Below are 71,021 nucleotides of genomic sequence, written 5' to 3'. Positions count from 1 at the left end.
AGCCTCTCAACTTCTCGCTGATAAGCAGACTCATCACCATCCTGGATGAGCCCAATGACAGTGGTGTCATCTGCAAATTTCAGGATTTTTACAAATTTTTAAAAATACATAAATATAATTTTACTTACCGAAAAAAATGAAGTGGAGACTCCTTGGACGCTCTATTAGTGCAATTAATACCACAGCAAGTCATTTTGTCCAACAATTGCACACATAATATCCAAAAAAGAACGCACAAACACTACAACTAATGGTCTAAGTTGAGAGACTGAAAATGACGGAACAGTTTTCAGGCGAGGCCGAGGCTCAGGCTGAGGCCTTTCCATGGAGCTAGCTCTGCGGTCACGTGGGTCTGATGCTCATTAATTATACAGAATTTTAGGCTTTTAATACACTTAAACAGAAGAGTGGGGAAAAAATCCACTGCCCTCAGAGTTGTCATGAGTGTAAACTAGATCATTTAAACCAAAAACATGTTTTGGAACCAGGCTGTAAACATGTTTATTTCTGCTGTGAAATTGGTATTTTTAACATGTAAGTCAATGAGGATTAGCTCGCTTCTGACACCAGCCCCCAGCGGATGAGGGTGGAACTGCAATTTATTTCACTTCCGCATTGGCCTCAATTTCTGTCCCGCATTGTGGGGGCTTGCATCTATGATAGCTTCCAGTCAGGTTTTCGTAGAGCTCATTCTACTGAAACACCCAGGGTCACTTCTTAGGGTCTCTAATGACCTTCTGACTCACAGTGATGCACCATACTGGTGATGGTCAACAGTGTCAAAGGCTGCAGTCAGGTCCAGCAGGACCAGTACAGAACAGTCCCCTGCATCACTGTGAGTCAGAAGGTCATTAGAGACCCTAAGAAGTGACCCTGGGTGTTTCAGTAGAATGAGCTCTACGAAAACCTGACTGGAAGCTATCATAGATGCAAGCCCCCTATGGTGTCAGGTTTCCGCCAAAACCCGTGCAAGCGTAGCCAAAACCCGTGCACGCGTATTGTCCACATCGCGCGTGCGAGCGGGACTCGCGCGTGGAGGTTAGAACCTCATGAGTGAAAATATACATGGCGAGGAGGTCATTTGTACACTGAGAGGGAGCAAACTGTGTCTGTGAGCGCACAAGGATGTGCACAAGTGACAAAACTGCGTGCGCTCGTTGGCCAACGAGCACACGGCAGAGGAAAACATGCGCGCGGCAGCCTCACTGCGCGCTCGGTGCGGCAGCCTCACTGCGCGTCTGGCAGCCTTTCTGCGCGCTCGGTTTCTGATTCTGCTCGCTCGGCTGTTGGGAGTTTTGGCACTCTGGAGGCGTGGAAGAATTAAAGTGCCAGAAACTGAGCAGTTGAACTTTCAATTTGAGAGCAGAATTTCATATCAAGAGACCATCTTTTTAATTTCAGAATACGATTTTATATTATTGCTCTCAAAACTTGTAATGCTTGCGCTCAAAATGTCTGCTCTCTTTCAAATTCACTCTGTTCTCCTTCAAATCTTTGTTTTTGCGCTCAGATTTAACCTTCTTACACTGGTATTGTCTTCTCATGTGACAACTTTTTCTCTACACGGATCAAAACTCCTCCCACAAGTCTGTCCCCTGCTCTCACGGATCTTGTCTGCTCTTGCTCAAAACTTAGAAGTACAATCTCCTAGCAACCGCTCAGCCAATAGAAAGACTTGTGGGACTGGGCGGGAACAAACCTCTTTGGGGTGCGCTCGTTTTGCGCTCTGTAGATTTTCCTGTGTGGCTGCCGCATCTGCGCACTAACAGCCTGGCTAATACCCGCTCTGATCTGGAGCGAGTTTCACCTGCACCAGCAAAATGGACCAGAACCAACAAGACGCTCAAGTAAGTTATTTTTCAAGGCTACTAGCTGCAGTTTATTCCATAAAATTGTTTTGTTATGCTACTTTTTACGACTCCTCACATTTAATATTGCAACAGGGGCACATAGCTAGGTGGATTAGGGTCCTACATGGAATAAAATGTCCGGTGTTTTATCCAGGAACTGGGGATTGAGTTATGAGGGGCTAGATATGTGTCAGGGAAAGATCCAAAAATGTTTTCTAGTGCCGTATTCCCCAGAGTTGGATAAGTGAATGAAAAAGGATTGTTTTAACCAGCGCAGTAATTCTTATCTGCCAGCAGTCTGTCTGCTTTAGATGAGAATAAACCATGTAACTTAATGGGAGGTAGTAGCATTTTGTGTGCAAAACTGTAAAATTACTAAATTATGATACCAGTTATTCCTGTTGAGCTCAATAATCATGTTGACTGCAAATGAAAAGTAAGAAGTAACACATTAGCAGGAGCCAATTTAGACAGTAGACAAATTTTCACTTAGGGTGGAATATCCCTTTAAATCAAACTTCAAACATGCACGTTAGCAATATACAGAATATTTTAATTACATTTCATGTTAATCATTATTGTTTTCTTAACAATGATTGTTGGTCACTGATTTAAAAAAAATGTCTTTAATAGGTTTCCTGTCCATTGTGTGATAAGAATTTACTCAGGAGTCTATACAACTGCATGCCAGCTTTTCTGGTGAAGGAGGAAGAGGACAGGTGCATGTTTTTACCCATGCACGTTGTACACAATATGTTATGAGAGTTTAATCTTTTTTTTTGTTTGTTTCCACATCTGAACAGCATCATACTGGATGTGGATGACTCTTCCAAGCACTTAAGCTGGTTAGAATTTTTACAAACATTTGTGTTAATGTGTAGGTTTTAAAATAAATAATAATAAACACAATGTTGTTGTCAATAGCTTATCAGACATCCTGAAGTTCCTACAAGAAAGAGTTGACAACACTAAAACCTTTAACATTAATGTGACAAGGGACGACCTTTACCAGAGAGGTCTGAAACAGCGGGCCAGACAGAAGCAGGCTTCCCCCAAAAACCAGCTAAGTGTTTCCTTTATTGGAGAACACGACATTGATGAAGGAGCACTACGCCGAGAGTTCCTAACTGGTATGTATCCTTGCTAATGTCAACATACCAACTTTGAATATAGTTGAAAATGGCAAACTATCATATCTTTTTTCCCAATAGAAATGATGTGAGGCCTTGAGTTGAACTTATTTGAAGGAGTTTCATGCAAAGGCAAAACCCCAAATATAGTATCTCTTACTACCAGGAAAACAGATACAGGTATGTGCAGTATGATGCTGCTCTGCAGTGTAACTTGGCTTGTTTTGTGTTCAGGATCTGTGGGGAGATCATTGCCACCAGCTTGGTTCAAGCAGGACCAGCACCGAATTTCTTTTCTACTTGGTCTTACCATTTCTTGCGTCATGGACAAATAACAAATGAAGATGTGCCAGAGGTGACTGATACGGAAACCCAGAACCTGATTCAGGAGGTAAATTAAACAGAATAATTTATTTTCTGTTAATTGTACTAACAAGTGTTTCTGATTGAAGGTCGAACGTGCCGAAGAAGACGCACTGACAGACCTTTCTGATGCCATTGTAGCATGTGGCTACACTGGTCAATTCACAGCAATTGCAAAAGGGCCATCATTGAGTAGGCTATGTTAATGTAGCATTAAACAAGTCATGCAATTTTTGAAAATTGAGTTATTACAAGTTCATTATTCTTTTTACTAGGGCCATCAGTTTGCATTCGGTGATGAGACTCATACCGATGCTAAGTCAGCTTAGAGAAGGACTGGCCATCTAGGGTTTGGATGAGCTGTTGCCACAACACCACCAGGCACTTCAGCCCCTCTTTCTTCCTGGGAACCTTAAACAGGTAAGTACAAATTCTTTAGGCCTCTGCAAAAAAAAAAAATATGTCCATTACAAAAACATATAGGAAATGCAGAGAAGCTGAAGCTGTTTTTGTTCCATCAACAGTTCTAATCGATTCTTATAAAAAATACTAAGAATCAAATCGATTCACAAGTACAAGAATATGTTTGTTTAACATTGTTTGCCCCAATTTATTTTTTACAGCTATCATTTTTTTTACAGACAGCAATTTTAAGTTTTCTTTAAGGAAGCTATCAGATGTATTTTTTATTCTAATATCATGGCAATGAAGTTTTACATATTTTTTAGTGGTATACATCTTCATTTTCTTATATTAATTTAGCTCTGCAGGATAAGCAGAAGCAGCCCTAACAGTTTTATCTTTTTAATTCACAGTATTTTAAAAAACGTCTTTTGTAGGTGGATGCAGACTTCGTTGTGGAGGCACTGGCTCCTCAGTACAGTGACAATGGATGAGTAAGACACAAAGGAAGTGGACATGATCAACTTTTTGCAGGACCTCTTGCAAAACCTGGAAGAAGGAGGTAGCCACAGAACCATGCAGGATTATTCCACTTTTACTGTTCATAATGCTTAGCTCTTTTTTAAATTGTTATGTTCAGTGCCTTGGGCTCCTGTAAAGGCAGTGGAAGGTGTTACATAAATAAAAATTGATTGATTGAGAAAATTTTGAAGTGTCAGAGAGACCATTGTGTTTCACCCAATCCCCCATCAAATAAAAAAAATTTAAAAATAAATTATAAATATATTTGTTTTGAAACTGATTTAGCCATTACACCTTAATTAGACAATAAAGTAACTGGCTAATTACAAAGAGGTAATCAGTACCTCAGTCATGTTAGTGACACACTGATTTTTTTTTCACCCTTCAGGAACAGATGACCAAGATGGGAGCCCATCAGATGGCTGTGGAGCAAAGCAGTTGTCAGTGCAAGGATTTTTTCAGTGGGTTTCAGGCCAGGCACATGCGCCACTAACAGACACAGAAAGAGAATTTTACAAGATAACTGTAAATGTTGATCACGACGGTACCACCCGGTATGGACCACACTTAATCACCTTACCTACATGGCACGTTACTACATACACTGACTTTGAAAGTCAGCTTACTCAGGAAGTCTGTGATAGATTTGATTTTAGCAGACATTAAGTGAAAACAAGATGGCCACTGTTCTGGGTTCAGGTTACTGTATAATGGTTCATATTTAACTTTGATTCCAAAAAGACAAATGGTTTTGTTAAATAATGTAATGTTTTGGAGCTAGAAAGCGACATTGTTACATGAATCCATAAAGTTAGGCTTATTGCCATTTCAAATACATGTTATGTATTTCTTTTGTAACATTAATAAAAGCACTGGAACTGATCTCTTGATTTTTTATTTCAAGTACACATTAATCTGACAAAGCAGCATTAACATATTCTCTGCACAACAGATAAAGTTCCTTAGCGTTTGAACGCTCCCAATTTTGTGCCAGTAGCAACTGCAGTTCAGCATGCTGCTCTTCAGTGAGGGGACTGTCGAACTCCGGGACCACAACAGCACCGTCCACATCTGGGCTTTACTCTGCTACAACATCTCAGTCGATGTCTGGCTCTTGGAAATCCTGACATTACAACAAGAGAACAATGATGATGTTTCTATATTGAGCTGCAATTTGTCAACAAATAAGCAAAATTTCCTAAATTTTAATAGAAACCAAATTATCACATTGTTGTGCAGGATTACTATATGCCAAAATTAGATAAAAAAAAACAACTTACAAATAGCAGGGACAAGAATAACAAAAATTCAAAATGGTTTTGATTTAGAACTTTTACTATTTTGCAGGGGTGTAATTGTCATTTACTTGCATCACCGTAATTAAGTACAGTTTGCAATTTAAAATGTTTAACCTTTAGTAGGTTTTAGGGCTGGTTGATGAATAAAAGCATATTAATTTAAAAAAATCTAATCAATCGATAGATAATTATTTCAAAATTTTAAAACCGTAGAAGAGAATATACATTGAAGTGCATCCCTGGCCATTTTATGCTATTTATTTAAGCGACAGTCTGTAGTTTTCTGCCACTAGGGGGCAGTACGTACCTAAATCATAACAAACAAGCTACATTTTTGTGTTCCGTGATGAGCCTACCAATGAATAGCCGTAAAGGCCACAAAAAAAGCACTGGGAGTGTTGCAGCACATTTTTTTTACGGACTAACTACCTTGTCAGATCGTTCAACCTCCTGCAAAATGACAACAAGCACATCGGACTCCCTTTCATCAGTCAGCAGTAGAGAAATGCCATATTTCACATTCAGTATCTTTTAAAGCGGCGTTCAGTATGTTCATAGAGCTCCTCATTTAGCTTTGTTGGGGTTATTAGGAGCGAACAATTAGTAAGCTTCAACTTACTTTTGGATTCTTCAATAAATTCTGTAAATATGTAAATATTTACTGATTTATTAATTAATTAAGATATTCTTAGATATACGGAGCACCATTCCCCTTTAACCGGGGAAAAATTGAATCCAAAACTCTTATCAGTCTTTCTTGAAGTTCGTAGAATCCTTGGAGCAGAGACTTCTCTTCGACACAACAAAGCTACTGGAGATGAAAATCTGAATTTTATAACGTTTAATTAACAATTTGTCAAATGAATAAACAGTGGCATAAATGAATAATAACCATGTGATATAATTAAAGATGGATGTGTTTGCGTGTGATGGAGGATGTATGAATGGGGTCCTTTGTTCTCACAAAGGAGTAGTGTGTGTGTGCGTGTGTATGGATTCAAAATGGAGTCTTGAATACAAGATGGCTGACCCCTTTGTCTGGCTAAAGTGTGGGTGGCAACTTGCACTTTAACTTCCAAAGCACTTAGAATCATAAGTAACTTAACCTTAAATCACTCAAAACATTTCAAAGGATCATGAAACAACACAAAAGATTAATCACAAGTTAATATCTTTTAGTTTATCAGCCTGGCCATGGCCAAAACATTTAAAGATATTCAAACAATGATAAATAAGCAGTTTATTCTTTCAAAATGACCTGACGGACGTGTTTGGGAACGAAAGAGGAAGACACGAAGCTACTTTTTAAGCAATAGCGCGGTTTTATTGCTTATTCTGGACTATAGAGGAAACGGGAGAAGAAAAGGAGAGAGAGAAATGAGTTTTCTGATCACCAGAACAGCAAGGCGTCCCTCACTGTTTTGATTTGACGGTTCTCTGTGTTTCTCCGCAGTTTGGCGTCGTCCGTCGGTTTGATGCTTTCTCCGTTGTTTTGGCCCCACGAGTGTTTCTCCAACGGGCTGGACACAAAGAGAACGAAGTTTCTTTTGGGCTGAGTTTGACAACTTACAGCGTCTCTGAGAGCTGGATGGAGCTCCGCTCGTTCCCAGTCAGGTCCCGATGGAGTTGGAGTGGTTTCCAGCGGTTGCGTGGCTCAACTTGGGCACTTAGAGCTTCCGCGTGCTCAAGTTGTCGGAGCGTTCGACATAGGGCTGCAACAACGAATCGATAAATTCGATGAAAATCGATTACTAAAAGCGTTGGCAACGAATTGCGTCATCGATTCGTTGTGTCGCACAACTCTTCCAAAAGCGCCCCCCCCCCCTTCCCGCCCGCCGTTGCGCGCAGACAGTCAGATCAGCGCGAGGTAGAGCCGGCAGATCAGCGCGAGGGAGAGCCGCAGATCAGCGCAAGGGAGAGCCGCAGATCAGCGCGAGGGAGAGCCGGCAGATCAGCGCGAGGGAGAGCCGGCAGACTTGCGCTGCTGCGAACCGGTTCCGCATTGTCGCGCAGCGATCCAGGCAGCTGCGTCCAGCGCACGGTCCATTCTCAAAGTGGCGCAACCAAAAAACTATAATTAGCACACGATCGTTCATGTCCGCACATGTTCTCTATTTTCTGTCTTATTTGTGCCTGAAGCTCGCTACTGCGGAGCTCATCACCTGTGCTGTGGTGATGTCACCTCACGCAGCATCGAAAACGCGCTCTGCGCTTTTCGGTCAGGAGATCCCTTTGATCTGCTCAAAAGTAACTGATGAGGTGAAAAGGTAAGAATCCAGGCAACAGATTTTCTGGAGAATTAGGAGATGCAGGAAGATGAGAGACAGACAGGACAGGAAAATAGTTAAATAAAAACAAGAAAACAAAACAAAGTGTTGAAAAGTAAAATGTAGGTAGATTTATCTCCACGACACGTTTTTACCAGTAAAAAACAATAAGTTATACACGTCATATTTATACATCTGATACAATTCAGATCACCTTCAAAACTCAGTCACACACCCAGGGCCGTTTCAAGACATTTTGGGGCCAAGGCAAAATACCCCCCCCCATAACTGGGCTCCCCAGAAGCCTCTGTGTAATTCATGCCCTCTCCAGTAGTGTTAGTTATACAGTGTTTATAAAAGCCCCTCAGACATTACTGACATGTTCTAATATTATCAGATGAAAAACTAAATTATCAGACATGCTGTCTCATCTGCTTCTTTTAAAAACTTGCAAAAAGTAACAAAACCATTTGAAAGCCACTATTTGTGGATTCTCTGAAAGTTTCCATGGAGTGTGTGACAACTTATTTTTTCATTGATCCTATCGTCTAATCTCACAGCTGAAACAAGCATCCTTAATAATCTGTGCACAGGAAGCTTACCGATGCTGTAGTAAAACAAAAGGTATAATAATTTATTATTAATAAAACCTTGTTGCAGCACTAAAGCAGAAAAATTAGATTTTGCATTAAATATGCAAAATATTTACATATGAATAGTTTTAGAGCCCTTTAATTGGCAGAATCTGATATTAATTTAGTTCTTACAAAAAATGGGTCCCAACATGGTTTGTGTGGCGTTGCCATAGTGTGACGTCATAGGCACAGATCCCCTGTCCTCTTGTTTGGAAATGGAAATATGGTCACCCTACATTAAACAAACTGTCCACCCGGACTTTTGCGCTGCACAGAGACGCTTCGCTGCCTACGACTGAATGTCAGTTGAGAGTCAGTCTCATGCAGACTGACCAATGAAGAGAGGGCCTCAAGTTAAGACCCTCTCCTCATTGGTCAGTCCACACGAGGTGGGTCAAAGGTTACTCTGGGCGGGTTACGTGTTGTCAGGCATTCAAGTATTGAGTATATTTACTGCATATTACAGTAAAATATTCTGTATGTGACCACATTATGGTGATCCTTGGGTTGTGATGATGGAGCCCTTGAATATTGTTGCCCAGGGTACAACAAAGTGTTAATCTGGCCCTGGTTCCGCCGTCACATTCCCGCAGAAACTGGTTGATCACACCGGGGCCAGACTACTAGCATGTGGTTTTACAACCACAATGTCCTCAGAAGCAAAAACGCTTTTAAAAGGGAGGGAGGAGTCCTAACTGTTGCTGCAGGCGTGTTGTGTGAGAGTGCAGTTATATACTGGTTAATATATTTTTGGGTTCAGTTGCTTTCATGTGGCCTAATGTGAGTCTATTTGGGATCATTGGAATGATCAGCAGCATTTCTTGATGTGACTTTATGGCAGTTGCCCAGGGCATCATCGCAAGGAGGATGGCATTCATTTACTTTTGTTTTATTTGGTATTTTTTCAGTCAGTTTTGGAAATAGTGATCAATTTTGATTAATTCACAGCCTATGTTTAATTACATTTAAAATAAATATTAACAGATGAGATCAAACAAAACAGATGAGAACTGCCCTTAAGCTGTTTAACTTGGACCAAGCATTTTAGGTCACAGATAGATGTAGCTTAGGGTCTCTGTCTATACACCTTATAAGACAATTTAGGTGATGGCATGTTGTTTTTCTGCTATTGAACTGTTTTCTAATAATGTTGTGTTAAATAAAGTGAAGGAAGGAGAGAAATAACGTTTCCCTAGCAGTTTTAAAAAATTTCCCCATGTAATCCGATTAATCGATTAATCGTGTCGAGACCCCATCCGATTAATCGATTATCCAAATAATCGTTTGTTGCAGCCCTAGTTCGACAAGCGTGTCCTTACCGCCAGGTATCCTGGGCAAAAGAACGAGGTTTCTTTGTCTTTGCTGAAGATTTATGGTCTTAGTTCGCGAGAAAAGCTCCACGGCCTCCCGCACATGCGCAGAACGTGTTTCTGGTATTAGGCGGTGACATCATCCCAATGCTTCCGTGTGCAAAGCATCATGGGAAATGAAGTTTCTTGGCGCTGATGTGATTATTTGCTTTTCAGAGCAATTTAAGCACAGTCATTTTGGAGAAAATCACTGCATAGTAATTTCCTCATGAGGTCAGACCCTCAACAGCTTCATGTTTGTGTTTCAATCTTATTGAAATAATTTTTTTAACTTCCTGTAGAAAGCAAGGAGATCGTGACATAACAGTTTTTTTTATTTTTATCTAACTTTATTAACAAACAAAGCTTACAGGCACATGTAACTGCTGGTTGTTGGAACTGTGAGCTGCACAAAAACAGGCATAGTTGCTCCAATGACTGGATTCAAATTGGGTTTTGGAGTTAGAAACCTACTCAATATGGCTGTGAAGCAGTTACTCTCCAGCAGCCAATGATGTCTATGGTACGGCTTATGTAGAAAGAAACATGCTGTCTAAAGCCTGGTTCATGCTTCTCCGTCAGCTCCGCAAGGGACAGACACGCACGGATTGACGGAAGTGTTTTGCTCTCATACTTCTACGTGTCCTGGAGAGTGTTGCAAAGCAATTCCTCGGCAGGACAACAGAGGGCGTAGCGCTGTTCTGTGGTATCCTGTCATGTATTGGACCAAGATAGTGTGTTTATATTGTATTTTTTGTGTATATAAGAGACTTTTAACATGGACATATTTGTCTCTCATTCTCCTCCACCTCTTCATGCGCTCGCCACCTCTAAACCCACGTTTCCTGTCATTTCCGTCCACAAATAAAACGCTTGCTGCATATCTTTTCACTCCTCCAGTCACGGGGGAACTAAAAGTTCATGTTTTTAGAGTTTTTTCGCGAGGTATTCTTCAAGCTGCTCCGTGTCTGCCGCTTGTTATCCTCGGCTCTCTTTATGTTTTTGAGGGTGCAATGGCGGCGCTGTAAACAACAGCGGCGTCCTGACCAATCACAAGCTTGCGTTGTCCGTCTCGACTGACGGCTGTTTAGAAAAGAGAGCTTGACTCCGTCCGTCCTTGCGGAGCTCTCCGGCAGGCCCGCAAGGATGTTGCGTGTCTCCGCACTGACGCAGACGGAGAAGCATGAATCAGGCTTAAGGCTACGTTCACACTGCAAGTCTTAAAAATCCATTCAGATTTTTTGAGTAAATTTAATATTTTGTGTGGTTGTTCACATTATAACTGAAATACAACAGCAAACACTCTCCTGCGTTAACGTTAAAAGTACAGAAGAGAACAAGAACTCACACACTAGGAGCTCTGTGGAGTCTGAACTGAGAGGTGGAGCTGTGATCCCAAGAGCTTCACTGACAGACTTCATCCACAATTCCAGGATCACACCTGTCAAGTCTCCTGTTTTGAGCTGGAAACTATTTTTAAAACTAAACTATTTTACTCCTTATTCTCACAGTCGTCCCATGTTAGTATTTTCCCTCACTTAAGCCGCTTTCACATCTGGGTCGGCATGGACGCGTTCAGAACCAAATGTTTTGTTCACATATGGCTCACATGTGTGTATTTTGTTCTAAGGAGACTTTTTTTTCAGACTACTTCCCTCGGAGGTCCGGCTGGTGCCGAGCAGACACTATGGACTGATTGGCAGCTGAAACTCACACCTACCGCCTCCTATTGGGGAGTTGGATCAAACACCGGGGGGTTTCCGCATGTGCGATTACTTTTCATCCTGGTTGCTGTTTAGCCCACATGAAGCACTAAGCTGCTGTCTCCCGCTCCGCAGCAGAGGAGGACAGCAGTGTGTGTGTGTAGCAGCGGTTATAAGGACACGTCTGCAGTGGAGGACACTACAGCGCTGAAGTAGGAAGGATTAGAGGAGAGCAGATTATTAGAGAAGTGCAGTGTGTGTTGGTGCAGCGGTTTAATGAGGAATTATTGTTTAGCATAGGCGGACACCGCAGACTTCTTCCGCGCTTCTTTACCGCCGCCCACATGCTCGGGGATTTCCGCATTCCTGAGAAGTCCTGGGAATCACATGTGAACAAGAAACCACCCGTTCTATTCCGAACTAACGTGGCTGAGCCCCGACCATAGCAAAGCATCAAAAACCGGAACCAGAAAAACTTTTAGCGCTGAACTCACCTTCAAAATTAAATGTTAACCCTAACGTTTACAGTTGAATCCATTACAACATGTTTGAGGTAATTTGGCCACTCCGGCTCTCTGTAGTGGTTTCCCAATTACACGAGGGAGGGGTAAACAGAACTCCGTTGGTAACCACGGTGAACAGGCTTGATGAAACATGAACGAATATCCCCAAATAATTAAAAACCATGAAGCCAAATGCAAAGTTTAGGGCAGAACATTTACCCAGAGGTTTTCTGATTGAGCAGATTTGTGAGAATACATGAAATGACCGCTTAGAGACGGAGCAAGCTAGTTGCTAGCTTATGAGGCTTGACTAGTTATATCAATACAAAGTCATCTTGTTTCTCGTTTAAAATTATATTTATAATTTTAAAATATCTATATATTGCCCAGCCCTAGTTGTAGCCTATACTACACTGCTTACATTATTTCAGAATTTAATTTCACTATGTAAAAAAATAAATACAGTCAATTGCAGAAAGCCTTTTTCTAAGATGAATAATAAAGCATCATTGGAATAATTTAATTTCAAACCACTGAATAGACCAATGCAGATGTCAAATATTTACATTTCTACACTTAACTTACCTTGACATTTCTTGATGAACTGTAGACCGAGGGATAGTCTGTTAAGGTGTTGTCGATGGTGTTGTGCGCTGTGGCACAGTTGGTGTTTGTTGCGGGCCCTCTGCTTGTAGATGAGCATTCAGTAAATCCATAAGGTTTCTCGTAACTTCTCGGATGGAACCAGTCTAAAGAAATAAAACAAAAAACACAGAAAAAGTTGTATTTGGTTATACAGCAAATGGGAAACACCTACAAATTGAAAAAAATTGTAATTGGCTTGCACATTTATTGAAATTTATCAAGTCCAAGGCCTACAAAGCACTTTACACAACAGCCACACCCTTTTCACATGCTTACGGTGGTGATAAGCCAGATAGTAGCTACAGCTGCCCTGGGGCACACTGACAGAGGCGGGCCTGCTGAACACTGGCACCACCGGTCCCTCCGACCACCAACAGCAGGCAAAGTTGGTTAAGTGTCTTGCCCAAGGACACAACAGCAGCACTCTCTGGTTGGAGCTGGGATGGAACCTGCTGTTTATCTGGCCCTGACACACGCCTGTTCCCTCACCATGCACCAACCTGCTTCCCTGGATTACCATGAGAATTTCAGGACTACACTTTTAATAAAGCTTTTACACATTTTCTTATTTTCTGGTGTCATTACAGGTCCTCCACCTCAGCCATTACATTCATTTTCCTCTACATCTTCTGTGGTTTAACATGCAACAGTGAATTGTGCTGCATCATGGTACCACAGACTGTGTAATACAACATTTCGCGCATTTCACAGAAAACAAATGTTAGTTCGCTTACACCAGAAATACAACCTTACTCATTGCTGAGACTTAGAAACAGAAACTGTTTTTGTTTTGTTACTGCTTATGTAACCCCAGACTCAGTATTAGTAAGTTAGGATCATTATGTTTAAAGACCAGCGGCTAGGTTTGACAGGATTACAAAAAGAAATAATGCGAGTGCAAAATGAAATGGCAGGAGGCAGGAATTGAGCAAAAATAGAAATTGTTATTTTGTTGGGGAAATGACTACTGGATTACACTCACTTAACATAGCATTAATATTTTCAGAAACCTACCAACAGATTGAAAGCTAGCTGACGCGCCAGTCAGGGCAGGTGTTGTGTCAAAATGTGTTTCCCTATCAAAAACGGTTTTCTCCTACGGCTTTGGTCAAAATTTTCCATCGTTCAATTATAACGAGTTCTACTTTTTAATAACATTCTCTTACTTTGATTACCCATTTTGTTCATTACAGCGCGAGAAAAACATTGGGATATATTTATGTCGATGGATGAAACACATTTTGATAGTTAGCAGTTAGATGAGGAAACAATGTTCATGGAGTAAACGCTAACGAATAACTACTGTAATGTCCAAAGAGCTAACTATTAAAAACAAAGGTGGGAATACTAAACAAAAAACATCTACACTAGGTCCAGAGCTAGCATTGGAGACGAGTGATATGTTAGGGTAAAACTCAAATCTGCTGAGGCCATTTTATGAAAGTTGTAGCTATAGTGAATAACCTAATCCACCTAGCTGTGCCCCTGTTGCAATATTAAATGCGAGGAGTCGTAAAAAGTAGCATAACAAAACAATTTTATGGAATAAACTGCAGCTAGTAGCCTTGAAAAATAACTTACTTGAGCGTCTTGTTAGTTCTGGTCCATTTTGCTGGTGCAGGTGAAACTCTTGCTCCAGATCAGGGCGGGTATTAACCAGGCTGTTAGTGCACAGATGTGGCAGCCACACAGGAAAATCCACAGAGCGCAAAACGAGCGCACCCCAAAGAGGTTTGTTCCCGCCCAGTCCCACAAGTCTTTCTATTGGCTGAGCGGTTGCTAGGAGATTGTACTTCTAAGTTTTGAGCGAGAGCAGACAAGATCCGTGAGAGCAGGGGACAGACTTGTGGGAGGAGTTTTGATCCGTGCAGAGAAAAAGTTGTCACATGAGAAGACAATACCAGTGTAAGAAGGTTAAATCTGAGCGCAAAAACAAAGATTTGAAGGAGAACAGAGTGAATTTGAAAGAGAGCAGACATTTTGAGCGCAAGCATTACAAGTTTTGAGAGCAATAATATAAAATCGTATTCTGAAATTAAAAAGATGGTCTCTTGATATGAAATTCTGCTCTCAAATTGAAAGTTCAACTGCTCAGTTTCTGGCACTTTAATTCTTCCACGCCTCCAGAGTGCCAAAACTCCCAACAGCCGAGCGAGCAGAATCAGAAACCGAGCGCGCAGAAAGGCTGCCAGACGCGCAGTGAGGCTGCCGCACCGAGCGCGCAGTGAGGCTGCCGCACCGAGCGCGCAGTGAGGCTGCCGTGCGCATGTTTTCCTCTGCCGTGTGCTCGTTGGCCAACGAGCGCACGCAGGTTTGTCACTTGTGCACATCCTTGTGCGCTCACAGACACAGTTTGCTCCCTCTCAGTGTACAAATGACCTCCTCGCCATGTATATTTTCACTCATGAGGTTCTAACCTCCACGCGCGAGTCCCGCTCGCACGCGCGATGTGGACAATACGCGTGCACGGGTTTTGGCTACGCTTGCACGGGTTTTGGCGGAAACCTGACACCATATTTCTACAGCTGAATGAAGATAAGACTGAGATCCTCATCTGTGGCCTGGACAAGCTGGTTCCCAAAGTCAGAGACTCTCTTGGTCAGCTTGCTTCTCACACCAAACCTTCTGTCAGGAATCTTGGCGTGACCTTTGACCCAGCTCTCACCCTGGATTCTCATGTCAGTTCTCTTGTTCGCTCTTCCTTCCTCCATCTCAGGAACATTGCAAAGCTGAGTCCCATTCTGTCTCGCTTTGAACTTGAGACAGTTATCCACACCTTCATCTCCTCACGCTTAGACATACTGTAACTCTCTTTTCACGTGTCTGAGCAAAACCTCCCTGAACCGTCTACAGGTGGTACAGAATGCTTGTGCTCGGCTTCTGATCAAGTCCTCCAAACACACCCACATCACCCCGCTTCTCCTCCAGCTTCACTGGCTGCCATTCAACTTCAGGGTTCATTTCAAGATCCTGGTTCTGGTCTATAGGGCCTTACATGGGCAAGCAACATTGGTGATCTTCTTAGTCCCTACACCCCTAGCAGGTCCCTGAGGTCCAGTGATAAAAGCCTACTGGTTGTGCAGCACCAGGCTAAAGACCAAAGGTGACATATCATTTGCTGCTGTGGCCGCCAGACTCTGGAACTCTCTCCCCCTGAGCCTGAGATCAGTGGACTCAGTGGTCTCCTTTAAAAAGCAGCTGAAAACTCACTTGCTCAAGCTGGCTTTTGTATGACCTTCTTCAGCACTCTCTTTATTCTGCTCTCCCCACCTATTCCACCTTCCTCAGCATCCACTGATTTCCATCTTTCCTAGTCACTCTCTCTTTCTTAACATTTTGTTATTTTTTAATCACAATTGTCTATTTTTTGCTCGTTTAAAATATATTTGTAACCATTTTCTAAATTCTTTTATATATTTTAACATTTTTTGTTTTTGTGAAGCGCCTCGTGATTTTTATCTTGAGAGGTGCTATAGAAATGATATTTTCTTCTTCTTCTAGATGTTTAGCAAAACCATTATTTCTATCTGAGAGAAAATGTTAAGTCTGGGCTGTAAAAGAATTGGTTGTTGTTTATAAACTAGAGAGTTGTTTATTTATAAAAGTCATCAGACGCCATCTGTTATGTCTACTACTACATTGGTACGTCATATGTGGCGTGCCGATTTCTGGTTTGGAGTCATGCTAATTACAAACTTTTACAAGGCATGGTCGAAACACCCATCATTATTTTTCTTTTAAATTGCAGTACAACATCTGTGCGATCCAGGGCGTAAGGCAAAGTGGATTAGAAAATAGCGTTTTTTGCCCTGTTGACTCATTCATTTTTACATTCTTCTGTGGACCCATAAGCCGACCGGAAAGGGAGGAGACTTAAGCCGGGCGTACACTGTGCAACTTTTTCGCTCGTAACACTTGGCTCCCTATAGAATGGTTATGGTTACACCCTATAGAAGTGTTACACAGCAGACGAGAGAGGAGAGATGAGGAAGTGCTGCAGACTATCAGCACAGCTGCTCCATTTTAAAATCAAGTCATTAATAAATTGTATTACTGCCACTCAAGATCATGTGAACAGAAACGTTTTTCAGCTTTCAGTTCACTTCAAGGAAAGCACCCAAAAAAGTCCAGTTTTACTAAGGTTCCTCTTTCAGGTTAAAGGCCCTGCATTATCGGAGGATCTATGTTGACATCGTCTTTAATCTTTGTGCGCATGAGTGAGTGGCTGGGTGGCAAAAACAAACAGAGGCCCACTATCAATGCATGAACTAACTCAACAACCAGTAAAAGTGCTCAAACACACTGGCAGTCAGGGGTTTTCTGATCAGAAAACAGCTGGCAGTGAAGAAGTTAAAAAAAATGTTTTCCCAATGAAGCACACCTTTAATCAACCCACAAGTGAATGCATCACTAAGAGTTAAAATATGCTAAATATTTTAAAGGAAATCCAGTTTTTATAACAAAACTAGAAACTTAAGAGCTGCTTTGATCATTTCAAAATGACGGTCATTGTGCCATGGTTACTTAATTAGAAAAGCTTCTTCTGGTAGGCATGTTTTAGAGAAATTAATATAAAAATTAATTATAAAAAATTACCTCACTAAAAAGCTGCCAGAAGCTTTATTTCTAATTCTGCTTTTATCATTTAATGCCATGAACGAACACATAAAATAGCTTAAAAAATTTAGAGGTGGAATTTATTTAAGCTGAACTATTTTCTGTGTTTTTAGTGCATTTCCCCACAAAAATTACAATTTTTTTATTCAAATCATCTAAAGATTTAATTTAACCTTAAATGTAATTCAAACAAAGAACTTTCTTCATGCAAAGTTGAATTTAGAGGACAATCTGTGTCACAAACTGGAGATGTTTGGTTTTTCCAGTGAAGGTCACGACGTTGACTGTAGCCTTCTACTGAGATATGCGAGTAAACCAACAGCATATCAACTACAATGTAAATCATGTCTTTTGAAATGACACTGCTTTCAAAAACAAATTGTAAAGTTTAATATTTTTCATTTTAAAGTAAAACAAGTGAATGACAGAATGTTAAAAATGAAGCTAATCTCAATTCACAGGAAGACAGAAAAGTCAAGCCAAATATTCTGAAAGAACATTCACGCTGTAATTAAGAATTTCAGATGAACAAACTAATTACTGCAGGTATAACGTGTATGCTACAAAAATAAAATCCTTTTAACAATAGTTAAAAAAAAAAGAATACAGAAAAAATGTCATGACAAGAATTTTACTTAAAGCAACGATGTACACTTGCAGTGAAGAAGCATCATATGGGCTTTTTAAATGCATTACAGAAGCTTGGGCTGCCACATTGCTTCAACTAAACCAAGTAAGACGATATTTTCACACAACTGATTCTTTAAGTTTGCCTGTTTAATGATATTGAAATATATTTTACAGTTCATAGATTCACCAAATAAAAGAATCTGTGTACATGTCAGAGGAAAAATTGGGTAAAGAAAAGAAAAATGTGGCCGGCTAATGTGTTTCATCAGGGATCAAGTTTACATAAAGGGCTGCGATAGTTCTTTTATGAGAAACTATTATTTTTTTGTATTCTTGAGTTTTTTTCCCCCCGTCTACAACCAACCTACACTAAAGTTTACATTTTTAGGACTCGGAGTTATCCTTTTCTTCGTCTTCTTTCTCTTTTAGCTGCAGGAACTTGGCCATGTGTTCAAGCCGTACGGAGCCCCGGTGGATCCACTCCTTTTCTCCACCCTCCTGTGTGACAAATTAAAATGCAGAAATAATTCATGTGTTAATGTGTTTGTGATTTTTCTAAATTGTAGGCCACTGTGCTGTGACACTTATACTACATCTGCGGCAATTGAATATTTTAGTATTTGAATATTCCGCCGAATCCTCCATCGATTAATCGAATATTCTATCTGACGACGTTTCAAGTGAAACGAGATTGTAGTCTGCTGCTAAGAATATGAACATGAAACAACTAAATTATAAAAGGGTCAACAATATGTATTAAATTGGCCTCTATCCCAGCTGATATTTATAGTTAATAAATATTTTATGGAACAAATTTTGACTTATATTTCATTAACATTTTAGGTTTGTATTAATGTCACTAATATTAGTCAAAATAATATCTAAATATATACATAATTCAGTAGAAAGCTACTAGAAATTCTAATAAAATACAACTAGTAGCAATGTAATGGTGGCATTTCTATTTTATTACTAGTTCTGATTGGCAACATAATGTATTCAAATACAGAAGCGTTTGTGAATCACATTGAAATGAATTGAGGAATTTAATTAATCAAACCTTAAAATGAGTTGATGATTTGTTTCAGCCCTAATTATAAGACATGAAACTCCTGAGTTTAATAGAAAACAACTGGACTTGGTTCAGTTATCCTGAAGACATTTCACCTCTCATCCAGGAAGCCTAATTTATACTTCTACGTCTGCGTGGGTACGGAGACACGCAACACCAATAGGAGTGTATAACTCCTCGGTTTAACTGGTACGGGCATTATCCTGTTACACAAGTACATGTAATATTCAGTTCAATACTTGTGCAAGACCGGTTTTAACGTGTGTTCCTTATGCTGCATAGTTCTGAGACCCAAGTTTCATTTTTATTTATGGCTTTTAGTGGTCAAAAGTTACAGTAATATAGCTTACTTCCTTAGCATTATTATTTTTCTTCAAATTACACTCCAAGTGTTTGTGCTGCTGTAACAAGGGAATTTCCCCACTGTGGGATCAAAAGTCTTTTCTGTTCTATTCTGTGCTGGCGCTAGGGCTCTCCAACATGCCCGACCTTTTAACCATACATCAAATCTGCTGTCCTAGCAGGGCAAGAGGACATTGTTATTATTACTGAGGCCATCAGGGTCACACGAGTCTCTGGCCCTGCCTTCTTTACAGTTCCCTGTTTGTGTTGTTGGAGCTGACGATGTATACTTCTCCGTCTGAGGGGGTGGAAACGTAACATTGTCATCTCTTGACCCAAGAGCTCTGTCAAAGATATCTAGCAGCAGACAAAGCAGACAGAAGAACGTCTCTCGGTAGAAATCTGAACATGTACATATATATGCAAAATACAAATACACTACAAATACACACACACACTGGTGGTGATGAGCTACGATGTGGCGACAGCTGCCCTGGGGCGCACTGACGGAGATGAGGCTGCCGAACACAGGCGCCACCGGTCCCTCCGACCACCACCAGCAGGCAACGCGGGTCAAGTGTCTTGCCCAAAGACACAACAGCAGCATTCTCTGGTCATAACTGGGATCAAACCTGCAACCTTCCAATTACTGGACAACCCACTCTACCTCCTGAGCTAATGCTGTCCCTTACAATGTCTTGTATGTAGCAGCCGTTTCTCTAAATATTACAACTTCATATTAACATGACTGTATTCTTACTTCCTATATTTTCTTATCTCTTATTTTTATCTTCCTTTGTTGCAACAAGTACCGCAGCAATTTCCCGATGTTGTGATTCTCGCACATATAGCAGCAAAACCTTCTGATTCTGAAGAAAAGTCCAGTCCAGTTGTTTTCAGTTCAGCTCTCGAGATGTGACACTTTGAATGCAGCTGATACTGTCACCTACTGATGAAATGAAGGTGTTACTCAATTTATAATTTAAAGTACTTATCTTTAAATATACTGTGTTAATCCAAATACATTAATTTAACCATTTATTTTACAGCAAGTTCTATTTCCATTTGTTACAGGTGCCATTTGTAATAAGTGAGAGAGCACAGCTCAACTGGTACAAAATGGACTTTTGTCTGGTCTGGGCGATAGCTTTTGTATTTGTTTTCAATGGTTTAAAAAATGGATTCAACCATATGAGTCAACTGTCCCACATTTTCCCCACTTGCTGCAATACAAAGATCCTTTTTTATACTTTGATTGCTCATATGACCCATCTCTACGATCCACCAACAGTGGGCTGCAATTTGGATTGTTTTTTAATTTTATGGTTCAGTATGTGCTGCTCATGGATACTGATAATACAATAAAATTAAATAATACTGATACTGACCTGAAAAACAACTTGAATCAAGCTGCAATCCACCACTTCTACGGTGCACACCTGGAGGGTCCCATTTAGCTCGACATTAATGCTCTGACCTTCCTTATAGTGAGTCAGATGTGGGTACGGCCAGTTCTTCAGATACTGTTTCATAAAACACTTGTGAGGGCTGTCTGGGATATCGTCTAAATTATCTTCCACTGTTAAAAAAAACAAACAGTCAAATCTTATGGTTTCTTATGTCATCTACACACTCATAGATCAATGGTAGGACTAATGGGCAACGAGTTCAAAGAGTGTTTTTTGGTTGTTTAGTCTTTAAAGCCCTGTTAAACTGACATTTTACATTTGTTCAGTCAGAGCTGCAGTAAAAATGAACAAACTTTTACCTTTTAATAAGATTTTCATGACAAACCATTACCAGGACTTTCCATCAGATGCGTATCGCAGTGACACTTTTTCACGGCGACATCTACGGCGCGACCCTTTCTACCACGAGCACTAAACAATAGATCACAGTTCAGGACTGTGTCACATACTGTAATCTAACGACTGTGTAACTGTGTCACAAACTGCTGTAAGACCAGGTAGTTCAGACGCACACTGGCTTTCACAGGATCACAGATTTGCAAGATCACTCATGATTTCATCAGTTCACACAGTAACAAGCGAGCAGAAACACTGCAGCATGTATCCTAATGGTCTGTGATTAATTTTCAGCTCTATTTACCTCCACCAAGGTGGTGTCACAGGTAATGAATACTTTGTTTATATTTGAGCAATAGGAAATCTGCTTGTGTCTTTTATTTTGAAATTTGCCAGATGCTTTACGCTGCTTCTGTGTTTGATTTCCTGTCTGGCGTGATCTGACCTGCTCAGCTTGATGTGTTCTGGAAGCGTGGCGTGTAAACAAAGACCCAGCGGCGCATAAATTTAGCAGAAAGTTGCAACCCTGCGCTTCTAGAACATATCCAAAATGCACCGCTGTGCACCCTGTAGAAACTAACCTATTGATTATAACAGCAGCCATTAGCTTAAGCATGTGGTGGAAAGTCAGGGTTAAACGGGACTAGCAAGTGATCAACCTCCAACAACAATGAATACAACATAAGCACATTTACTAAAAACAAGATGACTATGCTTACTAAGTAGCTTTGTCATGAAGAAAATCAAAGTGATCTGTGAAAAATAGGAACATGCTGCAAACTTACGTGGTCTGCAGACAAGGTGAACTGAAGGTAAGCTTGCGTAAAGTGACGTGTGATCATCCAAAAACACCAAGAACCTGAAATGTTATGAATGCAGAAAGAAAAAAACTTCAGCCTTGATTTGAAATACTTTTATGTCAAACGTGTTAGCTATTGTTTAAAGTCAAACACACCTTAAGCGGTTCTTTCTGCTGGGGAGCTCAGACAAGATACCAGGCTGAAAGCATTGTGCATCATCTGGAGACTGAATGACAACACGGGCACCCACATACAGCTGCTCTAGCTTGGGTGCATCCGCGAAGGCCATGTGGTGACCCGACACAAGGCTCTTCCCTTTCTCATCAAAACACACCTTGTACTTTGTTCGTCCATCTTCTGCAAAAATGAGAATCGCAACAAAACACTCTTATTTTACTGCAGTTTGGAGGTTATGGAAGAACAATTAAGTGGTCTCTAATAGGAATGAATGCCTTGGAAGTCTTAGGTGGAAAAAATGCTCAGGTGCGCCTGTTTCAGCACGGGGGACTCGGGTGGAGGAAAAAGTAGCTTCAGACGACGGGATTTGGAGTCTTAATTTCTATTATTTAGACATCTCACCTCCAACTGGATAACAGCAACATGACTGGACCACTGACTAGTTTGCGTTGAATCGTTGATGTTTTATCTCTACAAAAAACTCAAACCTTCCCCTTCGAGAGCCAAGATGGGTGAGTCTGAACGACAGCTTGACAGAGTGGTCAGGCTTTTCAAATTCTAGCATTTCATTGTCTATTTTCTATCAGAAGCTAATAAAGGAGACAGGTGTAGGAGACTATTTTCATGTTCAGCCTAGATGGAAAAACTCAGATTCACTGATTATTCTCAAAAATAATAAGTATATAACTGCTTCTCAGAAAAAGACCTCTTTAATGTGTATATGCTTTTTCTTTTCTTTTACCCCTTGCAACAATCTCCACGATCTTTCCTCGTTGCCACCTCATGGCTCTTCTTCTGGCCAGGACCATCATGTCTACTGTGACCTCTACCTCTGGCAAATCAGGGCGGACCTTGGTGGTTTCGTTAGAGGAATGGGCAAATGCAGATGACACAATAATGGGCCCGCTCTCAGCTGTGTTGGAAGAGAAAAGACAAAAAAAAAAAAGTGCATACAATGTGAAATCGACTATTTGAATGGATCAATGGAGGTGAGCTCATACAAGTGTTAGACTGTCCCTACCAATCTTGTTGCTGTTGTTGGAGTTGCTGCTGTTATTTTTCATCACTGGTGAAGAAACTCTCTTCAGGATACTTTTAGTGTTTTTAAAATTTTTCTTTTTTTTCCCCGAGGCTACAAAATCTGAATCATCAGAATCCTCTCCCGGTTCCCACAGCATGTCGGAATCCGAGCTGCCGCGGGACTCGGCTTCACTGTAGAACTGCTGAGGTGTTGGCGGCTGGAGGGCGCTGACTGTGTTTTCAGGGAGTCTTGTCAAGAGGACCACAGGCTTTTTTTTAAGAGTAGGAGAGTCTAGGATGTTTTCACACCGCCTCATCTTCCTGGGTACTTCATTCGTGAACAGAGCGGTATTATCGTTGGATTCGAACAGATGTTCTGTGGGAATAAGACGTAAATGAAATGAATTTGCAGCAAACAGAAAGCATGAAAACAGCCATTAGACACGTCCTGGTGTAAAGTATCAGATCAGGGTTCTGATCAAAATATTTAGCTATTGATCAGATGTGCAGCTGCTGTACCACTCAGTGGTGGCGCCAATATGTGAGAGATATGGAAGATTTATAATTCTCTTTAGATAGATATTGCTAATGTGTAATACTAAAAAAATACATCATGCAAAAATCAATTGATATTATTTTGCACAGACCTGTTTCGATTTTTATCTCTCCATTGTTTTTAATCGTCACTGTCTCCACCTCACACTCATCCACCTCCATGGCCACTGAAAAACACATATGCAGTAAAATGTGTCCACAGGTTAAATATTATAATTTATTTATATACTGACAAAATCTGAATCTATTTGCTATAAAATTCCTGTGACTGCGTTTTTTCTTTATTCAAAGGACAGCCATTACGAATAACTGCCTTGTACAATCAAAGCTTTAGCAGGTCAGCCCTACTGAACAGCGCTACTTAAAACATTTCAGAAACTTAGGAAAATCATTTACTGTTGTTATATAATATTCATTTGAGATTTACATCATAACTGGAAATGTGCGTTTCTGTTTACGTTTAAAGAACAACTAAATAAATAAATAAATCCCGATTCTTATTACTGCGCTGATTAATTTTCGGAAGAACTAAAAGCGTAACAGATTCTTTCCCTCCCAAAAACTGAAGTATTGCCAAATCTTGCATGATTGACCACAACTGTATAATCCTGAATATTCAACCACGTTGGTCGTATGTGTAGCCGTTGTCACGTAACACGATTACTACAGAAATGGTGTAGAAATAATCAAAAATAACATTAAGTGAGCTTGAAGAGAAGCATACAAACATTAGAGAAGTAGACGCAGCAAACTTGAATGTTATTTTTGTATCGCTGATGGTAGCGATTTTGTGGTTAACCGTAGGGCATGCTAAAGCTTTGTTACGAATGGCCCAAACTTAAAAGGCGCTAAAACCTTAACACGTCGATCAAACATCGAAGCTCACCTATCGCAAGGTCTCGAAATTCTCCTTTAAATAAATAAAAACGATCCGGGCTGCGCTGATTTGCTAAAACAAGTAGGATGCTGATCAAACCAACATTACCTAGTTGTTCTAAATTATCTTGTAGCTATAAGGGTTAGCCTACATTCGAGCTCACGTTTTCTTCTTTGTGCGTGGCAGCTTGTAAACATCCAACTGACGCATTACCGCCACCCAATGGACTAGAGTGGAACTCAGCCAACAAAATGTTATCTTCCTTGGAATGTAATTTAAAGGGATTTGTGAAACAATATTAGCCTTAGCCTTATTAAAACTGGATAATTTAGTTTAAATTTAGAAATTAATTTAATATGTTTTCGATATTCTGAGGACTGACGTGATGTAGGATTATTTGTATTCAGGCAAATTTGTAGCCGCTCCGGGTCCTGAACCACAATTGCATAGGTCAGGATTCGTTGCAGTGCAGTCTCCTTCAGCTCGCCCTCCAGCCGGTGACGCCTGTCTGTGCCGTGTGTTGTGAGGAACATCTCAAATAAAGTCATTTAGTTCATAACTTGCACCATCGTCACCTGGTAAGGCTCAAACGTTTATAGTTTAAAATTATAGATCTTCTTTAAAACAAGGATTTATGAATGTTTAGGAAGTTTTGATGCACACCGGCACTCTGGATGCTAGCAAAGCTAACTGTGGTTGCTGTTAGCTGCATGCTGTGTCTGACAGCAAATTATCGGGTATTTAAAAAGCGGGTAGTTACATCAGAATGCTAATTGTAGCAGAAAAGCACGTGTCATTGTAAATTAACACTAGAAAAACGTTAATGGGAACTGAATCAACGTATGTTAACTTTTCTGTGGCCTAAATGGTGCACTGGTACGCAGCCGTTACCCATTGCGGGTGAACAGGTTGTTTGACACATGCCTTGTCATGCCTAGCTGTGACTGGCAGCTCATGTGTAGTAATACTCCAGCAAGGGCTAGTACAGTATGAAAGTAGCTCCTCCCTTCCGAGTCAACCTTGTCAAACTTCTGGAACTACTGGAATGCGGCAGCTCATGCGGAAGTGTTCCAGCAGGACCGAGCGCAATTTGTGGCAGCGGCAGCGCTTGTGGCACTTGCAGTGGCAGCTCTGATACTTCCGGGTGGTGCCACGGCTTTTAGTGGCACCCGCGGCTTTTAGTGGCACTAGCCACGCCCCCTACCACTGCTGCCATTACACTTCCGGGTGGTGCCACGACTTTTAGGAGTAAGGTCTAGCTGCGGACATTGCCCAGGAAAAACGTTTTTCCTGGGCAATGTCCGCAGCTAGGTATTATTGGATTATTGACTTTTAGTGGCACTAGCCACGACCCCCTACCACTGCTGCTCTTGACTTTTAGTGGCACTAGCCACGCCCCCTACCACGGCTTTTAGTGGCACTAGCCACGCCCCCTACCACTGCTGCCATTACACTTCCGACTTTTAGTGGCACTAGCCACGCCCCCTACCACGACTTTTAGTGGCACTAGCCACGCCTCCTACCACTGCTGCCACGGTACCTGCGGCTGTGGGGACCTCAGTAATTGCAGCACTTATTGCATCATCGGCCTCATCATGCCAACGTTTTTATTTTTTACTTTATTAACAAAATCAAAACAAACAAGGCTGTCACCGAAAATATTTGAAATATTTCAAGCGGTTTACAAATGCGTTTCCCAGTCACTTCATGCTTATACAGTGTAATGCAATCAGAAGCGTTAATGCATTTATTTTTTCCATCATTTTTGTTGCTCCCCCAGACGAATCCGTGACAGATCTAGTGGAAGATCCACAGACACTTCCGGGTGGAAGACCGGCGGTGGGTCACCGGCCTCCGGTACAGAGTCAGGAAAAGCAGGGGAGCACCAGAGCCAGATGGAGAGCGCCAGAGCAGTTCTCAATTTCTGAAATAATTTATGACAACTGCTACCAATGTGGATTGTGGAATAAAAAGAGATAAACTGTTAAGTTTTCTCAATATTGTCATTGCAATCGGGGCAGATACCGCCATCTGCCGGCTTAAAATGGTTATTGCAGTACATTTTAAACTTTTTTTAAACTATTTCAATCTTCGTTTTCACATACATTCAGTTTACAATGTAACCTACATTCAACGTACTGAAGAATAAAGCAAATAAAAATGACCTCAGTTGAGGAAAATAAAAATTACATTTAGAATTTGCAACAATTACCACATGACACTACACCATAAAATAAATCATGATGCAAAATAATAATGAATTAAAAATGAAATATCATCAACAAACAAAAAATGTTCAGAGGTTAATATTTCAGCATTATATTTCAAACATGTATGATTAATTGGACTGTAATTTAAAGAACAAGAAACTCAGACATTGTTTCGTACTACTCATAAATCCATATGCACAATACAAAACTTTATTGTTGTGAAACCACAATATCTATTAACAATAAACTACATCCCCAAATCCGTTGTAGTGACAAAACAGCCTTTTCACTCCCAAGTTGTTTAAAATGTACTGCAATACCATTTTAAGCCGGCAGATGGCGGTATCTATCCCGATTGCAATGACAATATTGAGAAAACTAACAGTTTATCTCTTTTTATTCCACAATCCACATTGGTAGCAGTTGTCATAAATTATTTCAGAAATTGAGAACTGCTCTGGCGCTCTCCATCTGGCTCTGGTGCTCCCCTGCTTTTCCTGACTCTGTACCGGAGGCCGGTGACCCACCGCCGGTCTTCCACCCGGAAGTGTCTGTGGATCTTCCACTAGATCTGTCACGGATTCGTCTGGGGGAGCAACAAAAATGATGGAAAAAATAAATGCATTAACGCTTCTGATTGCATTACACTGTATATGCATGAAGTGACTGGGAAACGCATTTGTAAACCGCTTGAAATATTTCAAATATTTTCGGTGACAGCCTTGTTTGTTTTGATTTTGTTAATAAAGTAAAAAATAAAAACGTTGGCATGATGAGGCCGATGATGCAATAAGTGCTGCAATTACTGAGGTCACTACTACAGCCGCAGGTACCGTGGCAGCAGTGGTAGGAGGCGTGGCTAGTGCCACTAAAAGTCGTGGTAGGGGGCGTGGCTAGTGCCACTAAAAGTCGGAAGTGTAATGGCAGCAGTGGTAGGGGGCGTGGCTAGTGCCACTAACAGGCAAGAGCAGCAGTGGTAGGGGCGTGGCTAGTGCCACTAAAAGTCGTGGCACCACCCGGAAGTGTAATGGCAGCAGTGGTAGGGGGCGTGGCTAGTGCCACTAAAAGCCACGGGTGCCACTAAAAGCCGTGGCACCACCCGGAAGTATCAGAGCTGCCACTGCAAGTGCCACTCGTGCTGCCGCTGCCACAAATCGCTCCTGCTGTCTCTCAAGTGTTCCAGCTGAACATTGAAAGTAAATGTAGACATTAAAATATATTTTATATCTTGAGTCCATTGTCAAGTAACCTGATCTATTTTCACATGGAAAGGACACGAAGCTGGTGACCTTTTTGTTTCGTTTTCACATAGACCAGTCACAAGATGTTCAACCAGAGAGACCATTTATCTGGGCTACAAAGTTTTATTAACCACAAGGGGAAACTGTGTTGTACATTTATAACTTAAATGTAGAACATATTTTATTAATTTCCCCAAACCTGAAATCAAACATATAGACTGGGATTATTTTTTAATATTGTTAAAACTAGTGATGTACCAATATGAAATTTTTGGGCCGATATCCGACATTTAGATTACCGTTATGGCCGATAACCAATATTTTCCGATACTGGTATACCGACTTTATTGCTTCTAAAATCAGCAGATTTTGTACAGAATGAAAATGATTTAAGCTGAATTTACATTATTATGTACACACACCTCACTCATTTACGGTTCTGAGATGATTTCAGTCAATGTTCACGTGACTAAACAGTTACACATCACCCCCTCACCCTCTGAAACAGGCAAACAAATGGAGACGGGATGGAAAAAATACCGGTTAATATTGGCCCAGTTTTATTTGTCGGACCGATACAGATATGTAAAAAAATTCCTAACATCAGTCGATATTGATGCCGATATATTGTCCCTCCCTAGTTAAAATAATTACTAGGGATGTAAGAAAATATCGATATGGCAATATATTGTGATATTTTTCCTGCATATTATATAAATATTAAAAAGTCGTGTATCTAGTTTTTGGAAGAATTTACATGCAAACATTTGTGTATTTTCTTTTCTTTTGGTGCAATTCAAACGCCAACAGCAGTGTGCAATGGGTTTTGTTTTCACCATTAAAATGTAAATCCCTCTATTATAGTTCAGATACCTCATTTTAAACATGTTAATTATCAGTTTGGACTGTTTATTAAATTTTCCTACAATAAACTCAGTCTAAAATAATCACTAATATTGTCTGGCTGAATGTATCTCAATGTATCGTGATATATTGTATCCTCTCCCCTGTATCATGATATGTATCGTATCGCCAGAATTTCACCAATGCATATCCCTAATAATTACAAAGTTTTCATAAATCAATAGCTTTTGCATATTACGACTTTAAAGTGGAGCAGCTTCATGCGTTGAATGAGTAGTACATTTTAAATCCAAAAATCCATCCTTGCCTCCCAACACCTGTGCCAGTATAGCTGTAAAAATATTCCTGTTCAGTTTTCTGTGAATATCCTTTTTTTTTGTTTTCAGCTGTTAACCATATTATGCATCTCACATTCAGATATACTGACATTTCACCAATTAGTCCCATTATTTCTTAGTGTTGTTTTATTGCAAGCTGTTTGAATGTCTTTTTATTGAAGTAAAGTATCACTTTGTACTTTTCTTCCGTTTACAGTTACAATGGCCGTGCCTCCCACATACGCTGATCTGGGCAAGTCTGCTAAAGACATCTTTAACAAGGGCTATGGTAAGATTCACAGTTGCTAACTATAAATCAAAACTACATATGAAAAGGTTTTAACTAAAGTTATTCCCACAGGGTTTGGCATGGTCAAACTGGATGTCAAGACAAAGTCAGCCAGTGGAGTGGTACGATCAGTTTTCTTTTTTATGTTGATGCTCCAAAATCGACCAGTTTGAGCTATATTCACAAAAGCCTCAAGGCAATTTTTTTCATGTATTCCATGTTTATTTCATCCGTGCTTGTCTTATGATCGCCATCTCTCTAAAATTGTCTCCTACAGGAATTCAAAACATCTGGTTCCTCCAACACTGATACCAGCAAAGTTGCCGGCAGCCTGGAAACCAAATACAAGCGACCAGAATATGGTCTGACCTTCACTGAGAAGTGGAATACCGACAACACCTTGGGAACTGAAATCACTGTTGAAGATCAGGTTTGAATCATGTTTTTAGTGAAGAGAGGTCACCAAGTGTGTTCATTTTGAATCAAACATGAGTGTTTGTTTGATTTTTATTCAGATAATTTGTGTTTTTGTGTCTTTATAGATCGCAAAGGGACTGAAGTTGACTTTTGACACAACCTTCTCCCCCAACACCGGGTAAGATTATGGTGAAAATTAGGTTAATGTTGGTTTTACCTAAGTATAGAGATGTAGAGTTTGCAGTCTGTTTCCTCTTTCTCCGTGAGTAATCATGGAAACCTGATCTTTGCTGCACATACTTTTAACAAGTGTCCCTTCCACCCATGTGACCCAAGTCCTTGTATGGAACTAGCATGTTGCACCTCTTTACTGGGACTGCCTTATCTGTTTGTATGTTGGATTGAGAAACAGAAATTGTGTGAAGTAAAGCCAGACATTAGTCTGCATCAATCTTTTTACTCTCAATTTTCCCTTGAGTTTTACAAGACTTAATTTTCTCCTCAACAGAAAGAAGAGCGGTAAAGTTAAGACGGCGTACAAGCATGAGTACGTCAATCTGGGTTGTGATGTTGACTTTGACTTTGCGGGCCCAACGATCCACGGAGCGGCTGTGGTCGGCTACGAGGGATGGCTCGCAGGCTATCAGATGAGCTTCGACACTGCCAAGTCCAAAATGATTCAGAACAACTTTGCCATCGGCTACAAGACAGGGGACTTCCAACTACACACTAATATGTAAGTAGAGAGTTCTAAAATGATGCATTTGCAGTAATTTTAGAATAAGCCGTTATTTTGGGACAATATAAAGCAATAATAGTTTAACCTAAGGTGGGGCTGGTCAATATGGACCAAAACTTATATTTCTATCTTTTAGCTGAATTCTGATATAAGATCTACTGTACATCCATATACACCAGCACGGGCACTCCGCTCAGACAGTAGTCTCCTACTCACAGTTCCTAGGACTCATTTAGAGACGAGAGGAGACAGAGCTTTTTCCGTGGCAGGCCCGAAACTCTGGAATGAGTTACCTTCTAATGTGCGTGCTTCACCATCTGTGACAGTGGCCTTTACCTGTGGCTGTTAGTCTGCTTGTATTTTCTTTTATTAGTGCAATTTGTATGCTGTATTTTTTTTCCTCTTCTAGTATTTGTTTTTATTCTTGTTTTAATCCTTGTCCTGGTATTACTAATACATGTCTGTCTGTACAGCGCTTTGGTGTCACCCACGTACCTGTAAGGAGCTTTAGAAATAAAGCTTGAGTTGAGCTGACTGAAATAGATTATTTTGTATGAACATGGACTAAGAAACTAGTTTTGCATGAAAGATGTTCTCAAAATATTTTCATCTAGGAAAATATTAGAACTTTAAACTGTGTCCCTGTGAGCTAAAGGCAAACAAGAACTCCACAACCTCTTTATTCTAGTTGACGGCTTTTTCTGTGTCAACCTTCCAGCAATAACGGAGCTGAGTTTGGTGGCTCCATCTATCAGAAGGTCAGCAACCATTTGGAAACCGCAGTCAGCCTGGCGTGGACCGCTGGCAACAATAACACACAGTTTGGTATCGGGGCCAAATACCAGCTGGACAAAGATGCCTCCATCAATGTAAGTTTTCTCGGGCAGTGATAAAGGCAACAACAAATAATTTATTTTCACAGACGATTGACTTTTTTTCTTGTTTGTTTAGGCTAAAGTGAACAACAATAGTCTAGTTGGTGTTGGCTACACTCAAACTCTTAGACCAGGTATGTAACCTCTTTCTTTAATGAACATGTTGATGATGGTGATGATGGTAATTTCTGTTAAATATAAAACAACATAGAGAGAAGAAAAATAAATAATAATAATTATACAGAACATGTTCCAACACCCTTCAATTCCAGTTAGTATGGATGACTTTAAATCCAGCAGGAGCATTTATTTCATATGCAGTCCACACTTCTCATGTTCAGATATGTTTTAGACCAGGGATCTTCAATCCAGGGCCCTTATTTAGCAAACACTGGTTGAAACTTTCCTATTTTCTATCCTACGAATGAAATTTAGAATGTTCATACGCACGGCCAAAATTCTGATTGATGGAACACAAGGTGGCTATTCGTACACGCGTTCATTAGCAATCGACTGATAAATCCTACATCAGTTGCTCGTGCCCATCCACAGTCTGTGGATCCATATACGCCCTCAAGTACCCATATTTGGTCTCACATCATCTAAAGCTCATGCAGGACATCCCTGTGTTCTTCCTGAAAACGATGGCCAAGAGAGAAGACGACGATCTTTTATATAGCGCCCCTCAAGATAAAAATCACGAGGTGCTTCACAAAAATAAAAACAAAATTAAAGTATAAAATGATTTGAAAAATTATTAAAAATGTGTTTAAAAGGAGAAAAGACAAATAAAATGAATAGGAAAGAGGGAAATCAATGGATGCCGAGAAAGGCGGAGTAAGAACAGAATAAGGAGAGGGTGGTGACGAAGGTCACACCAAAGCCAGCTTGATAGGGGTCTCATTTATCAAACATTGTGTAGAATCCTTACTAAAACCGTACTTAAGCTGAGCAAAAAAAATGTACTTACGCCAAGTAGGTTTGTGATCTATCAAACATGGAGTACGCACAGCTGCACGCAATCTCCGCCTCATAAATCAGAGACTAACGATAAACGTTAACAGCTGCTTTTTAGTCACATCCCACCCTCACCATGCCCACTTACTGCCATAAATGGTCAATGCAAAGTGCCTTGTGGATCTCATGCATATACATAAGCCAGCTGTTGCAGCATTTCGATCATGACCGCAGATCAAGGAAGAGCTATTTCACAAGCAGAAATTGAGGTACTCGTGGGTGAGGTGGAGAAATAAAATGAAGTGTTTTTGCAAAACAAATAAGAGAAAATCCACGGAGTGGCTCAGCGTTGCTGACGCTTTCAATGTTGTGAATTCTTCAGAGAGATCTGTGGCGGGTATAAAAAAATGGTCCAATCGGGATTTGATCCCCAGACTTCCAGGTGAAAGTCACACGAGCTAACCAGTCAACCAAACATAGATTTCCCTTGTCCAAGTAGCCAGGGCGCATGATCAATCGGGTCACAGTGACGGGACACTCAGGCTGTCACAGACGCATGACATTCTGTCTCAATCTGTGCCCCTGCTGATTAGGGTTGTCATGGTAACCGGTGTAGCGGTAAACCCCGGTAAAAAAGTTGACAATAATAACAGTCTTGTTTTTTAAAAAATATATTATCCCGGTGGATTACCGTGGCTGCGGTGTAGGCGCAGTGACCCTTACCAGCCACCGTATCATCTGCTGAAGTTGCCGGCGGCACATGCGCACTTTGTTGTTTACGACCAAAACTTTCTTGAAGCTAAAGCTGAAATAATGGCCAAAGGAGGAGACGGCAGCGCTCAGGACATTTATTATCCCTCAAAGAAGACAAAGTGGGAAGTACGGGCATCTTTTGGATATTTGAAGAATGCTGAGGGACAGTTGATGCTTACTCAGTTTTCCGACCCCGTTTTGTGCGTAAGCAAGCTTGATAAATGAGGCCCCAGGTGAGTTTTCAGCAGCTTTTTTAAAGGAGACCACTGAGTCCACTCTCAGGCTCAGGGGGAGAGCGTTCCAGAGTCTGGGCCACAGCAGCAAATGATCTGTCACATTTGGTCTTGAAAGATAGAAGAAGGAAGAGCGATAAAGGGAACTGACATGTGAATCCAGGGTGAGAGCTGGGTCAGAGGTCACATCAAGATTCCTGACAGATGGTTTGGTATGAGAAGAAAGATCACCAAGAGTCTCTGACTTTTACCAGCTGGAGAGCACAAAGAAACTTTGGTGACGACAAGATCGAGGAACTGGTTTCTTAAGCAAACAGTGCTTTTTGGATATAACGGCTCAGGGGGAACCAGTAAAAAAATTCTCCTTGGACAAATTGGCAGAGGAGGTAACGCAGTCAGGGCTTAGGAGAGGTCCCTGTCAGAAATGAAAGGGAAGAAAATGGTTCGACATAAAACTGAATACATAAAATGTTTTCATAATGCAGTTCAGTGATGGTTGTGAGATGTCTGATCTGTCTTGTCTCATGGTGGAACGTCCTAGTCACAAAGTCACTCAGTCGTGAGCTGAGGATGTAACATGACCAAATATGGTTAATTTAAGGCGTTCCTGTATGTAAATGACAGCGAAAGGACACAAGACACACCATCCCACAGGTGGGATTTATCATCAGCCAATTGCGGAGGAACGTGCATAGGAGAGGCCACCGTATGTGTCATAAATCAGGATTTTGATCGGTCATATAAACATTCTGAATTTTGTTCATAGGAATAAATGGGAATATTTCTATGAATGTTTGAATGAGGCCCCTGGTTATTGAACAAGGTGTGTTGGAGCAGGGAAACAACTAAACATGCTGTTAAACCCTGTTTTAAATGTATGAATGCTGATGGTTGTCTCATTTGTTCATGCAGGTGTGAAACTCACCCTCTCTGGTCTGGTTGATGGAAAGAACATCAATGCTGGCGGTCACAAGTTGGGCCTGGGCTTAGAACTCGAAGCCTAAGTGTTCCATATGCTTGAAGGGAAATGGAGAATATCAAGAATCATGTCCAACTCAAACCAGCAAAAGGAAATCATGGAGAGAGAGCGATTGGTTCAAAGGCTACAGCAACAAACTCTCTAGTACCATTTCAAAGTGGTGCTTTTGTCTTTGGTGTATTTTACCTGTTGTTGCTTTTTATTTTGCCGTTGCATCCACTCAAAAGATGCTTCTTTGGGATTATTTATGAATCGTATAATTTTTCTTGTCCCATCTTTTCCACCACCGCCAAATGAAGTTGATTATTACTAATTCTGTGGAATGTCACCGGCTCTGTGACCTTTTTGATCAACGTCCCAAACACTCCAGTTTTACGTGAGTTCCACATATTTTAATGCTGAGGGTTGCCATGCTATCTGATACTTACTATTATAATCATGTGATATTCCTGACCATCCACCAGTTCTCATTTCCAGGAATTTAGAAATACACTAAGCTTTTTCTGTTATTTGAAACTTCTTTGTCCTCCTTGCTCACGCAGACGAGGACACACTGAAGTTTGGTTTTACGTCGGTTGTTGGGGTTTCTGACATTTTGCAGCTGCACAGGTGACCTCTTAAACTCTGTGGCATTTTCTAGGGCTGCTTAATGTTGGATGTAAATGTTTAAAGACAAATGCACGACTGGTTGACCTGGTAGAATGAGGTTTTGTTTCTTCTGCAGTAACCAACACCTAGGAACCACTGACCTGCAATGCGTAATGCCAAACTAAATTTCTTCAAAAGGAGGTGTAACTTAAAGTTTCTCTTGTGCACTGATAAGCTGCATCCTTCTTCTGGGTGGGGACTGATGCCAGTGACATTGTGAATGCGTATGTACACATTTTCAATAAAGTCTCGGAACTCCACCAATGCATTTTGATGTGACGTTACCGTGGTGTTTCTTCAGTAGGTTTCTGAAGACTGGGATATATTTTATTGCCGTTTATGCTCCTGACACAAAATCAAAGAGATTAGTGACTTGTCCGTTCTAACTTTTAGGGTAATCTGTGTTTGCACAGTACAGTAGAACATATTTAAGGTCTTGATGTAATCTGTGATCATCTGGAATGGCTTTACTGAGCATGGACCATGGGTTAGAAAAATTGGTTAACTGTCAAAGGATTTCAGCAGATCTGAGCTCGCTTCCTGTGGCTGTTTTGAGCTGCGAGTACCACAGTACTTCCTGGTTGGCCCACTTTTGGCCTGCCACTACTTTTGACAGCAGATTTTAGACTTAACACAAGATTTGCTACGACCCACCACAAGGCGTTACAAAAGGATCTGGCCTGCCACGAGATTTCCTACAAGACTTGACCAGCCACGATGAAGCTGCCACGATGTTCACCACAGACTATCCTTGCAATGACAGTTTATTACTTTTCCGAGAGTTGCTCTGGCACCCTCATTTTTTAAAATGTTATTAAATCTGAAGCACTCAGAGAACATACAGTAATATGTTCAGGGAACATAATCACGTAAAAGAAAAAAACAGTGTAACATGGAGATGGACGACACAAGGTAGGTTTCATTCACAGCTTTAGTCATCTCAACACCGAGTTCTCTGTATTAGTCATTAAAAGCAGTCTCCATTCATTTACATACAAACCTGCTTGGCTCAGAGGCAGCAAGGCGTCAACCATATTTACATACACAAAAACTGCTTTGCACAGGAAGAAGCAAGGTGTCAATATTTACTCACAGTTTAAAGAACTGGGTATGAGTGTAGCCTCTTTGTCACCCCCCCCCCCCCCCCCAGTAGTCTATTTAGCTTGTTCAGACGAGGGAAATATTGTTTAAAATAATATAATTCTGAACTGTCGTGTCAGCCTGGTATCACAACATTTTCCATGGCATTTCTGGGTTTCCACTGTGGATGACACCTTTTCAAAGACATGCATCACAACATTAAACATGAAATCACAGTTGGCATGAGTGTAATTTGTCTTTACCATGATTTAACAACCATGCCATACGAGCTGATAAGTTTAGTGTTAAAGTTAGCATAAAGTGGTGCTTGTAATTTCGCCACGGTCCTCGTTCAATGTTCTTGTGCATTACCGCCACTTTGTAGCTTGGCAAGCCATCCTATATATGTTTGATATATGTATAAATTAAAGCAAAATCATTTTGCTTCAACAAATGATGGTTTAGATTCTAGGCTAGCCACTTAGTGGATTGATTTGTGTATCATAATATATAAGAGTGCTTACTTCCAATGTTAACTAGTTACATAACATTATTGTAAATAGGGTATACCTGTGCTGAAATCAATGAATTAAAATGAATATTGTTCCTACAATGATTCATTTATTTCACAAATCAGTATGCGTTGATTTAACATTTTAATCAATGTTTACACTCATACACATTACAATAAGATACTCATAAAGGTTAATATTCACCTTACATAAGAGTTTAAGGATTATCATTCACAAAGTGTTAAAACTCTTTGTATCTGAAGAAGGTGTGGCTTTCTGAGGGATGCTGGTAAATACTCAAAAACATGTCAAATTCTGATTTGCCAAATTTGGCCAAAACTCATAACATTGTGGTTTATCAAAACAAGAATTACTTCCCGATTAACTCAGTTTCTAGCTGACTCGAACCGGCCAATTCGGGAACAAGCATCTTCGAGACGTCTCTTTTGACATACAGTCAAATGCCTCTTTGCACGCTGCAAGCTGACACAGCCAGACGGCTCTTTTAAGAGCCAAACATCATCCTTGGATGCAAACGAGCCTTCCAGCTTCTTGTTGTGACTTGGAGACCACTCAAGATTGGACGGGTCGTATCGGAGCTAATCTATGGGCTTCGGATACCTTGAGGTCGAGGTTCCCCCCAACTTCTGACAGTCTGGATCTCCACTGGGGGGTCTCCACAAGGGTAATAGACACAACAAATCGCGTCTGGTGGCTTTTATCAATAACCAACTCTCTAGTTTATAACCTAACAACAAATTTTTTACACCCAGATTTCACAAGTCCTCTCAGATACAAAGAAGGTTCTGCAAAACATCTAGCTTCCATCACACCACCTAACACATCACATCAAAACACCTCACATCCACTACATCCCACCTCATTATTCACATCTTGTCATGTATAAATTATTAGTTTTGGAAAAAGAATAAAATTCATTTCACTGTCTGAATTAATACAGAGTGTGTTTATGGTCCCTGAACAAGTAAAAGTAACTAGAATCTTCTGATTCAACATTCAAAGATCAATCAGGTTGATATTTCATATTTATATGGAATCATCACATCTTATTGGTCACTATTAATTTGTAGTCTTTAATGCTACGTATGCATGTTTAGCATGTTGTTTGTGTAAATACAATTGGTTCTCAGCCAAGTGTGAGGCAGCTGTGATGAGAATCAGCTCCTCTAAATCTGAGACCATGGTCTTGATTCGGAAAAGGGTAGAATGCTTTCTCCGGGTCAGGGATGGGGTCCTGCCCCAAGTGGAGGAGTTTAAATATCTCTGGGTCTTGTTCACAAGTGAGGGAAAGCTGGAGTGCGAGATTGATAGGCGGATTGGTGCTGTGACTGCAGTGATGCAGATATTGTACCAGTCTGTCGTGGTGAAGAGAGAGCTGAGCCAGAAGGCGAAGCTCTCCATTTACCAGTCAATCTCCATTCCTACCCTCACCTATGGTCACAAACTTTGGGTAGTGACAGAAAGAACAAGATCGTGGATACAAACGGCCAGAATGAGTTTTAGCCGCAGGGTGTCTGGGCTCTCCCTTAGAGATAGGGGGAGAAGTCCAGTCATCCGGGAGGGGCTCGGAGTAGGCCCGCTGTTCCTCCACATCGAGAGGAGCACGTTGAGGTGGCTCAGGCATGTAATTAGGATGCCTTCTGGACATCTCCCTGGTGAGGTTTTCCGGGCATGTCCAACCTGGAGGCGGTGTGTAGTTTAAAATCCGCATTTTAAGCATAAATTGAAACCAAAGCTCAGAGAGGCGGAGTTTTGCTGCTGCGGCGTCCCAAAGGTGCGTTTTCATTGGTCGATTGCAGACAGGAATTGTAGGTTTGTAAGCAGTGCTTGAAGACTTTTTGAGGCTGATTTGGTCGTGAGACGGCTCCAAAAACTGCCGCAGAGCTGGTCACATTGTACGTTCACAGCATGGTGCACACATATGCAAATCACCCTCACGTTGACCATTTTTTTGGCACGGTTCTGCTCAGGAAGAGGGATTTGGCAAAGACGGCCAAAAGTCGCACAATGTGATCCCGGTCTAAAGGTAGACCCAGGACACAGTGGAGGGACTACATCTCTCACCTGGCCAGGGAACGCCTTGGGATTCCCCCGGAAGAGCTGGCTCAAGTGGCTGGGGAAAGGGAAGTCTGAGCCTCTCCACTTAGACTGCTGCCCCCGCAACCAGAGTCTGGATAAGCAGAAGAAAATGGATGGGTGGAAATACAATTGGATCTCTGCATTGATTAACATCTCTGCAAAAAAAAAAAAGTTTCACAAGTACAGTGTTGTATTCTATTTGTGCCACACGAGGGTCTGTACCCACAAATGTTGTTTACTTTTCATAGTTAACAATTTAACATCAACGGGAGGATCTGTTGCTGCCGCCTCTTGGCCAGATGGGCACTGTAAATGAGAATGAGTTCCCAATCGACTCATCTGGTTAAATAAAGGTTAAACAAAATATAAATAAATATTGAAAATACCGATTCTACATCATTTACATATTAGTCAATATTAGTCATCACCGATGCGGCCGCCCCTGCTTGTTACTACTGACAAACAGCACGCTCAGTCTGTTTTTGCAGCTTAGATGAATCTATTATTCGTTTTATCATTATTGCACAACTATGATAAATTGTTGCTGTGTTGTGGGGCATAACACATGATTGCCAGTGGAATAAAGATTGAAAATGGCTGAAAACTGCTTTCCTGCTTAGGAGGCACAGCCACGAGACCAAGTATCTCGCATTACAAAGTCTCACATCGACCAAACATCACCTTTCGGAGTATTTTCATTCTGGTAAGTTACAAATGGTGAACGTTTATTTACATTTTGTTTCTTTCCTTCAACTACGACATGCACACACAACACACTCACTTAGGCTACACACACATACCACTAAGCTAATGCGGGCATGCTGACACACAACACAACTTCTGCTACACTTCTTCTGTGGGATGACAATTTAGATTGTTTTACCAGAAAAAAGAGCAAATGAAACATTTACCTCTCATCGAGACATTTACATCCGCTCAAACAAGACAGCCAAAAATGTCCATTATGCAGAGCTGCGGCGGCAACAAGTTATCGTCGGGGCTCCGTTCTCGGGTCTTTCATATGGATCCAAAAATCGGTCCCCGGCGTCTTTATTTAACGTGTCCTTGCATATTCAGCATTCTTCTTGGGATTTTAACATGTTGTTTAACACTTCCCTTCACCCAAACCTGCTTCTTCTCTGCAACATACTGTTTGTTTTCATGGTTTGTTTATACTCGTAAGGCCATCAACATGTCTGCGCACATCACAGAATGCTTCACGTAATCACGTGTGATCCCAAGCCCTGTAACCCCGGCTTTCCACGGGAGCCGTCAGCAGCACGTTACTGCAGCAGCACGTCATAGCTGCTGATAGGAAGCGCTGTGGTCAACAGAACCTTTTCCACTGGAGCCGTCGGCAGCCGTCAGCAGCGCGAGTCGGCCGCGTCTCAGGAGCAGCATGTCGCGGCCTTTACGCGCTGGTTCTATTTTCTACGCGCGAAGCCTCTGAAACGGGTCAAGTTCGACATTTTTGGGGAAGGAAAGACAGGAAATCGGACGCGGAAATGGAGAGAAGCTACCGAGATTTTCAGAATAAAGAACGTGCTGCCTTCCGGTTGCTTTACTTTTAAAAAATGTTACTAACTGTCCGTCCCCGTGAGAAGTTATCACCTAGCTAGCGGTCTCCTTTGTTTTTCAGGTCCGTATTGGTGATTATAAAACGGACAGAACATAAAACACAAACCATGTTGTAGTTTTCTCCTGCTTGTTGTTGTGTTTACTGACGAAGTCACTCGTGTGACTTCGTGCTCTGTCGGTGACAGCTGCTCCCCTGCTGCTTCGCGTCTCGTGGGAAGGGCCAAGCAGCAGCTTACGCGAGCAAGACGTGCTGCTGCAGTAACGTGCTGCTGACGGCTCCCGTGGAAACCCGGGGTAACACAGAAAAAAATATCTAGTCCGGTAAAACTGTCAGTAACACATCAGTAAACAAAATGTACTCTCTGTCATTAACTCACACTTTTATAAGAAGTTGGTGTGTGGTGTTGCACCCAAATGGGTCCAAGCGGGAAAACATTCTCACTCATTGTTAGATAACTTTGTTCAGAGAAAAACCATTAAACGAGTCGAGTCCAGTGAAATTGGGTTAATACACAACACAAGATGTGTTTTCAGTAAATAAATCAAAATGTACTTTCTGTCACGAACTCACACTTTCATAAGTAGTTGGTGTGTGGTGTTGCATCTCTGCTGTAAAGCACATTGAGTTGCCATTGTATAGGAAATGTGCCATATAAATAAAGCTGTCTTGTCTTGTCTAAATGGGTCCGGGCTGAGAAAAACTCTTTCTGTTAGATCACTTTGTTCAGGGGGGAAAAAAGTTCAACTAGTCGAAATAAGGTTGGAAACCAAACAAAAAAGAACTTACCCCAACATGTTGCTCAACAGCTAAATGCAGAGTTGCTGAAAGAAGACTTAGGCCTAGTCCACACGTAGCCGGGTTTTTAAAAAAATGAATATCCGCCCCTCCAAGAACTTGCATCCACACCACCTCATAAAAAAAAACTCTGTCCACACGTGTGACACGTACCCGGATAAATACGTTGTTAAGGACATGCCAGACCTGTAGGCGGCAGTACTTCCCCCGTTCTTAACCTCGTCCTTCGTCTGTGGTCTTCCGCAAGGAGCAGTAATTCCGCTTGCAAAAACAAACAAGCAAAAAGCGCTTGGACAATTGATAAAGCGAGCGCAGCTCTGAGGACATCCATGCTGTCGGCTAGTGTAAACACAGGTCGCACACGTGATGTCAGCATTTTTTTGTCGCGGAAAGTGACGTTGCGGACCTTAAAACTCTGGTTTTGTCTGTCCACACGCAGACACCCAAAACTGAGAAAACGCAGATCTTCACTTTGGCCGGAGTTTTTAAAAAGATCCGTTTTCGTGTGGATGACAGGCCAAAACGTAGAAAAATATCTACGTTTTGGCAGATCCCCCGCTACGTGTGGACAGGACCTTAGCAACAGACATCTATTGCATCTTTAAATCTAGTATCCTTGAAGGTATGCTTCCTGTTTAGCATTACGTTAAAAGTGCCTCCTGCTGTACGGGCATGCCAATTACCCACAGGTTGCAACTAATGTTCTGCCTGAGACAAGTGGTGCAAAATAGGGCCTTGTGAAAAAAGAATGTGTAGCTTGAAAAGCAGCATTTGTGAGTTACATGAGCAGTTTTGTGCAGTTGCATTAACTCTTTTGTGTTTGTGGTAACTATAAGTCTGTGGGAAGATGTTAATACAAGTGTTTGGATTAGTTATTCTCCAAATGTGCTGGACTAAGTAAAGCAAAATTATTAGAGCAGGAATTCCATATTCTGTAACTTGCAGTAACCCTGCAATGAAGAATGTGTAACAGTAGTTTTGTGTCTGTGAGTGACAGTAAAATAGGCACAGGTTATTTTTTATACAGAAGTACATGGATGTGTTTTACACCATTTGTTTCGCATTAACCAGGGCAAAACTGTAACATAGGATTTTTTTTAATGTGTGACTCAACAAATACAATTTGTGTACTTGTACCAAATATTTTGAAGTTGTTGTTTTGTACCTGTGAAAGATAGGTTCTCTGGATTTTTCTCTATGATTACAAGTTCCCAGAGTCAAGAAACAAATTTTGCGCCATATATGTTGGATCAACTGGGGGAAAACTGTAACTGTGAGATTTTTTTGATGTGTGACTAAAAGAATACATTTTCTGTACTTGTACCTGAGATTTCTAATAGGTTGTTTTGTACCTGTGAAAGACAGGATTTTTCTTTGTTACTTCAAGTTCCTAGTGACAAAACACAAATGTTATTGCACCAAATATTTCTTTCCTCCTGAAGAAAGGTTTCACAGTTCACTTAACTTACATCCATTGTTCCTCTGCTTTTCTCCATGTCTGGTTCAATTATGTCAATTTGGTGTTGCACATTTATAGCACTGGACATATTTTCGCACAAAACCAAAAACAACTTTTGACACCGTCTGAAAATATGCACTTTGATGGCATTTTAATGTGTTTTTAAAATTCAGACATCACGTGTGAAATCCATGACACATTTCAAACGAGATTAGAATGTAGCTTTCATAGCCCCTTTGATTTGCATTCATTTTTTTCATTATTCCAGGGACCCATCGTCCAGAAGTAGATGGGCATGACTTATTCTGTCAGTGCTGCTCCTCAGGAATGTCAACTCACGATGCTCACCTCAACTGACTCAGTGATGTAGGAGGCAAATTTAATGCGACATGACCATTGAAACTGCAGTTGCTATCAAAAACATCAGATATGTATCAGAATCAATCTCACATGTGAGTCTTGTTTTCATTTTCATCTTTGTGTCTCCAGTCTTCTTGTTCAGTAATATTTCTGTTTAGCCACAGCTACACAACCTTGTTTGATAAGCATTTATTGATCACAGTCATTCAAAAACACGTCGGTAGAGGCAATCAAATTATTTTACGTGTCTCATATAATTGTAACCTGCTTCATAAAATACCTAGAAATCAGGATCTTTTTCATAGCACATTTATCAGCACATATACCAAAGCAAAAAATAAAGAACACAGGTTTTCACATTAAATTGGTGTTCTGAGGACTCCAAATGTTTCAGCGAAACAAAAGCTGATTTAAAGTTGAAGGAAAAAAGTGCAGCTAAGATTTATTCAAGAACTTCCAGTTCCATGCATTTCTCTTTCTTCTCCTCCCGCAACACTTCATAATCGTTTAAAACATGCAGCCTTGTGTTGCAAGGTCTTTTGGATGTGGAGTGGTTGAATGCACCTGCAGGGTGAAGAGCGCCAGGTAAACGTTGTTGCCTGTGAGAGGGGAAGCGGACCTGCAGCTCCTCCCCATTTGCGGTAGTTTGAATGAACAACAAAATCCAAAGAGCAATAAAAAGCCTGCTGCTGTTGGCCGCATAAACTTCGAGTTGAATTCCCATCCTTTCATTGTGCAGTATCGTTTCACTATGCTTTGCAAGTTGCTCTCACTTCAGAAGCCTTCCCGTCTCCAGAGTGCTGCTTGTTTATGTTGTAATCTCGTTGGCCTCCTGTGAATATTCTGAAACCACATGTTTGACCTCATCTTGAACCTGAATGGCATCACTGTGCTGCTCATGAGTTTCATCTAATTTTTCCAAACTTTTGGTTTCATCAGCATGTTTTATTTTGTTCTCATCTCCACCTGAGATAAAATCATCTTCCGTGTCAGATCTTAGGTCAGATTGATGTAGACGTTCACTCTTCATTCTCACATCTGATGTCTCTACAGTTTCCTTCTCATCTGTGCTTTCAGCTGCTTTGTGATTCTCTAATTCTTTCTCATCAAGGCCCTCACTTTTTAAAATCCCACCCTGTTCCACGTCACCAGGTCCCAATGGACTCACATCTGCATTCTCAGACTTTCCAGCTGATGCTATTTGATTCTGCTGACTATCAGACATCTGGTTTCCCTCTTCATCTCCATTGTCTTTATGATCACTCTCTTCCTCGTTGCCCCCTCTCTTGCTTTTTGTACACTCATGCTCATATTTCCCTGCTTCAGTCTCGTCTGATCCAGTGTCCTCAAATTCTGACAGCTCTATTTCCCTGGTGGTCTCTGTTATGATCTCCTCCACAAACTTGAACTGGGGCTCTGCTCGTCTGTACGTGGCTCCTGGTCGACTGAAGCAGGGGAGGCTGTACACAGGAGACTGGTGGTAGATGTGGGGCAAGGAGATGTTGGAGTCAGACCCCATGGAGAGCCGAGCCTCCTCACCACAGAGAAGTTTTCTGTGGGATGGAACACATTTTAAAGTTAAATTAACTGCAAATGACTAGGATTCTTAAATCTGCTGGTCCAGATGTTTGTCTTACCTGTAGGACAATATTTCCACATCCAGAGCCATCTTCACATTCAGAAGGTCCTGGTATTCCCGTAGGTAACCAGACATGTCAAATTTACAGTTGATAAGCTCATTTTCAAGTTCTTTAATTGTATTCTGGAACAATAAATAAAAAGACCAGATTAATACAGAGTTGTGTCAAAGCTGAGCAAACCAGAAATCATGTAACTGATCCACCTGGTAGTGGATGAGTTCCTCTTTATGGCGATCTTCCACATCATGAAGCTGCCTCTCCAGAGCTTCTCTGGTCCCTTTAGCGCAATCCAGCTCGACGCTTTTGGCCTGGAGGTTCCTCCTGTACTCCTGGATCTCCTGCTGGCTCAACTTCAGCGCCTCCCTTTTGGCCTCCGCGGACTCCGTTAATCTTGCAAACTGAGATCGGAAACTTTCTCCTCTCTCCCGGACCTCCGACATGGTGTGACCCTCTAGTTGTGTCCTGATCTCCCGGAGAGCCGCAGTGACGTCAGGGTTCTCAAATCCTTTGACGCTAACCTGCGCATCCTGGATTTGGTCAAACATTTCCGACACGTCGGTCTCGTGGTTTGTCTTCAGGAAGTGGATTTCATCCACCAGTGACTGCGCTCTCTGGTCCAGCTGTAGTTTGGCCTGATACGCTTCGCTGATGTCCTTCTTCAGAACCGCGATGCTGCTCTCTGCGTCTGATCTGGAGCGCGTCTCCTGCGCGTGTTGTTGCCGCAAACCGTAAAGCTCTTCCTCCAGATTCTGATGCTCCAAGTCTATCTGATGCTTCTGATGGGTGATATCCAGAACCAGCCGCCTCAGCCTTCGCAGCTCCGGTCCGTACTCCACCTCCAAACAAGATGCGGGTTTCGCTTTAGCTCTGAGCTCTTCGACCTCCTTCTCCAGAAGAAGGTTGTGGTGCTCCAGCTGGTGCACCTTCTCTATGAAACCCGCAAGACGATCATTCAAACCCCGCATCTGTTCTTTCTCACTCAACTTTCCAGATAACGGGTTGGTAGCACTCATATTTACTCCTTTTATTCCCAAGCCTCCTCGTGGAGACGCATCTTGAGCGGGCCTGTGCGGGAAGACATTCCTACTATCCATGCTGAGAATGATGTTGCGCGTCTGTGCGGGCATTTATACTCGGATCCATTTGCTCTGTGTGCAGAATGAAGCTGTCCGTGGTGCTGAAAACGTGCAGCGTCAGCTACTGCTCTAATGGGCTCCTCAGCCCCATCACACCCCCGCGTTTTGTCGCAGAAAGCAGTGACGTGGCTGACTGACTGTAAACGTCAATCCAACAATCATTAACTTCAGGAGCATTTCTAGCAATGCGTCAGGAGAACGCGGACTATGTTAGTGGAGCGTTTACACATTTCAATAAAAACTATGTCATAAGTGGATTTCTGTAAATTTATATTTCCTCCTGGAGATTCATTTTTTTCTCATCCTCTATAACCAAAATGATCGTGCTAATCATGCATTTTAATTGTCAGGTGCTGAACGCAGCTTAAGGATGGTGGCCCCGGAGGTCCAACATAACAGCCATGCACCTGTATGAAAAGGTTTTATTGATTATTTTTTTCCCTCCCAGTTAAATCTGTATTTTACTATTTAAATCTGCATTAAAATGTCACTTTTAAGTATTTTTGATATTTATGAGTAATAAAAGAATAAAGTCAACATTAGTCAAGAGTTGGACGCTTTTATTTGATGGTAAAACGGAAAAACAAAACTCCGTCTCGTCAGAGCCATGCATTATTTCAACGTTTGATGGTGATGGTAAGCCCGTCTCCTACGGTGAGCATGCTCAGTTCAACTCTCTGGTCCTTGTGGATCTTCTTATTGAGGGCATCCAGACTCTGGGACTGGAGATCATCCAGGGCTGGATTTACAACTCTTCCACTCCACAGCACCTTTAAGGAGCATCAGAGCTGCGTCATCTTATCTAAAGTGAAAACACAAACTGGTAATATGAGGTTCACTTACGTTGTCAATAGCGACAATACCTCCTTTACGTATGAGCTGAAGGGACTTCTCATAATAAATGTCGTAGTTGAGTTTGTCGGCATCGATGAACACAAAGTCGTATGTTCCAACTTCTCCGGCTGCTATCAGCTCGTCTGATGGAAGAAAATAAATGAAAACAAAAACCTGAACAATTAAGAAAGGATACAGAGTACTTACCTAAGGTTTTTGCGGCCATTTGATGCTGTACATCTATTTTATTTTCAACTCCGGCCTAAAATAAAAGATACAATTGTATAAAGAGATTTGAGACATGGCTATTTTTAAAGAGAAAATGTGGCAAGCTGTAAATACTAGCTGATTCTATTGCTTTACTTTGCATTTTCAAGTGACACAGTTTCCTGAGCAGACACCTTTCAAATGTCCAGCCTGCAGGATTTTTAGACACATTAACAGTTGCAAGATGTACGGCGTGCTGCCTCATGCACAAACGGGCTCTGGCAGAGGCTACAATCAATAAAACAAACAAACAAAAAGATAATACCTAAATGCCACAAAAGTGGAGATTCCATTTTTCTAAATGTCATTTATCTCAAGTATAATAGAAGATTTAACACAAACCAGTGATCAGTCACAGATCTTACCTCTTTGAAAAAAGATCTAGCGATTTCCACGTATGAATCTTCTATTTCGCAAGCGACCACGCGTCCACCATCTGGCATGGCAAGAGCCATACTCAGAGCGTTGTATCCTGTGTACATCCCTGCAGGATGAATACAGTTTAAATATTGTTTCCATTTCATGCATTCTTGTTTCTCTTAAGTTGCTAAAATATGAGATTGTTCCAAAAGAGGCTGAAAAGACGAGAATATTAAGGATTTCTACTGTATTCATTTAATGCTAAATACTTCAAAATTTTAAAGTAAATGCCCACTATTTATTGGTGTTGAAATATGTAAATTAAATAAAGTGGCGGGAGACTCCGTTTTCTTTAATTTGTTATCAAACAAAGCAATAAATCCTGAAATCTACATCCGGTTGTATTGGTTACATAATGCAACACTCAAACCTTTCAAGGGGTTCTATAGATTGCAGATAAAGTGTTTTATTTTTTGTTTTTAAATTCTTGGTTTACCTATTTCAATAGCCTTTGTAGCATTAATGAGTCTAAGGAGATTTGCCATAAACTGGGCCTGCTCACAGGCCACCATCATCCTGTTCCAACGGTCTTCAAGGGTTCTCTGAAACGCAAACAAGAAAAGATGTTTTATTAGAAAACAAAACTTTAAATTTACTTTCTTTAGCATTTTTTTTATTTATTAGCTGTTGTCTGCCCTCTAGTGACCAAAACCCATACTGCTTCTACTCGGACATCAGCCACTGTGGTTTTACATTTCCTGTGCTAAAAATTATGGTTGAGTGTTAATCTGATTTCAGCATTAATATACTCCCATTTTAGAAATTAAACAGGAAATAATCCTTGAGTTTCTCTGAACTGATGTCCAAATAAACCAGAGAGATGTTCAATCCCTTACCCTCATTATAAGGGTTCAGCCATTTTCTTACCAGTCTGAGTTTGGTGAGGACTGGATGTTCCCTCAGCGAGTTATTCACTACGTACTGCAGCACAGGATCATCTCTTCCATGACTGTGACTCTTTCCAATAAAGGCCGACTTTCCAGCATCTGATCAACACAAAATAAACAGCAACATTATAGTTTCATTAAGATTTTTGGTGTTCTCACCTCATGTACCTCATACCCGTCAAGAACAGAGCAAGTCCGAAGCAGAAGAGTATCTTTATGTCTGCAGCCATTGTGGTTTAGGGTTGAGTGAAGGAAAACCATCTGTTTACTTTGGTTAAACATTTATTTCTAACATTGATTTTTTTAACGTCACTCAATAACCTTGATTCTCTACTATTTAGTAAAGCTGCAGCTTTTTTTCTGTGACTTTATCCCGTTTGCAACAGCTGGCAATTTGGACAACCACACCTTAACAACGATACAGAAATCAGTTTTCTTGGATGATTTCTGTAAATAAGTAAAATCTCCTTTGGGGATTTGACTTTCCACATGGTAAACTGTTTTTGTTTGTTTTTATCATCCTTTATCTCCAGCTGCGAGTAAAACAGGCACTCTGTTGCCAGTTTATCTTAAACTGCTCTTAGACTGTTGTACCCTGCAGCTCATTTCATATTTAGGACATTATTTTTATGACTCACACAAACCATTTTGATAAGTTCTGTTACATGCATTTTATTCAAATGTGCAAAAAAGCGCTGAAAAATCAGGTGTCACATTGAGTGCAGTTTTTTTCATGTTTCTAAATAAAAAATTCACAATGACTGTTTTAAACTTAAAAAAAAATCTAAAATTTGTGTTCATGCAAACTACATGTCTTCTTATTTACTGTCAAAATAAATTTGTTGGTGAACATTTTAAATTACAGCATTTTACTGTTGACCACAGAGGTTAAAGCAGGGGTGGGGAACCCTGGTCTTCCAGGGCCATTATCCTGCATGTTTTAGTTGTTTCCCTGCTTCAGCATTGGGGATTCAGATGTTGAATCACCTGTTCAGCAGCTCAAAAAGCTCCACAGAAGCCTGTTAATCACCTGCTGATTAATAACAAGTGAGATGAAGCAGAGAGACAACTTAAACATGCTGGTGGGACGAGGATTTCCCGCCCCTGCCTTAAAGGAATAAAACATGTTGTGCTGCTTTCAGCTATACTGCCACCCAGTGGCGGAATGGTGGAAAAGGTTCGTGTGCATGTTTTTTGAATTAATGGTGTTTGGTAAGATTAGAGTACTTGTTGTATTTTTTTTTTTTTTTTTTTTTTTTTTGTATTTTAAAACTTAACAAATAATCTAACAAATCCCAAAACCATAGTCTGGCAAGTTGTAAAAATTTACAAAATCCGGAAGTCCAAGATTGGAATGATAGTGGCTCAACCTGAAGAGCGATCTGTCTAGATAAAGCTCACAACGCAGGATCAGTCCATCTTAAACAAGCTCAGGTACAGAAATAGCCAACATGTAACTGAGTCCTTAGTGCTTTGTTTTTCTGCTCAGGAATGTGCATTTTGTGATTCTGCAGTAAACTATGTCTTTATTACCACACATGCATGAAACAATTAGTTCCCTAGTTCCTATATTACACCTGTAACGTCCAGCAATGGTCATTTTTTAGGTACAGTTTGACCATTCAACATCTGGTCAAGAAGCAGACACGAGACTGCATGTGTTCCCTTTAAATTGGCCTGACTTCATCTCATCAGCTGGAGCTCAAAGCCTCTCTGCAGCTCTGAACACATGATAACGAATTGTCAACAATGATGTTCTCTCCTCAATGTCCAAGCTTCCCATATCGTCCTACAGGATTCTTCATGCCTCTGAATAAGGAACACTGGCAGCTCGGATCAGTTGCTAAATCAAAGAATGATTTCCTAAATTAAATATGAACTTCTACAACCTATAAGCTAGATAATTATTAAACAAATGTTTGTTTATTGCTACTTATAATAATTATAATATAATGAAATGCTTTCATTAATCTGTGCTCAATGATTGAAGTTGGAAATGAATGTTATGTTATGATTACAGTGATTGAAATATGTTTCAGCATGTTAATGTGACAAGGTCATCACCATTTGCACTCACACAAGAACAAAGTAAGGTTAAGTTAAACGCGTGACACATAGATAGTCCTTTACCCAGATCAGAGAACATTAAAACTGGATCACTCTGGTGATTCATCAGTTCAGTTCAACTCAGCGGTTCAGTTCTGGAGAAAGCTTCAGACCGGCCATCTGAAGCAAAACCCTCTTTAACCATCAAAGCTTTTGACACGTCGTCAAAATCTTTTTGCACCTGCGAAGCTGATGCAGCAAACAGTTCCTGCAGAACAAGCTGATATTGTTTAGACTCCTTAAGAGTCCGAGACGTGCGGTTCCATCCATCTGTCGTGACCCGAGACATCTCTGGACTGAAGAGTCGGTGCCACGGTATTCTACAGCCCTTCGGTGCCAGAGGTCATCCGACCTCTCTGACCTTTGGATCCACCACGAGGGTCTCCGAGAACGGGTGAAGTAGACACGCAGATAGCGTCTGATGTGCTTTTGATTATAATCAACTTCATAGCTCAGCGCAAACCAAATTCTTTTACATCCAGAACTCAGCTCTCCTAGATACAGAAGTTCTGATAACATCACATTCACACAAAGGTTCACACATCACATCTAGTTCCATCCATCACAGTAAATGTTAGTTAACTTGTCATGTTTTAATTGTTGGTAAAATAAATTCTTACTTTTATAAACCTGACTCTTTTCTGAAGCAAAACGAAGTGTGTACAATCCCTGAATAAATAAATAATCCTAGAATCTTCTGATTAACACAGTAAAGACCAAGCAGGGTTGATATTCTACATTTAGATAGAGTATCACAGCTTAATGCTCATAAGTAGAGGTAATATATATATTGAGCTCTTAAAGCGTTCAATTTACCAAACCCTACACACTGAAGGTAAAAGAAAAAAGTGATGTAAGACATGATCAAACATTCTTTCACCATTCTTTTCCATTCTAAAAATAAAATATTGATGTCTATTGAATTTGTAAATGTCACGATGAGAGGTTTGGACCCAAAACACAGATACTCAGGATGACACGAGGCAGGAGTTGATATAAAGAAAATCCTTTTATTTTAGGATGAGTCCAAAATTAAAATAAATCCAAAAAGGCAGGGAGCCAAAAACCAAAGATCCAGGAACAGGAGAAAAAGCTCACTTAGAGCACAGACTGGGAACGAGACCGGAAACTTACACAGAACACCAAAAATACAGCTGACAACAACAATGGACCGACAAGACACTGAGGCCCTGTCCACGTGTAGCCGGGGATCTGCCAAAACGTAGATATTTTTCTACGTTTTGGCCTGTCATCCGCACGAAAACGGAGTTTTTTCACACGAAAACGGATCTTTTTAAAAACTCCGGCCAAAGTGAAGATCTGCGTTTTCTCCGTTTTGGGTGTCTGCGTGTGGACAGACAAATCCGGAGTTTTAAGGTCTGCAACGTCACTTTCCGCGACAAAAAAATGCTGACATCACGTGTGCGACCTGTGTTTACACTAGCCGGCATCATGGATGCCCTCAGAGCTGCGCTCGCTTTATCAATTGTCCAAGCACTTTATGCTTGTTTGTTTTTGCAAGCGGAATTACTGCTCCTTACGGAAGACCACAGACGAAGGACGAGGTTAAGAACGGGGGGAGTACTGCCGCCTACAGGTCTGGCATGTCCTTAGCAACGTATTTATCTGGGTACGTGTAGTCAGAGTTTTTTTTTAAACGAGGTGGTGTGGATGCAAGTTCTTGGAGGGGCAGATATTCGTTAAAAAAAACCCGGCTACGTGTGGACTAGGCCTGAGACAAGACAGGGCTTAAATAAACTGGGGCATAATGGGAGGCAGATGAGCTGCAGGTGTGTGGGGAGAGGACCAGGTGAAAGCAATACTTAATCAGGGAGGGAACTCACATGACCTAAGAAAGAACCTAAAAACAAGAAAAGCAACCACATAACTAATATTCTAAAGGGAAGGAGAACTACAAAGACTGGTGGGACAAAACATATAAAAGAGACTAATAAAATAAAAAGCTGAAACTATAAACACTCTAGAGGGATGACTGGCTGCAGAGGGGTGACTGGAGAAGACTAAAGGAACACAGGACCTGAGAGATATATTTGGAAGGCTGAAGACCAGGGGACAAATGAGGAACACAAAGAGACACATAAATGAGATGCAGACAAAGGACACATGAGGGCGCTATGAAACACAAAAGGAGAACCTGGAGTGGAAACTGGAGGGGCTGGGGAACAAAGGGACATAGAACATGACAGTAAAATAACTTGAGGCTGCATTGTGATGGAGTTTAGTCACCAGAAATTCATAGACTTAGAAGTGGTGTTTTCATGACAGCCTGCGGCTTTTACAACAGAAGTAGAGTTTAGTGTTTTATAGAGATTTACAAGAACAGATCACTTTCTTACAACCAAATGCAAAAACAACCTCACATGTAGTTTTATCCTTACAACCTAAAAAACAACAATTGTTGAGGTTGTTTGCTTGTAAGAGGTAAACACTCATGGATGTCGTTTTGACTTTAGAAGTGGTGGGGACACAACTGGCATGAGGACCGGGGGGGCTCTTTACAGTAAGAGTTCAAAAATACAAAAAGCATAAAACCACAGCCTAGAGGCTCGTTTATTTAATTAAAAAGGAATAACATGGATGCATGCATTTCATAACAAAATAGAGCCACAAAAGCAGAAAATAAGTATAAAAGATTTAAAAACAAACTAATAAATATATTGACAAGTTGTAAACAGGAATATTCTATTAAAAAGTTAGAGTATTACAAACATGAATGAAGCAGTGGATGAATTCAACAAATTCTTTGTAAACATAGGACCTAAATTGAAGGAAAAAAAACAGATTATGGTGAAAGAAATAAAAATTCAGCTTTTTTTAAGAACTGAGAAGGCGAATTACGGTAGTAAGTGATCTGAAGAATAAAACCAGTACAGACTGGAGTGATATTGATATACACTGAAAAGTGTTATTGAGGGTTTAGTAAACCATTAACACACATTTGTAATCTTTTTCAAAATGGGGTTTTTCCAAATAAGATGAAAGTAGCAAGGGTAATTCCTATTTACAAAACAGGAGATAACCTCTAATTATAGACCAGTGTCCTACTCTCACAATTTCCAAAACATTAGAAAAACAATTTGTTAAAAAATTTGATAATTTCTTTGATCAATATGAGTTGCTGACAGAAAGCCAGTGTGGCTTCAGGAATAATAGGTCGACAGTCCAGGCACTGATTGATCTTATTGAGGAAATAAACGGAAGGCCTTAATAAAAAGAAGTATGCAATAGGGCTGTTTTTAGACCTAAAGAAAGCATTCGACACAGCTATCCATGACATATTGATAAGGAAAATGGAAAAATATGGTTTCAGGGGGATAGTATTGGAAAGGATAAAAAGTTATTTATCAAATAGGCAACAATTTGTACAAATAAATCAATATAAATCTGGACTAAGAGATGTACAATGTGAGGTACCTCAAGGAACAGTATTGGGGCCTAAACTATTCATAATGTACATAAATTACATTTGCATGGCGTCACAAGTATTGAAGTTTGTATTGTTTGCAGATGACACAAATGTTTTTTGTTCAGGTGTGGAATTCCAACAGATCCTGACTGTGGTCTCACAGGAAATAAATACATTTTAAAAATAGTTTGATGTCACTAAATTTAGATAAAAATGAATTGATGCTGTTTGGAAATGAAAACAGATACAATGAAGTAGAAATAGTAATTAATAAAGTAAATACTGAAAGAGTAATTGAAATAAAATTTCTTGGAGTGAATGTGTTAGGGGGACGCTTGCATGTGGCATTGCAATAATGGGGAAAATTAAGTATATTTTCTATCAGAAAGCAGTTTATATATTATACAATACAATGCTACTGCCATATTCGAGTTATTGTGTAGAGGCTGATGAGCATGGCTAATGAAGTTCCAGGACTTGGTTAAATACAAAACAGCACAACTTTATATTAGGTAAAAAAAAAAAAAAAAAGAATTAATATCTTGTCAGGGCTGGTATGAAGGACTGGACCCAAATGCAGAGTTCGGCAAAACAAGGCTTTTATCTAGGCAAAGGCTTATTTAAGTAAGGATCAAAAAATGATCAAAAAATATAACTGAGTCAAAGGACCCAGCGATAAGTAGCATAATACCTGGCTGGAACAAGAGAATGAAAATAAATGAACTAGCAATTGAAAGAGAACAGAAGCTGGTTAAATACACACAAGAACAGCTGGGAGAAATCAGAGTGATGAGGAACAGGAAACAGAACTGAAACAGGAGAAGTGACACCAAAATAAAGCAGGAAGTGGGATGGATGAGTAGATCTCACAGCAGCTAGGTGTGACATATCTGATAAAACACATACTGTTTACAGAGAGAGAAGGACGATTAAACTTAGGAGGAATACTAAATTTAAAGATACATAATGTTAGAACAACTGTAAAAAGTATGCGTATCACAATAACAGGGGTTAAATTATGGAGCAGCTTAGAAGAAGACATTAAAGTAAGTACAAATATGAACCTGTTTAAAATTAATTATAAAAGCATTTTCTGAATAAGTATAGAGAAGAAAACAGATGATTTATTTTGTTTGTCCTTTATTCTAAAGAAAGATAAATGTGAGTGTGAATTGTTAAAAGAAATGGTTTTTTTTTCCTTTATGGTTTGGTTATTTGGCTGATCTGTAATATCTGTTGTTTTAATGTGGTTTTGTGTGAAGTTTGATATTTTCATGTCAAGTATAAGTAAAGGATGATATGTATAAGAGGGGTAGGGACACATACGTTTTGACTTCAGCCGACTCCTTTTCAAGCAGAGAAGAAAAAAGGATGACAATTTTAAATTGTGTATGTTTTCTTTGTTTGAAATAAAAAAAAACTATTACTACTACTACAATGTCAGGAATGCAGAACTGCATGCAGAAAAGTGAGCACGTCCTGTTTACAACCTGGAGTGACAGCAGGAACGGCCAATCGCACATTAACAAGAATCAGCAGAGCCAATAGATGAGCTTATGGATGGTTCTAATGTGAAACAGGCTTCAACACAAACGGTTGTTTTCCGCTTGGCCCTAGTGGTCAACCACTGTCTATTTAATATTGTGTAATATTGTTTTTGGATGGTAAAAAATGCAGGGGACCAAAATTTACCTAGGAAAAACAGGGGGGACATGTCCCCCCCTGTCCTCCCCAAAACTATGTCCATGTAAATACTGATGCCAGAACTGCAGCTGAGTTCTGCTTTTACTGAAATGAAATCTCTTTCCTAAATAAAAGTTAACAAAATGACAAAATGTTTCCAGCGTGGCTTCATTTCCAAGCTTTAAATGCACATTTAGAAAAGTGGTTTATTAGTGCAGCCTTTCCAAGTATGGAACACAGTATCGCTCAAAAGTTTGAACACATCCTCCCGCTGTCATCGTAAATGTGGAAGGTTGCCATGGTAGGAGACGGTGATGTGACACACTTCCCAGGAGTAATTAGAACAAGAGTCTGTCAGGAAAAGGGCAAAGAATACTAAAACCTGATGAAACACACTCATCCTGGAGTGATTCAGTGTTGAAACTCTAATTTATGTCTTTCTAAACTTTACCTTTGACAGCTTTATTTAGTTGTTTTTATTAACTTTAATTGTTACAGATGAAATAATTGTGATAAATATTGTTTTCCGGTTGTGTTTTAGCAGTAATAAAGAGCGGTGTGCAATGATGTTCACTTCTGTACAATATTTATTATAAAACAAAAAGTTCACTGACAGATTACTAAAATAAAACCCCCAAAAATCCAGTCAGGAGGTTAGTCTTAACTTTTCAAAGTTAACATATGCTTTGAGTGCATTGTTCAGCTATTTAAAATTTAATGATCCATTTTTCTGAGAGTGTTTTCCCAATCCGCACTTTCAGATCATTTTCTTTTGCAACTTCAGAGCAGGAGTGGGGAAGAGGGTAGCCAGGAATGTTCAAAAAGGAATTCTGGGGATGTGTGTGGGATGTTGCGCCTCTCCAAGGAACGCGGCTTCCTCTGTCTATTCCCTAATTACAAATGCACGAAACAAACAAAAACATGCTGGCAACAAGAGCGCATCACCTAAATGAGGCATGACACAAATGTCTCTAGAAAAAAATAGTTTGACTTGTGGCGAGCAAAGGAAGAGGATGTCTCAAAGTGTGTGCAGAGCTCTGTTTAAGCCCTCTTGGTGTAAATGAGACGCCGTGTTTCTTCTCTCTCTCTCCTGCTGCTTCAGGCCTCTGCTTATGTGATGCTAATTGTTTCTGCTACTTGTGCCAAGTACCTACTCTTCCCCAGCACATTCTGCAGACAGGCCCTGGTCCCTCGGCTGCTTTTTGTGTCTGTTTAAGGAATGAAAAAGTGTGCACTGCCATCTGCGGCGAGCCCGCCACTGTTCCCCCTCCTGGCTGGGACTGTCACAGTGCCACAATGATGCACGTTCATACACTCTCTCAGGGGTGAGGGGAAAAATGTGGTAGAGAGGCAAGAAAACAAAACTGGCACATACAACTGCTAGTATGAAAGGAAATAATTGAAGAGGTTCCTGTTTTGATGCATTATTGTGTACTTTTGGGGCAAAGGCTTTACAACACATGCAGAAATGTAAAGGTATATTGCAGTTTCAGAGTCAGGTTTATCACAAAGATTATTGGATTTTCAGACATCAAAGAGATTAGCAGATCTGCAAATGTGTAGATGTTTTTAGCACAACTGAGTTCCTTTTTTCATGCTTCAGCACCGATTTTGGACCAGCAAGTGGCAGTGTTGTTTAGCAAATCTGCAACCCTTCTCCCTGAAACAAGGTTAAAGCTCAAAGAGATGCAGGCCTTCACTCACCCTGTCTTGGGCGTGGTATCGCTTTCCTCTCATTGAACTGACCCGTGACACCATCAGGGACTATACAGACATGGCGTATTGACGTGCTCGTAATGCCACAAGGTTCTTACGTCATCCACGTCCACATCCCTGGGAGATGCCTTCTCCCGCATTCAAACCACAGGAGTCAGCTCGGCAGCGTCCCAGCAGCCAGATAAGCACGCGTGAATATTAAGTGATGCTAATCACAATGGAGAGACCAACGTCAAGACAGCTGACAGACAGTTCTCAGCATTCGATTGACATCCTTGGATTTGTCCTCTGTTTGACGGTAGCATCTGCAAACATGACAAGTCTGTTAAAAGCCCACGCACGTGCACCAGCGTGCACAGCTGACATTCATTCTTTTTCCTTTTAGTCAAACTGGGCCACTGCATGTGTGTGTGTGTGTGTGTGTGTGTGTGTGTGTGTGTGTGCATGTGTGTGTGTGTGTGTGTGCATGGAAGACCCAGTCAGGTATTTTTTAACAGCAGATGTGCACAAAAACTGTTTATATAGGCCACCGTAAAAGTTGGTTTCGTTGTAACGTGTTTTCTAGTCATAAAATTTCTGAATCTGCAGCTTCTGTCTTAAGCTACAATGCACTGTGAAGCGGGAGTGTTGAGGATAAGCCCTCCAGTTCATGATCATCCTCTCTTTGTGTATCCGAGGCATGCACAACAAAGCAGTAGATCTGCTTCTGTAACAAAAAAAGGAGAAAATTTTGAAATGAATGGCAGGTGTGGTTGTTTGACTTTCAAATCGCCAAGGCATCTATTCTATTAACCTGCCGTGTGAATAAATACAGAATTCAATCTCCATGGAGTCACGCAATAAGTTGACAGTCCTCAAGAAGATCAAACAGACTGCTGCGGGGCACGTGAGCCACGGTGAAAAAAAATCCTGGGTATGTGAAGGGTGTTGACACCTTGAGCAACCCACAAAAAGAGACAAATGTCACATCCTCAGAAACAATTACTGGGTGAGCCCCTGCTTTTAAGGCGGCAGTTCTCCCTGGTTCATGCCGTATAGAAGAGCATCTCCCTCTCAGAGTGGGTGTCAGTCTTCTTTGTCAAAGGGAGAAGACCTCAGTGTTAATATTGTAACTGACCATTTACCCCGTTTTCCAAATCCCCTAAATTGCCATGCATGAAAAGTCGCATTTGTATTTGGGGGAGAATAAAAAAAGCATACTGAATTTTCACCTCATTTCCTGTTCAGAGTTACTGCATCCTCCCTTCCCATTAGTCTCACCCCCATCTGATCGCCACGTCCCATCGTGACTGCACTTGAGGCACTAATGATAATGTTTTAACTCAGACCAATTTGCTATTGCAATCAGACTCACTTAATTGAGTTGATTACAAGCTCTTTGTCTGAGATGACCTCTCCGGACTCAGGAAAAGAAAAAAAAAGAGCAGAAAGGAAAGAAGGATGTGGATGGAGGGAGGAATTTCCTCAGGCGTTCCATCACAACACAATAGACACATGGAATATGACTGCTTGCAGGGACGAGCTGAGGCATATGTGCATGTGTGAGTTTGCATGTGTGACAACTCTTTGTGTGTGCCTTTGGGGAGGTGATGGGTGGAACCATAGCTGAGGAAGAATGTCGTGACGCTGGGGAGGTGGAGGAGGAGTCTGTGTAGGCTCGGGGTTCGAAATCACAATTCAGCTCGGGTAATGGACCCGGACACACACCACATCTGAAGTTAATCCAATCGGGGGAAACACAGCACTTTCATCTGCTCAACACACACAAACATAAGGTCAAGAGCAGCTTGTGTTAAAGCGATGATGTCAGGGAGAAGTGGTGTAGATAATTGACTTTCGGCGTGGTTAAAAGGCTAAGAGAGATGGAGAAGTATAGGAAAGAGTGGGTTTTATGACAGAACCGGCCAATGGATGGGAAGGGAAGTCGGTGTGTTATCATCACTGATCATTGTTGAGATGGGTCAGCTTAAAAAACAACTTCTATTTGGAAAAGTCATGGACCATGTGTCATCCCTTTTACGTATTGAATGTTAAGAAATGCTAAAAAAAACAAGAGCTTTGACTTTATTATTTTATTTTCTCAACATTTTAAACTTAAACGTTAATTGACACGCAAAGAAAAGCATCTTAGCAAAAAAGAAAGTTTGGATAAATGTAAACGACTAAACCAGCTGATTAAATGCAACTAAAATAAATGTGCAAAATTAAACTAATTATGAATTTAAATGCAAGTTAAAACACATGTTAAGGCCTTGCAGATTAAAACAAAGAATTTGAACACAGCATCAGAACAAATAAACAAAATAAAAGCAACAACAAAAACGGACATTTTAGACAAAGTCATATTTTTCTAACTCACAATTTCCTGTTTTAATCTGAGCACGTTATGAAAACTCACTGTCAGTACAGAAATCCTTCCTCATGCTTTCATTTCCATTTCACGAGTAAAAACTAAAAAAGCAAACATACTTGTTTGGTTGGAAGGTACTTCAGCCCTCTGCAGCATATAATTATGACCTCCGTGTGTTGTTGCCACATGTAGAGCTCCTGTTTTTAGCACTGGAACTCAAGAGTACATAAACCACATATCTGTAAGAGCTTGTTTGGAGTATAAGAATGGGGGACAATCCTGGCAGCGCTGTGATGAGAATTGCACTGTTTTATTTACAGGGGAGCAGGACACAGTAATAAGAGACACACGGCACTGTGCCGCTATATCTGGGGATAGAAAGCAAATGTGCTTTTGAGAGCCAACTATACTGGTCTCTTTCATAGGCGACTTGGTTCCGCCCATGATTGAATGCAACATTCTAAAAGGACTATTTACTCTTTTCATTTCCTCTTGTGTATAACAGACGAAGGAGTGTTCGGCTTGCTGTATAAAAACAGGACCTGGCCTAATGTTGCATGAAGACCATGGTGAATTCATATTGATGGGAAGGCAGCCTCCGAAGCCCAGCAGCCATGATTTTTTCATAAGCCACCGGGAACAAGAAGTCAGTCAGCTGACAGGTGCTAACACCGGCAATTGTGCCGTGGATAAAAGATGGGACATGGAGAAAAGAGGCAGGGAGAAAGAAAAGGCAAAGGCAACAACTGGTTCCTCTATTCTGAAGCACTTCTGTGTGCAGAGTGTGTGTGCGCTCTACGTCGTGCTTGCTCCCTGCACCCTGTTCCCTTCTATAGCTGGAGAGGATTTTACGGAGGAGACTGTGTAAACACCAGAATGCATGTCAAATATGATGAGTCTTGATAGCTGTAAAACATACCCAAGGACTTCTCCTCCCTTATTATCTACAACCAGAGCCCTGGAGCTATGTCTGCATCCTTCTGCCTTCTCTCCACGCATGTCGCACCACAAGTCCCTCTCTGGAAAGCATTGATTATTTTGGCATGAGGCAGGGAGAAAGAGAGGTGTGATTTCTTTTGTGCTTCCTCGAGAAAATAAGGAAAAAAGGGAAAAATAAATATTTTTGCAAGCGTGCTGTAGCCACAAGAAAATATGAGCACATTGGGGAAGAAATAAAGATGATGGATTTGCTAGCTGACATGTGTGTTTGAGCTGTGTGGAGGTTTTTTTGGCTGCCACGGTTGTGTGTTGTGTTCGTTTATGTGCGTGTCATTTCTGAACTGTACATCTAGAGAAATAATACTATCTGTAAGTAATTGTGTGCCTCTGTTTGCTGTGTCTCTGGGTGTGTTGTGTGAGGCAGAAGGGCTGCTTGCTGAAGAGAGCGACTGAAGCTGCAGGCAGTGCGAGGCTCCGGGGAACCACTTGAGATTGCAGGCAGAGGGACTGATAAGGCAGCTAGCCATTCATCAGACCGGATGAAGGCAGTATAGTTGACTGGAGGAACCCAGGCATTGCCCCAGGATGGCTGTCGGCCTCTCAGTGGAGACCTGTGACTAACACATGCGAACAGGCATGCATGCGCACAAATAGCTCAAGAATGGGGGAAGAGGACAGGATGAATGGACTAGGAGGAGGTATAGGATTCAAGACTCAGGAGAGGAGAAAAAAAAAGCATAATGGACATCCAGGAACGGGAGACCCATCTCGTCAGAGCTACACCCAGCAATTGAGGTTCCTGTCTGGGGTGCACATGGCCCTCTCTGCTCCAAAAACATCCATCAGACAGATATTACTGCAATCCAGAGGTGATACATTAGCCTAGGTGCCATGGGGACAGCGTGTGCTGCTGATGGATTCCTCTAGAGCTCTCTGCCACCATCACAGTGGCTTCTCGAAAAGGGGACTGCTGCTGCACCACTCACAGTTTGAATTTATTCTACAGTAATAGTCTTTGTATTTTATTCTTAATCATACCACCCAGAGGACGGAGGCACATTTACACCAAAGAAAGCACCACTAAGTTGCACACTTATGAAAGCAATACATTACTTAAGCACTTATGCTAGCCAAAGAGGACAGATGAAGCTACTTTAGAGTGTTGCTGGTGTGTTTATAAGACTGTATTAGTGTCTCACTGGTGCTTTGATAGAGCTTGTACCATCAATTTGCACAAAGACTCTATCTTTGCTTACATAAATCCCACCTCAGGGTTATTGTGAATCTGATTTATTTGCACCGCTTATGTTTATTATTGTGTTTTATGGTTTATATTCTGTGTTAAATGTCATCAATAGAACTAAAGAGCATGTGTGTCTCATCCTGCAAGGGGTGGAAATGGTTTATTGAGCTGTGAGAGCCAGTAAACAAGCCACCACAGCTTTATGGATGTACATCTCTGATGTTTTATACATGATGAATTCAGTAGTTTAGCACAAGTGCAAGGCCTAATAGTTAGCCATGTTAGGACTTCCTGGAGGCAGATGCAAGACGGAGCTGCGTGCTTGGGTAGAGATCCTGTTGTGATTTTGTTTGGCTTTTTCGCGCAGCAGAATTTAGCGACCCACAAGAAATTCAGAATGCAGGCGTTTGATAGGAGAACCAAGCACCTTCCACTCAGTGCATTGAGTTGCTTTGTCTGTTCAGAAAATTCACAGAATGAAGTCGTAAATAGAATATGGAGGCTCTGATTGCTTCATCACAGGCAGCAGCGCTGCATGCCGATAGGCAGAGCAGGTGATTGCTTGGGGCCCCCAGGCTGTCCTTTGACAGAACTGTTGACCGCCTCACGCTCCCTGATGGGGCCCACCCCCTTCCTCCCAGCTGCTCAGCCAGAGTCCAGCCACACACTTCCTTGCTTGCCCAAAACTCCGCTCCTAGAGAGAATCTTTCCGCTACGCCGCAACCAACAACTGCCCCTTGCCCCAAAAGCGAAATGGCTGCACACTTCTTTCTTTGCGCCGTATAGCAAATATATTTGCTTGGGGCTCCATGACAACCCTACAGTTCCACTGATCAGCAACTGCGAGGGAAGGTACTCTCTGTGAGAAGAAAAACGATCGAGACCCTTTCACCAGTACAATACAGGTGTGCGATGACAGTCAAGTCTGTTTTAGAGTAAGACAGGCACACATATCCAAAAGGTAGAGAGGAAGTCAGAAAGCAGACAAGAGTCAAAGTCCAATGAATCAGAATCCACAAGAACAATTCAGTAGGAGCATCCAAAGAGCAGGGATCAGCAAGCAGAAACAGGATCTAGATCTAAGTGACTTGACTTTGAAGCAGACAGGGCTGAGTTTTATCTGTGAGGAGCTTCGTGTACAGGTGGAAATGATTAGTCAGGAATAGAAGAGCATGGTTAGGTGAAAGGGAGAGAGCAGGGAGGCATGGAAACATTCAGAAGATGACAAAAAAGACCAGAAACAGGAACCATGACACACAGAGCTTCATTCATAGTTGCTAGTTAAGCTGATTTTGAATGTTTTCAACCCATGCATGAAATGCCTTTACCGGACACTTTATTTGCTACGTCTTGCTAGTATTGGTTTGGACACCCCCCAAAAGAACCTTAATCAGCCACCCTGTGCAAGTTTTTAATGGAAGACCTAGAACAAAAAGCCACAGCCCCCCCCCCCCCCCCCCCCCAAACTGCAAAATAAAATTATGGAAATGCTACGTAGACGACATACTGGCAATCATACCAAAAAGACAAACAGAAACACTAACACAACACTTGAATAACATTGACGACACAGGCAACATAAAGTTCACTTATGAGTCAGAAACCGAAGGCAGTATAGCATTTGTGGACATGAAAATCACCAGGCAGACCGACGGGACCCTAAACATAAACACATATAGGAAACCAACACACATAGACCAATACTTATTATGGACATCAGAACACCCCACCATACACAACATGTCAGTAATCAGAACATTATATCACCGAGCAAACATGACAACAGTGTCATGAGCCGGGGTGAGTGCTCCTCTCAGTATTCCACCTTTGAGGTGTGTGTTGCAGGAGAGGGAGGTTCCCAGCTGCAGCTCGTTGGCAATTAGCGGGCCCGGCTACTTAAGGAGGACGGAGAACACACCTCGATGCCGGATGATTAATACAGCTTGGTAGTTTCTAGCCTCCTAGTGATACAACTTTGGATTTTTGTGATTACCCGCCTCCAGGTTTTTTGGAACATCTCTGGATTCAGCGACTCCTCAGGATTACTCACCCACGCTTCACAGGACTTCTGGACCCAGCTCTCACCATTCTCCATTCCTCCTAACCAACCCGCTATCCTGCCCTCCTCACGCTCCCTCTCCTGGACCCCTCACTTGGATACACCCCGGCTCTCAACCTGCCCTCCCTCATTCCTGCGCTTCCCCGACTCCCAGCAAGTCTTTTCTCTGCACCCACCAAGTTAAGACTTACCTCCCTGGACTCGCCTGTATCTGCTCTCCCCTCCTCAGTCGCTGCGCTCCCGTTTCTCGATCCCCACTGGACTTACCAGTGGACCTTCTGTTCTGTTATAAAATAAATATTATTTTTTACCTTGAATCCGTGAGTTGTTGTGATTCTGCATGTCTTGGGTTAGAAGTATTCCCCAGACCATGACAAACAGAAAGAGACCGTAAACAAGAGGACAAACACATACAACACGTTTTAAAGATCTGCAGATACCCGGCATGGGCAATAAACAAAGGAAAACAACAAACAACAGAAAAGAACAACCAAAGCAAAGAACCAGAAACCCAGAAAGACAAGAACCAAAACCAGTGATAACCCGACCATACATCAAAGGCATCACAGAAAAAATAAGAGCAACAATGAAAAAACACAACATAAACACACCAACAAAACCATACACAACAGTTAGAAACAGACTAGTACATCCAAAAGACAAGATACCAGCTGGACTTAAATGGGGAGGACCTTGGACCAATATAATTGAGGACCCCTGTTCTATCGTTTGCTTTTGGCGTAGAGTTTCATGAGCAGCGCGTGCTCTGGACCTGCATCAAAGTCCTGCCTCCTATCTTGATTGACAGCTGCTTTTTACGCCTCACAATCAGTTTGTACAAGATTCAAAGACGAAATGGGAGACAGTCAAAACAGAGTCTCAATTAGCAGGACCTGTGAAAAATATTGTAAATTCAGGACTGTCCCACAGAAAGCAGGAACCTCAGTCACCCTAACGGCAGCATATCAGCCCCTCAGGAAGCCTCAGAGCCGAGTCTGGAAAGGTGAGCAGGATCAAACTACTTTCGAGAAAGGGGAGATTTGCTATATTATTGTTTTGAAAACATAAAATTTTGACCTATTTTAAGATGTTTAGATATTACTGTTAACAATCACCACAAACAGTAAAAATGAATGGATAATTAAATGAATGTCAAACTGTAGGGGTGGTAGGAATGAATTTAGGGGTGCTTCAGCACCCCAAAAATGGGTAGAATCGCCCATGCCAAGGATGCTTCTGCACATGAGGATTGACCCTGTGACCAATGAATCATTGGATAACCGCTCTCCACGCCATGGCCACTCTATTATTGTCTACATGTATCTACAGAACTGCCACTCAACACATATTTTCCCATTTCTGAGTTCTGTAAAACTCAGAGATAGTCATAAAAATGGCTGTTTCTGAAGTCATACCAGCCACACGATATCAATAACCACCAAATCTCATTTAGTATCTATTTCCCTGCTCTGTTTGAACTTGAACAAGTTGTCTTGAACACATTTAGTGGACTGAAGCCATTGACTCACTCAGTGTGTTTACATGGTGTAGCGTTAATAATCTACATAACTAGAATTTAAACTGTTGCTATTCAGCTTTGCTAAATTCTGAGAAAGATCAAACGAATTGGTAATGAAACTTATATTATATATATATATATATATATATATATATATATATATATATATATATATATATATATATATATATATATATATATATATATATATATATATATATATATAATATTTATGTAATTGATAGAAGTTCATACACCAACTGGCTTGGTCTATATTTAATCAAAAGATTAATATTTAATTTAAGAGATTTAAATTAATAGCAAAAGTTTATTAATTCAGAAAATCTAAAGAGATCTTTGCTCGTTCGATGACTAAATATACACCACTCTGTTTTATTCAAAGAAGAGTCAGGTTTAAAAAGTTAAGAATTTATTACTAACAATTTAAAGATGACAATTTAAAAGACAATTCATAAATGGCAATTTATAAAAACTTTGGTATTAAAACTTGTTATTAAAGCAATCTGTGTCTGGATGAAACAAAAAATGAAGTGTGTGTGTTTGGATGTGTGAATGTAAATGATAATGATAATGATAAATGACCCACACTTGTATAGCGCCTCTCAGAGTAAGGACTCCAAAGCGCTTTACACTACAGTGTATCATTCATCCATTCACACACACATTCACACGCTGGTGGTGATGAGCTACGATGTAGCCACAGCTGCCCTGGGGCACACTGACAGAGGCGAGGCTGCCGAGCACTGGCGCCACCGGTCCCTCTGACCACCACCAGCAGGCAAGGTGGGTTAAGTGTCTTGCCCAAGGACACAACAGCAGAATTCTCTGTCCAGAGCCGGGATCGAACCTGCAACCTTCTGATTACTGGACAACCCGCTCAACCTGCTGAGCTACTGCTGCCCGCAATGTAGGTCTCAGAAAGTTTTTATCTTAGAGAGAGAAAAATGCGTTCTGGGTGAAAGAATTTGGTTTGCAGATAAACTAGAGTTATTTCTTAAAAATAGGCATTCAGACACAATCTGTGTTCTACCTCACCGTTCAGACGACCCTCTGTTCGGATCCGGAGGTCAAGGGAGGATGTTGATCAGCCTCTGGGTACTCGGTCCGGTAGGGTAGACCAGTGGTACCGACCCTCTGGTCCTAGAGTTGCCGCAGGCACACAGGTGTTGAGTTGGTTTGCATCTCAGCAGATTCTTAAGGAATCTCGTAGCGTCGGCTTGTTGCAGATGGCGTTTCTGTTGAAGCAATTCTATCGGCGTGACAGAAAAGCTTTAGTAGAGGTTTCGAGCGGCCAACCCGATCCTCTGGACTCTCGTTGCCACAGAGGGAAATTTGGTGAGTTCAAGAACTGGTCTTGAACTGAGGAGTTAGGTTTTTAAGAGACGGCCGTTAATCTTATTTTAACGAATTAGATTTTTACATGTTAGAGGGTGGGACTTAACATACCTCAGAACACACCCTCTCAAGATAGAAAGCTCTGGTGTTATGGAACAAAGACATGTGAGTGCAGTTAACTTTAACCTGATTTACTGTGTCCTGCATGGTGTATATAAGTGCACATGATCTTCTTGTCACTGTTAAACATTACTGATTGTCATAAATAATAATTGTTATTAACCAAAAAATAATAATTCATTTCAGTAATTAAATACATTTATAATGAACATTTTAATTATTTATGAACATTGTAATAGACAGTGAAAAGAGTTTATTAAAAATTATTCTTTTAAATCTTGAAGTGTCCTTCATCTTGCGGATGGAACAGCAGTCAGATAAAGGCAGTCAGATTAAAGATGGTTTACAGCAGTCTTTGTGTCTCCTGTAATGGATAATCTGTAGATAGAAGTACAGCCAGGACAGCTTGACCCAGCTGAGGAAGTGTGACCTTTGGGTCACAAATGAGGCCATTCATGTCGCTACAATGAAGTGTAAGAAAACAAATTAGTACCTTAGTCCCACTTTTTTAAATGCATGGAAACACCTTAGACCGGCTGAAATCGAACTGAACTGGACTACTCCTAATCGAGCTGAGGCTCCCAGATAAGTTCCATGCATGTGAAAAACAACAACCCAGCCAAGCCAAGCTGACTGGCACAGGCACTCCACCTTCTGGAAGGAACAAGACCACAGAAGTGGTCTTCTGATAATAATGTTGACCATTCCATCAGCCACTGCAATTCGGGCTTTTACGACATCTGCCTCACTTCCACCAGCGTTTGTTTACTATTTGAGTGTTGCTATTGACACTTTGCACCTACGTCACCTAATCACGTGGGTCCGCCATACTGGATGGAAAACGCATGTAAACAGTGAATGACACGAGTACTAAACAAAGGGAAAAGTAGAGCCTGAAATTGTTTTTGTGATCTTTACATTCCTTCTACTAGCCAATGTTTAGTTATCAGAAGAAGTAGCACACCTAAATGGGACTCAGGGAGCGGAATTTACAAAAGTTAACTCTTATTAACTAGCTTATGAACGTTAGCTTAAGTTCTCTCTGCAGCTGTTCACAGATGTAAACAAGCTGCCTACTTTGCCTAAATTCACCCGACTGGATTTATAACATTATGTTATAAACAGCGTTTCACTTTACACCGAAGCTGATTAAAAAAATGTCCGGATCCCTACTAGTTTTTGTTGCTGGTGGTGTCACTGCGTGTTCAGCTGCTGGTCTCACACCGGGATGAGACAAGATCTCTCTTAACGGCGACGCTCGTACTAAATAACGTAATTTTAACACACGTAATCAGGGCAGCTTTGCTATGCAAAAAACACCTCAGACAGAAATGCAACAGACTTCAGACATTACACAACATAAGTGTCCACTAGGTGGGGAGGTAGGGTTGTGGATTCTCCAAACATCAGTGCATGCAGCCACAATAAGCAGCGCTCATCACCTCCGTTTGGACAGGGGAGAGAGGTCGTTGAGTTTAGAAAGCACAGTGACTCCTGGAACAATTCAACGGCCTTCACCAGTCGCCCAGGCTGGGATAGGAAGACAGAGTTGCCATGGCGATGGCAGCATTCCATATTTCTTCTGAGGGGGAGTAATCGCTTCAGCCTCACAGGCTCAAGGGCAACAGATTCAGATAAGAACTTGTTTTGGGGCCAGACAGAGATAATTTCCTCTCTGTCTTAAAGTTCCGTTGGTCCTCAACCCCTCTACATCCAATAATGGCATAGTTAATCAATCCCAATCCGTGCTGACCCGTCAACTTTCTCCTTGATCGAATCCACCTTCTGTGCCAGAGTCTGAATCTCAGCCAAAGTTCCAAGTTTACGACTCATCTCGACAATTATATGAGTCTGTGGGTTCACAGTGCAGCGTAATCCATTCCTGAGCTCCGGGATGGAGCCAATATTCCTCGACAGCTCATTAATTTTCCGGTAAGCCAGATAACCACTCAGGCCAAAAAGCAGGAAACCTGACACAACACTTTGTCATGAAATAAATAAAACGTTAATCTTACCCAGTAAAAACACGTTCGCTGTAAACCTGAGGGCTGCTAGTCCGTTTGATTGATCGCTGCATTTCATCTCTGTCCTCAATCTCGATGAACGTTATTTGGAGAAAAAAAAACGAGTTGACTTTACATCCTTGTCTGTTAGTGCAGCCAGCCATGTAACAAGTTGTTACCATTTTACTGTGAAACCAACTAAATAAAAGCGATAAAAGGCTAAAAACGGGCTTGTTATGACTAGCTTCACCAAAGTTTCAACGTGTGTAAATGGTCTTTTTGCCGTCCATCATGGCGAATGGGGCGGTCCCATGAGTGGCGTGACGTCATGTGCAAAGGGTCAATAGGCCAGTTTTTCTCAATTATTTTCTGTCACGTTGCCCCTAGAAAAAAAAATTTTTGTGCCAAGCTAACCACAGTTTTATAACACCCTGACGACTCGTGCAACAGCAAAATTATTGTGGAACTGTAGTCATTTTCCAACAGGCCGTCTGAATGCTTATCCTGGACTGAGAAGGGAAAGGTATTAGCAGAGTAGCTACATCAAGCAGTGTCTTCACCAGCAGCTGCTGGGATTTTTCCTCATTACTGACCATATTCACAGTTAATCAAGGGTTGTGAAGGCTTTGTCGTATTTTCTTGACTTTTCCTACCAACCATAACTTGCTTCAGGCCGTCGGATTCCCACCGTTTCCTCTGTCAGGTCCGTGCTCCTGTCTGTTTATAGGCTGCATCAGCTGGTTATACAGGCAACCTGTTGATTAGTCTGAGCACTGCTGCCACCTAGTGACTCGGGGCTGGTTTATTATTCTCCTGCCTCAGGCGCCTCCCTGGCAACCCCTTTAACCCCAAATAATGAGAAGTATATGGGCTAACGGGGAAAATGTATGGGGAGAAAAAAGTTTCAAAAGATATGTGCGTGTGTATCTAGATGTGTGTGTGTGTGTAGCTAAAGATTTGTGTGTGTGTGTGTGTGTGTGTGTGTGTGTGTGTGTGTGTAACCCTTGATTTGTAACTTGTGTTTACATTTTCGTGTGTAACTTCAGCTCCTACACATAAAAATCACCTGGTAAACACAGACAAAACTACGTTACACACAGATCAGTTTACAAGAACAAAAATTCTTTTGAGTCTTTTCTCGGGGACGGGATGAATATGTTTTTCTATGGAAAAATAGAGTATCTCAGGATCCTGTAGTTATAAAAGATAGACCAACAGTTAATTTTTAATAATGTAAAATTGTTTATTTAGACATATGTGTTTGTGAGCCATGAAAACATAGTGAAAGGGTTGTAAGAAATTACTAATGAATGGCAGAGTGGTTCTCTGATTGGAAAAAAGCAGGGTTCAAAAAGAGTGAAGGCACAAGAAGATGGTACTAAGTCATAGGGCGCCTAAGTCACACCCATCTACTCTCGGACCACGGAAGAATGAAAAAAATGAATGCAAGTCAATGGTGCTAAAACGCTCTTTTCTAATTCCACTTGTCATGTGCCATGGATTTCAAATATGATGTCTGGGAATTTTAAAGAACCATATTGACACCAAGAACTCGCTTATTTTCGAATGGGGGGAAACACTATTTTAGGTTTGGTGTGAAAAGTCCAGGAGTACAAATGTGCTTCACGAAAGTGATGTCATCGAACAAGGAACAGAGAAAAACAGAGGGGAAATGGCTGTAAGTTCAGCAAACTTCAAATCCTTTCTTCAGGAGGAAAGAACCACCATAAATCTGGTCATCTGGTAAGTAGCAGCTACGCTAGGGGAGAGGAGATTCTGTGGTGGCATCATATATGTGATGTGCTGATGTAGTCATGATAATTATAAACTTTTACAAGCTGATGAAAAAAATGAAAAAATGTACAGGACCGGTATGGTCGAAACACCCATCATTAGTTTTCATTTAAATTGCAGTACAACATATGTGTGATCCAGAGGGTAAGGCAAAGCGGATTAGAAAATAGCTCTTTTAGAAGAAGAAGAAGAAGAAGAAGAAGAAGAAGAAATCTTTTCAATAGCACCTCTGAAGATAAAAATCACGAGGCGCTTGACAAAGGCAAAAAAATGTCAAATATAAAAAAGAATTAAGAAAATGATTAAAAATGTATTTAAAATGAGCAAGAATAGACAATTGTAATTAACCCTCTCAGGCTCAAAATAAGTTTTGATAAAAGGATGAACACCGAAGTCCTTCAGAGGTACTTCTGTGTTTAAAAAAATGCTCATGAAATACGTATGTGGAGTAACCAGGTAGGTAGGTTTTAACTGTTGCTAATCTGCAACGCCTGCCTCCAGAGGGTTAAACAATGTAAAGAAAGAAAGAGAGAGAGAGTGAATAGGAAAGAGG

General features: G+C 41.0%; 4 protein-coding genes and 1 long non-coding RNA gene across 7 annotated transcripts; 1 reads left to right on the top strand and 4 right to left on the bottom strand.

Moving 5' to 3' along the window:
* Positions 1-17,650: 17,650 nt before the first annotated feature.
* Positions 17,651-24,788, bottom strand: LOC107376049 (histone-lysine N-methyltransferase SETDB1-B). Of its 3 annotated transcripts, none has more exons than XM_054750381.2 (8): positions 24,671-24,788; positions 23,778-23,852; positions 23,132-23,506; positions 22,853-23,023; positions 22,089-22,290; positions 21,919-21,992; positions 20,717-20,907; positions 17,651-18,412 (listed from the first exon to the last, which is right to left on the bottom strand). In XM_054750381.2, exons 2-8 carry the CDS (start codon positions 23,845-23,847, stop codon positions 18,299-18,301), a joined length of 1,197 nt encoding a protein of 398 aa, XP_054606356.2. In that variant the 5' UTR covers positions 23,848-23,852; positions 24,671-24,788; the 3' UTR covers positions 17,651-18,298. The 3 variants fall into 3 exon arrangements, with proteins under 3 accessions (XP_054606356.2, XP_015800462.3, XP_054606355.2); XM_015944976.3 differs by having other exon boundaries at positions 24,714-24,783; XM_054750380.2 differs by having other exon boundaries at positions 24,572-24,724.
* A 213-nt stretch (positions 24,789-25,001) lies between these two features.
* Positions 25,002-35,352, top strand: LOC107376051 (voltage-dependent anion-selective channel protein 2). Its single transcript, XM_015944979.3, has 9 exons — positions 25,002-25,140; positions 29,412-29,483; positions 29,556-29,605; positions 29,761-29,913; positions 30,026-30,078; positions 30,409-30,636; positions 31,358-31,508; positions 31,591-31,648; positions 34,370-35,352. Exons 2-9 carry the CDS (start codon positions 29,417-29,419, stop codon positions 34,459-34,461), a joined length of 852 nt encoding a protein of 283 aa, XP_015800465.1. The 5' UTR covers positions 25,002-25,140; positions 29,412-29,416; the 3' UTR covers positions 34,462-35,352.
* A 1,413-nt stretch (positions 35,353-36,765) lies between these two features.
* LOC129166841 (uncharacterized) lies at positions 36,766-40,680 on the bottom strand. Its single transcript, XR_008565737.2, has 2 exons — positions 39,688-40,680; positions 36,766-38,867 (listed from the first exon to the last, which is right to left on the bottom strand). It is a non-coding gene; the product is annotated as an uncharacterized lncRNA (long non-coding RNA).
* A 2,463-nt stretch (positions 40,681-43,143) lies between these two features.
* On the bottom strand, positions 43,144-45,736 carry LOC139062119 (neurofilament medium polypeptide-like). Its single transcript, XM_070542566.1, has 3 exons — positions 44,813-45,736; positions 44,607-44,731; positions 43,144-44,522 (listed from the first exon to the last, which is right to left on the bottom strand). Exons 1-3 carry the CDS (start codon positions 45,734-45,736, stop codon positions 43,778-43,780), a joined length of 1,794 nt encoding a protein of 597 aa, XP_070398667.1. The 3' UTR covers positions 43,144-43,777.
* A 552-nt stretch (positions 45,737-46,288) lies between these two features.
* Positions 46,289-48,434, bottom strand: comtd1 (catechol-O-methyltransferase domain containing 1). Its single transcript, XM_070542568.1, has 7 exons — positions 48,329-48,434; positions 48,134-48,252; positions 47,703-47,808; positions 47,212-47,330; positions 46,787-46,841; positions 46,589-46,722; positions 46,289-46,515 (listed from the first exon to the last, which is right to left on the bottom strand). The coding sequence occupies exons 1-7, from the start codon at positions 48,381-48,383 to the stop codon at positions 46,363-46,365; spliced, it is 741 nt and encodes a 246-aa protein (XP_070398669.1). The 5' UTR covers positions 48,384-48,434; the 3' UTR covers positions 46,289-46,362.
* Between the last annotated feature and the right edge of the window lie 22,587 nt (positions 48,435-71,021).

The sequence above is a fragment of the Nothobranchius furzeri genome, chromosome 12 (genome assembly GCF_043380555.1).
Source record: "Nothobranchius furzeri strain GRZ-AD chromosome 12, NfurGRZ-RIMD1, whole genome shotgun sequence".
In the NCBI taxonomy this organism is placed as follows: domain Eukaryota; kingdom Metazoa; phylum Chordata; class Actinopteri; order Cyprinodontiformes; family Nothobranchiidae; genus Nothobranchius; species Nothobranchius furzeri.
Note: the sequence above shows the minus strand (reverse complement) of the source record. Positions and strands in the feature narration are given on the sequence as shown.

What these genes read in the sequence shown, in the direction of transcription:
- LOC107376049 (XM_015944976.3), bottom strand. Translation starts at nt 24,759, where the DNA reads ATGTTTACAAGCTGCCACGCACAAAGAAGAAAACGTGAGCTCGAAT. An exon ending in AAGAAAACGTGAGCTCGAAT is followed by an intron (nt 23,853 to 24,713) that starts GTAGGCTAACCC and finishes TGTGTTTTTCAG; the next exon opens with TGGCCATGGAGGTGGATGAG. An exon ending in TCACCTTGTCTGCAGACCAC is followed by an intron (nt 20,908 to 21,918) that starts GTAAGTTTGCAG and finishes TTTTTTTAACAG; the next exon opens with TGGAAGATAATTTAGACGAT.
- LOC139062119 (XM_070542566.1), bottom strand. Translation starts at nt 45,736, where the DNA reads ATGCCCGCACAGACGCGCAACATCATTCTCAGCATGGATAGTAGGAAT. An exon ending in AGGAACTCATCCACTACCAG is followed by an intron (nt 44,732 to 44,812) that starts GTGGATCAGTTA and finishes TTATTGTTCCAG; the next exon opens with AATACAATTAAAGAACTTGA. An exon ending in GTGGAAATATTGTCCTACAG is followed by an intron (nt 44,523 to 44,606) that starts GTAAGACAAACA and finishes TCCATCCCACAG; the next exon opens with AAAACTTCTCTGTGGTGAGG.
- LOC107376051 (XM_015944979.3), top strand. Translation starts at nt 29,417, where the DNA reads ATGGCCGTGCCTCCCACATACGCTGATCTGGGCAAGTCTGCTAAAGAC. An exon ending in CATCTTTAACAAGGGCTATG is followed by an intron (nt 29,484 to 29,555) that starts GTAAGATTCACA and finishes TTATTCCCACAG; the next exon opens with GGTTTGGCATGGTCAAACTG. An exon ending in AAATCACTGTTGAAGATCAG is followed by an intron (nt 29,914 to 30,025) that starts GTTTGAATCATG and finishes GTGTCTTTATAG; the next exon opens with ATCGCAAAGGGACTGAAGTT.
- comtd1 (XM_070542568.1), bottom strand. Translation starts at nt 48,383, where the DNA reads ATGGCTGCAGACATAAAGATACTCTTCTGCTTCGGACTTGCTCTGTTC. An exon ending in CTAGATCTTTTTTCAAAGAG is followed by an intron (nt 46,842 to 47,211) that starts GTAAGATCTGTG and finishes CTTTTATTTTAG; the next exon opens with GCCGGAGTTGAAAATAAAAT. An exon ending in GTATTGTCGCTATTGACAAC is followed by an intron (nt 46,516 to 46,588) that starts GTAAGTGAACCT and finishes TGCTCCTTAAAG; the next exon opens with GTGCTGTGGAGTGGAAGAGT.